At 41.2% G+C, this 58,882-nt stretch overlaps 1 protein-coding gene and 1 long non-coding RNA gene across 3 annotated transcripts in view; one reads left to right on the forward strand and one right to left on the reverse strand.

The window, feature by feature from the left end:
* Positions 1–5,346, forward strand: part of LOC105271695 (homeobox protein abdominal-A homolog) — a 23,435-nt gene extending 18,089 nt beyond the window's left edge. The window contains exon 3 of one of the 2 annotated variants that reach the window (XM_011313413.1): positions 304–5,346. In XM_011313413.1, coding sequence (XP_011311715.1) covers positions 304–710 — 407 coding nt within the window. In that variant the 3' untranslated portion in view covers positions 711–5,346. The remainder of the gene's footprint in view (positions 1–303) is intronic. The other variant, XM_011313414.1, reaches the window with a different exon arrangement.
* Positions 5,347–20,014: 14,668 nt separating this feature from the next.
* Positions 20,015–55,713, reverse strand: LOC105271698 (uncharacterized). Its single transcript, XR_892672.1, has 5 exons — positions 55,636–55,713; positions 52,843–52,980; positions 51,821–51,938; positions 25,298–25,583; positions 20,015–20,464 (listed from the first exon to the last, which is right to left on the reverse strand). It is a non-coding gene; the product is annotated as an uncharacterized lncRNA (long non-coding RNA).
* Between the last annotated feature and the right edge of the window lie 3,169 nt (positions 55,714–58,882).

Here is a 58,882-nt window from a genome sequence, read left to right on the forward strand (position 1 = left end):
AACCGGGCAATGCTCCTTTTTTTTTTCCCCAACCGACTGAGAACTTTCTATTTTCCCTTTTCCACTGGACCTCAACCCCTGCAATAAACCGGCCCCAACGGAATTACTCTTTTGTCCAGGTGAAAGTTAAAGGGCCCATGTCATGACAAAAAACCGTCCAAGATTTGTGACAGCCATCAAGGGATACCCGGGTGAGAGAAAAAAAAAATGTCCATGGGTGGAAAATTGAAGACTCGAAAAACGGGGAAGCAAAAGTCCCACAACTCTTTAAAAATTAGGACATATCTGACTTAAAAATAATAGCTGATAATTTCCTTCCAGGTCCTAACGGCTGTCCGAGGCGCCGAGGTAGACAGACGTACACGCGATTTCAAACCCTCGAGCTCGAGAAGGAGTTCCATTACAACCATTACCTAACGAGACGACGACGAATAGAAATAGCACACGCCCTGTGTCTCACAGAAAGACAGATTAAAATCTGGTTTCAAAATCGACGGATGAAATTGAAAAAGGAGTTGCGAGCGGTGAAGGAGATCAACGAACAAGCGAGAAGAGAGCGCGAGGAGCAAGAGATGATGAAGAAACAGCAAGCCGAGAAGCAGGCGAAGATGCAGGAGCAGCAGGGGCTTCAGCATCAGCAGCATCACGTATCCGGTCTCGACAAAGCCCAGAGTGATCTCCTCAAGGCAGTCAGCAAAGTCCAGACATAGGGTGGCACCAATCATCATCACGATGAACCCCTAAATCGGAGCTGAGTAAATCCTCGATCTACGTACTTACCTGGTTGTCCAGCTGGTTACAAATCTACGTGCCGAACTAGAGCTGGCAGCCACGCCTGACTGATTCTTAGAATGTATTTTTTAATCGAGAAATAAGGAAGAATGGAGCAAGTCCCCATTGACGAACAAAATAAAAAAAAAAAAAAAACAAACCCAGGATTAACCTCACCACGGACTGAATGGCCCTGAACCTAGTGCACAAACCCACCGCCGTGTCGCTGGTCTCCTCCAGTGCCCGATGTGTCACGTGCCCCGGAAAACAGTTTCCTCTTGGTTTTTCACTTCATTTTTTTTCCCCCCCGTATGAACACCTCGTGAAAGTGTCGACCGGTCAATTTCCTCAGGATCAGCTGGATGCAGCATTGGCCGATGGTGTCTGTGCGTTTTTTGCCTTTCGTTTCGTGTTTTAATTTTTTTTTCCCATTTTTTTTTTCAAGTGGCCATGTGTACAGAAACAGACGAAAAACAAATGTGGGGGAGGGGGTGGTGGACATGAATCTCGAAGGTCGTATCGATTACGCGGATTCTCGTGGTGTGTGTAAACGTCGAGTTTCAAGGTGGGCCGCTTCTTTGACAACCAGAGAACTGACATCGATATCGCCTGTATCGCCTGTATCGCCTGTAACTAAAATTCACCGGAGAATCGAGAATTTGCTGAATATACGAGAGAATCGTAAATAAGCGTGCCAATAAGGGAATTATATCAGTGATTAACACGACGCAATCCCTCCATGTTCTTTCAATCCTATCGATTGATTTGATTTGTCATTTATTCGAGAATTTGATTTTTCTCCTAAGTTGTTAATTTTGTTTGGATGATTGTTACCGAGAGGCGAATTGTGTTCAAGTTGTTTTTTTTTTCTTTTTTATTTAGTTGATTAGACAAATCGAAAGTTTTCGTTCAAACTCGTTGATTTACGGTTGTTTGAGAGTGTTTTTAAAGCAACACGCACAGCTTTTCTCTTGTGTTTCTTGTTACAAGTCAATTATCACGATTATTACACGTTATATTTTTTTGCAAGCCTCTCCACCATTGGACTCTCACTTCCCACGCTGTTCACTTGGATATCCATTGCATAAACATCATCCCGACGTGGCACAAAATCCCGGACGAGTATCTTTACTCTTAGTACATTAAATACGTAATTTGGTGTCAGGGTAGACCTTTTCAGTAGTCATAGAGCCTGTTATTGGTAATTAACGATTTACGATTCAGTGATGAGAGGTGAGAAAACTTTAAATATGAAAACATTTCGAATTCTAATGAAATCATTATCTATTTTTCGGCATAAGCTGCAATTGTCGCATCTCATTATTCACTGAGATCAATAATTCAAGTGCATTCTGAGATACGATCGTTGTTGATATAAAAAAAATATAACAGACTAAATGATAGATAACACTTATATTGCAAGAAAAATCAGTAATGAAATACGATATTGTGTGCGTATTAAAAATAACGCATTGCCGCGAGAAAAAACGAAGAAAAAAAAAATTTTGAAAAAAGTATCCATGGGTATCCTGCGAAAGAAATCACTCTACCGAGTGCTCGTAAACCATAACTGTTATTGATTAATGAATTAATATCTAATGTAATTAAGCTGCGCGTGTTTTTTCCGCACGATATAAACTCAAGTATAATTAACATAGAGGAGGAATCTCAACGTAATCAACGGGTTTGACGAGCTAAATTAATAAAACTGATGAAAATAGATAAACGGAGGGACATGGAAGCAACTCATTACGACGAACAGAATACCCGGTTGATCGCGTACATATAAATATAGTGAGTAAATAACTACAGCATAATTATTATTATAGTATGAAGAAATATCGATTTCGCTCTGCGCACTCTATCAGTTAATGGATAAGTGTATCGTGTATAGGCGGAGGTTAATTATTTGAAATTCATTTTACTCAGTTGCTATTTGCAAAAATATTTCGATGAACAATCGAAACGTCAAAAAAGTGTGATCGCGCCTGCAATACCCACTCTACAATGTATACGGCTGAAATCAAACAATTTGTCACTCTTGGATTGAAATTATTCAATGATATTGCAACGTGGAAGAGTTTGTTACGAGGGGGTTGAGGGCTGATATTAGGTACTATCACTATTTCTAGGAAGCTTTGTATATCGATACTGTATTATGATCAATTATTGCAAGTTACGTTTGATGTTATGCCGTTGATTAGGGAAAATACACGTGAAATAATGGCGATGGGGTGCAGTGTTGCCAATTACGTCCGATCTTCTTGGATAATCGTTTGGAATACGGGAGAGTTAGGGTTTAATTAGAATCACTAGCCTCTTAATTAGTTCGTTTCAATTTAGTGAACAAATGATTTTTTCTCCCGCGTCAATTTACCCCGAGTCACGAAAATTTTCACAATCTCTTGTCTCGAGAAAGAAATTATAAAGCGGGCGCCGTCCACGTTTGAGCTTTCAATTGGCCCGTTAAATATCAAATGAAATAGAAAAAAAAAAAGCAAGGAAATAAAATAATCCAGGTAATGAATTTTGAGCAAATCGCCGAACCATCATATCACATTTCCCCAAAAACCTCTGAGACCCTCCGAAATATAAACTTCATCCCAACTTGAAATGAAAACTCGCTCCTAAAAATTTAATCTTCGCTCTTATCCCCATATAATGAATGTATTATATCAACCTGGATATCCATGTAAATTTAAGTAATTAATTACGAGGAAAGACCCAGCGAGATGCGTTTAATATAGTACAACGTGCCCGACTTGCCAAACCTCGTGACTCACAGCTAAAAGAGTTCATTATAAATACTCGGTCCAGCTGAAAGAAACGCGACAACTTCTCTCATTCGAATTAAAGGTAATTGAGCTAGCAGTAAACAGAGATAAAAGATAAAGGAACCGATAAACCGAGTGATCAACACTGACCATAAACAGATCATAATTGATAATTCGAATCGGAGCAATGAGCTGTCGATGCGTACTATAAATATAGATTTAATGGATAAACAAAAAAAAAAAAAAATAAACAATAAATACGTCATCAATCCAGTGAACTATCGATATCCCTGATAATGTATAGAAGAAAAAACCTGTAATTTATAACAATTAGAAATTCTAATAGTCGAAATCCGTCTCACGGAGCGCCCGATCGATTGAAAAATTGTTTGTTATATTATTTTTTCATTACTTATAGATAATTGTTTATTTATGAAAACTGTTTATTTACGTATTATTATTATTTTTTTTTTTCGTATTTGTTTTATTTACTTTTGTTACGATAGAAAGAGTGAGAATGCGAGGATATAGTGTTGTGTGGGCTATTTTCAATTGGATAAATTAATGAGTATTGTTTATGGAGAACCTCTGATGTTTTTAAAAATAGGAAACAACCCAGTGACTTTATTTTGCGCTCGTTATTATCAATACGATGATTTTTAAAATCATGCAGCTTGTGGCGAGAATTGAAACAGATGAAACAAACATACCATATACGTAACTAAAACTCGTCATTGTTAATTGAGATATTAATTTAATTGTTCTCGTGAGCGATACGAAACACTATCATCGTTTCTTGCCAAAATTATCAGTTGTAAAATAGTGATTTCGTTAGTGAGAATGAGTGATACGAGTGTTATTCATTTTGTTTACATTTCCCTTGACTAGGCAGCTGTTATTCGTTGATATGGAATTGAATAAAAAATGATTAATAGAGATGATTAATTAACGGGAGTAGGACATTAGCGTGATAAATTTGCTTGGCTTATAATTTTTTTTTAGTCCCGTACTGAAAAGTGAGCAGCTCAAGAAATTTTAGTAGATTAAAAAATTTGTCGAGAGAATTGAAAAAGTTTAGTGCATTAGTGAGTGAAGATGGAAGAACCCTCGGTACCCAGTCTGTCGTGCAAATAAAACAGATTTAATGAAAACAAATAGAAATAAATAATGAGAAGAATTTAAAAAATAAATAAAACTACACAATGAAATATTTCTGTCCAACGTGGATTCGTCTTGCGTGTTGTCTTTGCTGTACCTACCCTAGACGGACGAGCCCCGTGTATTACTCCATAATTCTCGATGTAAATATTGACATAACGTAATATTAAACTGATACAGTGGTATTGGGAATGGAAACGAAGGGTCGTTTAGTGATTAAACAAAACTACCTTGAAATATTTCCACCTCACAAGTCCACGACGAAAATACCTAATTAAATGTAACGCAATTTACTTTAAGAGGAAAAAAATAAAAAAAATACCGTAGCTGTTCTACAATACCATAACGCGTTAAGTCGTTAAAATAAAGGAGTAGCAAATGATTGTGGAGATGGGAGGGAGACGAATCTCGTATCTGCTGACTTATTGAAATAAAAAAATAAAAAAAAAACATTAGTATTATCACTATGAGTTTAAAAAGGTTAATGAGTGATGAGGAAGGCTATGTGCGAGGTAACGATGACGAGTAAACCCATTGACAATGAATGTAAATGTATCCATTTTTTCGAAACTTGATGTAGAATTATACTCATAAGCTATATCTATGATATACAAGAACGAAATAAAAACGTACCATAAATTAATTGACTCAAGTTTTTCATTGGTGTCCTCAAAATTAAAAAGCATTGACGAAAAAATTTTCACACTGTAAACACGATAAATAAATAATGTGCGAAATTAATTTATTGTTGGAGAGATAAAAAATGTATATTGAATTGCCTGAAAATGGCTTTCTATTCGGTAAAAGAAAACAATAAATGGATATTTTCACCACTTTTACGCCCGGGCAAGCGGAACATTGAAATGGAAACGTCAAACCGATCGCCGTACGGTTTTTTTTCGGATATTTCTGGTATAACCGTATCTGGTTATGTGGATTTCATGCTGGTGTCGTTTAAGGGGGTTGTGTTACGTCGTAACACTACAGTGGCCTCTTCGGGTTATTACCTCTCACCCCAGTGTCTCCTCAACCCCATTTTTCCTCTCATAAAACAGATCCAAGAAAAAATCATTCCAAAATTAATAAAACTCTCCATTTTACCCATTGAAAATTACCCTGGAAACTTCTGAATAATTTCCAATTGACAAATTACAAATTGACGAGAAATTTCTTTGAATTTTTAATTTCACTTTGATGAGTAAAAATAAGGGATGATGATTTCTCCCTTCAGAATATTTTTTCGATTACGTAATATCAATTATCCTCTCATTAAACCGGCATTTCCATTTCGAAGTTTTATGAATATGATTTTTATGCTCAGGAATTAGCAGCGATAAAAAAGAGGATGGAAAAATGAACGGTCGAGTCAGAGAGGAATACGTGCAAAAAGCAACATATCCAGCCCACATGGGTCCGGTATGAAAAATACTACGAAATTACAGTGTTAAGCGCACTGCACACTGCCCTGGGGAGGTTGTACCGAGGTATTTACGATCCTCGGAGTGGGTGATGAAAGACTCAAAGCACGTCGATAATAGTTTTGCAAATACTCTATCGCGAGTTGAATACTTTTATCCTTCTACATGTTTTTTTTATTCCCAAATTTTTTCATCCCGATAAAAAATTCATTGAACCGAGAGGAGAGCATTTAACAAATCAGCCTCCATTTTTTATCCCTCCACCAGGAGGTAGGGAATAGTTACCGTGGAGATGGGAATCAGACCTCTCTTTTTCGCAATGAAGGAGTGCATCCTCAGCAAGAGGGAACGTTCAGGATGAGAATAAGATGAAACAAGTTGAAATTGGCATGGCGTGCCGAGAGGTAATAGCCGCACTATCGGGCATTCCTGTGGTGCATGGGGTGGCGCTTCCTCGGGCCCACATGCACCTTTTTACCTTTTTCTTCGGATATTTTTTTTTTCTTTTCTTTCGACTTAAACTCTTCCCCTATCTCTCGTCGTACACTCGGCGATGCATTTAATAACCTAAACAGGATATAAATGTCTCGTATTGCTGTCACGACTTGCGGTGATTGTTATCGCAAATGCCGATACATTTTGAGGTCAGGATGGTTCGGTAGTTAGTGATTCCGTTAACGATATTCCCATAATTGGGCCAGTACTGGCAGCCAAGCTTCAGCTCTTGGTTTGATAATTATAATTGTTTCATAATTCAATTCGCTTTTAGCTAATCCTTTCTGAAGAGAAAGATAAATCCTGTAGCTCTTGCCTTTATTCACTTTTCTCTAAATTTTTCTAGGGGTCTCATGGAAGAGTTTATTTATTAATAATCAATATTGATACTAAAAATTTTTTAATACCAGATCCGAGTGCACAAACTCATGAACGGAATTCATTGAATATAGTCTCAGTAGCGGTCTCAATCAAGTACCATAAATTGCTGAAATGATCCAGACTCTCTTCCAAGGGGAACGAGAAAAAAAAATCACCGCAAAAATCATCGGATTTATCGGGCATGGAGTCATCCAGGGTCTCTGCACTACGACTGGAACTGATCAAAGACCTCCCGACGAGAGCGCGATTCTACCGCGGATTTTATTCAACTGATCGGAGAAAAAAAAAATCTCCATTTGATTAATGGATGCCCTGACCATCAATAAAATGCGGAAAAAATCATTTCGAAGAAGTCTCTCGGTCTTCTTTCTTCGTGGCGTCTAGGTTTTTAGGATCTTTTACTGAAATTATTATTACTATTCATTTTATAGACGCATTAGGGGATTTTAATTAATAATAAAATAGGGGGAGGGGGAGAAAATGAATTGAATTGATTGCATAATTATTAATTGTTAATATCAAGATTTTTTTTTGAAACAATTGTATTTTGGGAATTGTTTTGAAAAATTTATCGAAAATTTGTTTCGAAAATTTTTTTTTATCATTTTCTAGAAATTTTTGTGAATATATATTTTTTTTAATTACACTGTTGTTTTTTTACTTAAAAAATGTTTCAATATTCTCAAAAAATACGATCTAAATTATAAAAAAAAAAAAAACCTTTGTGATAAAAAAAATGATCTGGAAAGTTTTCCAGAAATTTTGTGAAAATTTGAAAAAAAATATTTCGATTCCAATTTTTTTTTTTGACCCGGGAGAATTCTGGAGTGGCCATTGGCAATCCACGGGTCTTCGTATAAGCGATGGGAATAAAATATTAATGCGTAGGGGTTAGAAGAGTTAGCGTCATATGTTTGAATGTAGTGGTAGGAGATATATGTATCTGGTTTCTCTGGTGCTGTGTTCTCTCCCCATTTTTACGTGCCGACCTCTTTCGACCTGCCTCCGTTACTTATTGGTTTCACCAGCGAAAAAGGACCCACCGCTGGGCAGAGGGTTGGTGAGAATTCGTTGTAGGCCGTACCCAGGACACGTACGAGATGAGGAGGAGGGAGTATTCCTGGGGGAAGTGAAAGAAAGAGGAATGAGAATTCGCCGGATGAAGAGAGAAATTATTGTTGTATGTGTCAACGGTTTCAGCGTTAAATCGTGAAAAATTGACGGTGGAATTAATCCGCGGAAAATTCATGGGAAATTCTCTCCCCCGGGGAAATAATCCTGGGAGTATCCTGTTTTTCTCGGGAATCGGGGGGGCGGCATTTTTTATTATCGGATTATTCCCCTGATTAATCCACAGGTAAAGAGTAACAAGTCGATTCAGCCAATACGTCAGTTTTTCGAGAATATCTCGGGATATAAAAGAGATGGTGAATTTTTCGATTATACAACTTTGGTAGGTCTTCATCAGCCCCATAAAAATGATTTTATGAAAAATTTCGATATTTTTATCAGATTCCGAGATATTCGTCAAAATTTAATGATAAAAAGCGTCGAATTGTTAAATTTCAGTTTCGCAGTGCAATATTTCGATAAATTATTCGTAAACAATGGAGTTTCAAAGGAGCACGTGATTTATGGAGTTTCCCTGTATTTATGATGTAAAGGGGGTTGTTTCTAAATCAATGAAGGGTGAATATTTCTGAATTCAGCCATTACTTCGCGTCATTTCCCTCAGGATTTGAGGGCGGGATTTTTTTATTCCCAAGCACTCGTCTTGATCATTCCGGGATGAACAGAATGCCATTTATTACGTGACGATGACAGATTCGATGAAAAATAAGGCGTAACCCAGTTTGAATTACACGTAAATTCTCCTAGAATAATTCGTGACTTGCGAGGGGAGAACGTCTGATGAAAATTCGCGAGACTGATATTGCGATACGATTCCTGGAGCTATAAATTCTTTTACAACTCCCTCCGTCTCAACTCGTAGGCAACAGTATGGGATGCTGTGGCGATAAGTTGCAAAGAATGCACAAATGGAAAATTGAGAAGAAGGCGACTCCATTGACTCGTATTTCCCCAATTCAAATAAAATATCGAACGATCTAAAGACGGTGAGACAAGCGATTCCTCGCTGGATATCGCATTGGCATCCCATCGAGAGTAAAAAAAAAAATTCGGGAATTTATATCACCGAGATTTATCCAAGAATTCCTGACCGAGAAGATCCACCGTAGGAGTGATAACCGCAAGGATAATGTAACGAGACGAGCGTAGATAAGGACTCGAAGGGATTTTGCGTTCTTCCCCTTTGAAATAGTCGAGACAAAGCACACGCATCATGACCTGACATAATCATGAGGAACCTCTCGTCAAGACCTGCCCGATCATCTGAGAACGGGGAAAATTACCCCCGAAGGGGTGACAATCTTGACTCACACAATTTCGACGTTACATCCCCATAAAACCGTCTCAGAAAATCGCCTGACGAATTACCTGGTAAATTTACCGATTTTTTACAGGCTTTTATCCGTTCTCGAGTTGAGACTCAATCGAAATTCAATCTCTCTTCTTCAGAAAACAAATAAATGCCACGAGATATATTTACAGAGCGTTCCCGTAAAATCCGCTAATACCAGTGCTTTGTTAGTTAACTCCTCTCACTCAGGTAAACAATAATGAATTTCAAGAATGACGTGATTACCCTAGCTGTTACGACGGAATGTACTCGATTCCGAGTCGTAGAATCGAGGAAAAAAACCCCCTATTTTTCCAGTTTCGTGATGGGAATGGTAGATAACGAGCAGAAGTAAATTATCAGGTTCGTGGTATATGTCATTGGGATTTTTCTCTTCGGGAGTTTTTTTTTTTTATTCCAGTTGACGTACGTAGATACAGATATACCGATTCAGGCAATTGGTGTCGTATCTCCCACGCTATGTCACCCCAGGAACTTGCTCTACCCCTCGGAACGAATACCTGGACACTGCGGCTTGGAAAAAAAAAATCTCGGGTTTGTATAACGCCCACGCGATGCGATAACTCGAGTCTATAATGCAAATCCTGACATCAGGACACTCACAGGACACTGCTGTCTCTTTTATGGATCATTCTTTAATTCCACTTGCTCTACATTTTTTTTTTGCTGTTAATTCTCCATTTTTAAACGGCGAAAATACTTGGGTTCTTGAGAATGAGAATAAATGCAGTGACTCCGAGAAAAAAAAAATCGAAAGGACTTTTTTTTGTGAAAGTGAGTGAATGCGGAAGGGTCATAAAAAATTTTCCTGTTTTTCCGACGAGTCGAAGGTTCGGTGAAAGTTCAGCCTTTCTCGCACCCTTCCTCAGGTACTTGGTCATCGGGGAAAGTTCTGGTCAGGGGTAGCTGATGAAATTTCAGTCAGTCTCCAGTGAGGAAGTGTCTTCAGCGGTTTCAGAATTTCATTTATCCATCAATACAATTCTGTGTCAAATTAGTGTTTAAATGTTGAGTGATTACGATTGACTTTACGCAACATAATGACGTCCTGCCAAGGACAAGCAGAAGGAGAATGAGAAAAGGGGCAATTGGTGTAATTTTGTGTATGGAAGATCATTGGTGCCAGCTCCATGCACAGAGGCTCACCTAGTTTCAGACAATTTTCTCGTTTCCTGCCTCCATCGGCCTTCGCACTCATTCCTCCCCCAGATGTTGACTACCGATTCCACCTGATAATCTGCATAAGTAGTCTGCCCGTACCTCGGACTTACTTCACAACCGAGACCGAGACCAAAGACCGAGAGAAATTTTTCAAAATTCAAGTCTACAATTTCCACTCGTCTCTTTTCCCTTTCCCCTGAATAAATGACCGATCCGAATTACGCGTATAAATTGTTAATTGAAACAAATAAACTTTTCGGTTGTTACATTCCCCGACGGCTGGGGCCCCTCAGTCCCCGCGTAATAATCCGTTGCCATCCGTCAGCCATCGTTGCACCGCAAATAAATAAATAAACCGAAAGATCAAAGATAACGTCATGCAAATGGGGTTTAGAATTACGCGATGGACTGGCGGGTGCCTTTTCACGTCCGAGCGAACACGATCCGATATTAAACACTCGATTATGCTCCGAGAAGTGACACGATACACTCGTATTTTCCCACGCGATTAACCCCGTCGGCAGGACTTTGTTAAAAATTCTGGATCATAAAGCTGAAGTTTCCAGTAAATAAAAAGTCATCGGTTAGGTTGCAACTGGTACACGCAATGTACGCGTAAAACCATGAGAGATTGCCGTACGATTCGCAAGGTATAACTCAGCCGAGTATTTTATACAGGCCGTTACTTTGTATTCATAATAAGCGGCTCGTAAAAGCACGAAAACATCCATTCGCCGATACCATTTATTACGCCGGCGATCGTCATTGTTGTACACAAGTACTCGCTTTGAACATGTGGGGTATGTGGTGTAAAAATAATTTGTGGCTTGCGGGCAAAATACTCGAGTTAATTGACATAAACATTTGACGCTGTTTTTAAGACATCCTTTGTGAAATCCTCGGCTATTCTCTTTGGTAACTCTACTCCAAATACACCATTACACATTTAACCATAAAATATCAAAAGATATTTTTTGCCGAAATGTTTTTCGAGTGAAATCGGTGTTACCACGAATTCATCAACTTTACGAAGAATTGAGATCATCAATTTTTTATCGGGAGGAAACATAAAAAATTATTGACAAAATACAAAATGTCGCGATACCCATCAATTGTTTGTAATTGTCAGAAGAGTATCGCTCTGATATTATTTACTCGGTATTTTACTGAATCCCGGAATTCCACGAGCCTCGCGAACCTGACGTAACATTTTCTTAATGACAATCGCATAATCATTGACTAATCGAATGAATTACCATCGCGAATCACCAGTGCAATTTGTCTCCATAAATAATTATAGGATTGGAGAACATGCGGATGATTGCAGTTGAATATGTAAAGATGGAAATTTGAGGTGCATTGCCAACGAGATTAGCCCTGGCGACGGCACCGCATCAGTCCCAGAGACATTTGTTTGCATTTTTCCTCCACCTCTGCCCTCCGGCCTTAATTTCATTATAAATTCTGCCCTCTTTTTATTCCCCCAGGAGTCACCGGATTAAATCCTAATCTCCCGCGGTAAATTCAGATTTCAAAGCATCTGAATTCGCTCTGTCTGGATATTCAATTATTCAACAGCATGAAGAATTCTCGAGCGGACATGATTCACCCGCGGAATATCTTTATTCATCTCCCTCAACACTCCCTTCCCTCTAAATTCCGAGGTACCAGTCGGATGGTGTATTGATCCTTTTAGTAGGACCGTATCCTCCACAGACGCAATCCAACTCGCGTCTACTGAAAGTCTATATATTTCCCTGGGGACGAATACGTTTTATTATTCCTATAAACACAATTTCCCCAGGTATTGTGCAGAGGCCTGTTTATCCACCAGAATTCCACCTCTTCGTCGTCATCCGCAAGTCAACAAAACTCAAAGTTATCGAGTTAAATCTCAGAAATTCACCCCACACCACCCAACAACGACAAATTTATTAGAATCTCCATGATGCTCGGGTTCAATGCATCGCAATAAATAATTCAATTCCCTCACTAAATGGTGGATGCGTAAAAATAAAAAAAAAAGGAGTGATTTGGTGTCTCGTCAGTTAGCGCCACTCCGTCTAGTTACCCTGGCAGTTTTATATATAATCCAGTGGATTTTAACAAGCGATAAACAAACAGTGTATCCATCGGTTATGGAGAGGGGAAAGGCTTAAATTAGCTCGATACCATTTGAAATGGGCCCTCGCATTTATGAAGATGAGGGTGATGGTGCTGGGTAAGTTGTCGGCCAGTCGGGGGAAAATCATCGGGAGACAACGAGCAACCGTGCAACGAAAAACGAGCAACGAGCAACGAGCAACTGAGAAAGAGGGGATGATATCGATGGCGCGGATAGCGGGTTGGCAGGGGGTTGGGGGGACGGGGGGGCGATGAGGGTTGGATTTGAGTGGGGGAATTCTGAAGTCATGGTGAACCCAAGCACCGCCTCTCAGCATGCAATGGGCGGGAATCCAGTCACGATTTATGACTGGAGATTCAGCGCTGACATCTACCGGCGCCAACTACAACTACAAATCACTCTTTCATCTCACTTGCACTCTCGGTGGCCATTACCCTCCTATGATTGGCTGGTGTAACCACCGCCGTGTTCATTTGACACTTTTTAATGAGGACTTTAATTGGTCATTGGTAATGAGTCGCGGATATTCGGCGGGAGTTGTATTTTCCTCGGGCTGTTTTTTTTTTTTTCGTCGGTAAATTTTTTTCGGGAATTTAACGGGTGAATATTTGACTAGAGTGGTAAATCTATACTTAGATAATCGGTGGAAGATGCTGGGACGGTGGGGAGCATCAAAAATGCCGACTCTGAAATTAAACGGGTCTTGAAACACTGGATTTTACGCAGATTATTCGGAGTTTAATTTATTGTCTTTATTGTCTTTACGAGAATTGGTGGTGCATTTATTGTTTTGGTGTGTATTGCAGATTATTTTTTAATGGAGTTGTTTTATTTGTTTATAGAGTGGAGAATAAATAATGGAAAAGTCTCGAGAGTCTCGCAAGTGGTTTGGTATTCGTGTCTACCTATTAAAGACCTTAACTACTTGAAGAAACAGTAACTGAGTCGCTCTCCCGGTCGCTTCCCGAAACTAGATCATTTTCCCATCCCCCAGTCCCTGGAAAATCATTCATCGATAACGATTTCACCCGAGGATTCCCGAGTTACCGACTCGTCAACCGAAACGACCAATAAAACCTTTAATCACCACTAAACCATAATTTACCCGTGTCACTGAGATTAATGTAAATACCAGTGACAGTTGAGAAATAGGTGGGAAGCGTTTGGGTCGGATATTCGAAAAATTTTATAGACTCCGAATTCACAAGCGAGAGGCTTCAAATGAAGTCCGAAAAAAAAAACAACCGAAATAAAATAAAATAACAGGTTTTCTTTTTCGGTGTGACTTGTGCTACACTCGTGGAATAGCAACACGACTGGCGGTTACGTCGGTTTACGGCTGTTTTAACGAGCGCCGCTGCACGCGACTCAGCACTAAACCAGCCCTACAAAACTCGGCCACTAGTTTAACGTTTTACGGCCAAATTTATTATCTGTTACCTCCTTATATGACGGGACGATAACAATAATTGTCAGTTTAAATTTCGCCGTAAATCTGGGCCGGAGGAATTTTCATGGTTTTGCGGATAGCTCGCGGTAAAAACTGACTAGCCAACTGGTGTCAACACTGAGTGACCTTGAGATCTGAAGGCCCAGCAGATGGTACCGAAGTGCATTATCCTCGGTGGAAAGTACTCCGTCGATATTATCGTGTGTTAATAACAGATGTCCAGTGTTTTTCGAATTTTTCAGGGGAATCCCGGGGTTTTACGGCTGCTCTGGCACTTTGTCGTGGGATTTTGAGAGACCACAATAACCGCAAGGACATTGAAATTCTGTATCTCATCATAAATTCATCATCTCTGCGAGATTGAGGATCAGCGCCATCCACCGTTATCACCCCTAATCGAGCAATTTCCTTCGGCTTACCATTCGAGTCTGACGGAAATGGTGATGCTCTTGGGTACCGGGTGATGGCGCCAGCGAGATTTTCGGCTCGTCAACGTAATTGGCGGGAATCGCGATGTATGTCGCTACCAGTGAAATCGCAACAGGGCAAAGTCGAATCCACATTAATGCTCCCCTAAAAAAAAAAAAATTAATTAAAAAAAAAATTGCAAAACCGAATAGAATTAAAAAGAAATAAAAATCATCGCATGTACAAGATTCATGAGGCACAATGCAATGAGTAGAATTAATAATAAAAATTAATCAAGACAAATGGTAATGAGCAATTGCAGAGTTGAGTGTCGGAGATGGTGTCTGCTGTCTCTTAAATCATAGAAAGAATGATAGAGAAGAGTGAGTCCTCTCCAATGTCATCAGTAACATTTACGATGCCATGAAGGATGGAGGAGCGAGTACTTTGAGGTTGCCTCATCGTCGCTTTAAATCCCGTTACCCGATCGTAAAAGACGTTTGACGACCCACGAAGAAAGAGAGCAAAAAAAAAAAGGTGAGCAAAGGGGAGGGATAGGTGGTGGAAAACGGGTATATACTGGGGCAAGAGTGTTCCGCCATAAAGACAGGGAGTTGGGGGGATCAGGGGGTTTCCCCATTGGAGACCCCTTAGCAAAACGTTCATGACATTTACGTACCCACTTGCCAATGATCGTTCCCATAATCTCTAATGGACCGACAACGCGAAAAAGATAGAATATAACAATTAGGAGATGATATTGTAACAATAGTCATATTCCTACGAGGATAACGAGATGAGGAAATCTCTTTATCATTCATTGGTGGTGACTTGAGTGTTCACCATCTTCATTAAAGTACTCGTACATCCAGTATCAATGGTCTGAATCTCTATAACAGTGAGATATTGCTCGATCCACTCGAGTTTACGTACCACAAGACCATTCACATCATCTCCATTCCCCTTTTCCGGAATTATTATCCCTGTTGAAGACGTGTTCCCCACGCATTTGAATATCCCGAGGGTGCCGAGGACATCGGGATGCGCCCTTCATGAATTGGAAATACGCAGTTGCGATGGCAAAACAACTCATAAAATGCATAAACCCGGGGCATTCGGAATGCCATTGTCGATCACATTTTCCCAAGAGATATAAATATCTCGGGTGATCGGGAACACCACGAGAATCCCCTCGTATTCGTTCTGAATAAACTCGTGCATTAGCGAATCATCATCCCGGGGAACACCTGGTTCCTCATCTGCGGGATCCACCAATTACATCGAGAGGATTATAAATAACTTCGGAGAAGATGTCACGACTGCTTTTATGTGACCCTCTTCACTCTGTCGTTTACGGTATAAACAGCCATTGAATGCTCCACTTCTGGTGGTCCAAATTGAAAAGAAGAAAGAGAAGAAGAAAAAAAAAAGGTCTTTCTCCAAATCAAAACGGTTTGAAACATTTCATAACCACGTGTTTCCGTAATAGTCTCCCAGACGCACCCTCACATGCCCTTCATGCATCTCCCTAGGTTATACCCCACGTTATTAAGGTCAGCCACCTGCCGCTCGATGGAGCTCACTTCAGGGATGAACACCATTATATCCCAGAGGTACCTTCCACGTACGTGAGCATCAGGGGTATAAGGGGAGGTACGCGATGTACCTCCAACAAAGAAAAATAAGGAATGCGAAACGACGACTGGGGAACGGCAGTCGTCGGAAAAGATCGCTATGAAAAGAATGAAAAAAAAAAGAAAATGTAAGAAAAGGGAATCGAGTTGGTAGAGTGGAAAGAGTGAAAAGAGTGGATGAAGGGAAAAGAAAACTCCAAGGAGTGAAAAAGGTGGAAGAGGAAGGGCGGGGGGCAGGGGGGGAAGTAGGGGGCCCAGCGGGGTATAAAGCCCCCGGTAAGAATAAAGGGAAAAGCGAGAAAAATGTGTCTAACGTGCGCTGGGGCAATTCTTCAGGCCAAGTTGCCGCCTTAACGCTCGTTGGAGAAAGGCGATTGGTTCTCGAGAAGAGCTCGCGGGAAAGATGGCCGCCATTTCCCTCCAACCACCCAAGGGGGATGCCCCCCTGTCCCCTCTCCTCCCCTTTACCACGGTGTTTCACCTATTCTGGTGTTTTTCCATCTCAGTCACTCCCGTTGGCCCCCCCCCCTGAGCATTAGCCCGCGGGGGTGTCGGCGAAAGGAGTAGCCCATCCCAAGGAAAAGGGGTACGAGACGCTCGGGGGAATCCCCGGGACTCTTATTCTTATTAACTGTTTAATCTTTTCACGGGATATACGAGCGCATTACCGGAGCTTGTTTATTTCGAGGGTTTCTATCTCGTTTCATCCCTATCTTGTTTTCTCCCTTCCTCCCCCCCGGGCCGTCAAGGAGTCACTGAGCCCACGGTACCCCCAGGAGTCTCGTGTCTCTCCGTTGTAATATACCGAAGACACAGATGAGACGAGATTACTTCCCCTCAAATCAAATCCCTTTCCGTCACTCGTTAATGCAACCCTTTGCACCCCCAACAATTGATTGGAATATTAAATTTTCATTTATACATCTCTTTCCGGTGTGGGTGTTATTTTTCTCACTGCCGGAGTCTTGCATTTTTATTAATTTCACACCATTCGGGTAATTAAGGGCGAGAATGGCGCTGTGTAATCGAAAGGGGTTGCAAGGAGGTGAGTTAATTTTCAGGGAGTGAAGGAAAGTGAGAGGAGTTACAGCACTCAATTATTTGATAATGTTACCGGGACTCCTCGGAGGGAATCTCGTTAAAACTTTGGAGTGATCTTAGTCTACTGTAATCTTCGCCGATGTTTATATCGTCGTCGTAAATCTGTAGTCGCTACTTAGAGAATACGTATCTATTTGCACAGACGAGGAATCCTTAATCGTCGTGAATATTTTGGTTGAAAAATATTTGGGGCGAATTGATGACATCAATGGCATCAATGGCATGGCTGTCATTGCTGTAGCGATACAACAGTTGTTAATTAATTCGTGGTACCTTTTCAATCCCCTGGAAGTCTTCAATCACGTCGACCGGAGTAAGATATTCTAGGTGGTGAGTCAGGGAGTCGTTAAGATCGTTGTCTAACCAGTGAAGCAACTTCTCTTTGTGCTGAACCAGGTGAAAACTGGAATTTTAGGTGTTGCTTGGAGCTGCCATTCTACTGCCATTCTGCTGCCATTATTCTGTCATTCCCAGCAACTGCAGAATGACATGAAATTAGAAATGCTCATCACCCATCATCAACGCTTTATTCCAACCATTTTGTTTTGTCCTGCGGCTCCCTGAAATTTATCACCCAATCAGTCGAGGGTCCTGGGGCAAATGTTTCCGTGAAAATAAGTGAAAGGTAGCGGGTTTGGCGAGAGATTCCCTCAGGTACAGAATGGGAGGAGTAGTGCTGTTTCGAATTGAGATGCTTGGATAAAAAAATCCTTTCAACTTGATGATGAACGACTCCAGTCGAGAGGTGGAGCCAATCCTCTCAGGGACAACGATCACAAGTTGACGTACGAGCACGAGGACCACCCCTGGAGATAGAGTCGAAAGGTTCCAGCCGGTTTTCCAAAACAAAAAAAAATATATATATTATATTTATCACTTTGCCTACCTGCCGCAATTCCTTTCTCTAGTGTCGCCGTTTCTTATCTCTCCCTTTTTCTCCTCTTTTGTACGCTCTTCTGTACTCCCGTGGGTCCTGGAGACACGAGGATAACTTGATATTTTTTTTTTTACCTCCTAATTTTAACCAACCACTGCCCCACCACAGGAGAATTTATCTGTCGGGGACGTACAGTCATGGCATGATTAAATGGTTGGCAAGACTCATGGACGTATGAATACACGATTCGAACTGAGAAGACTCCAACGTGGGAATTTCCGGGTATTTATGACAAGGGTCGTGCACATAGACATCTTAATTATTGCTTCTACCTGTGGCTGTTTCGTTTTTTCGGCACGTGAAGGTATTTTTTTTCCAGCGGTATAAAGACATCTTTATTTTCTACTGCATTAATTCCACCGCTAGATGTTTCGGGGTATGAGTCATTGTTCACTCGTAGCCAGTGATAATTTTTACAGCGAGATCGTTAAATTTATAAACAATTGGGGTGGCGCCTGAAAACCACAAAATGGCACTTTCCCATCGCAGGGAATGGTAAAATTTTTTTTTTATTCAGAAGTTTTTCCCTCGTTCGATTCACCCTCGGAGTGTATAACGGCGAGGGGTGGCAACAGCCGTAACTCAAATTCGTCTCAATTTTCCTCGGGAAATTTCGTGAAAGGACTTACCATCGGCCATCGGTGGTTTATCAACGGGCCATTCCATTATGTCCATTGGTTTTCGGACCTCCTCCAGTGGATTAATGTTTGAGGACAAGGGGAATGGCGATGAGATCCGTTCAGTCGGAAATTCAGTCTCTCGATAAATTAACACGTGCGATTTCCCCCGAATAAACGAGAAAAATCCGTGATTTTTGCGGCTGCAGGAGTGAATGAAAAGTTTGAGCTTTTTTTTTTAAAAGAAGACATGGGGAATAAATGAAGATCACGTCTGGAATTTACAGTGGCTAGGTGAAAGAAGAAAGTAGGTAAAATGAAAAATGTTTGGCTATTACGCCAAGAGCCGTTATGCGCTCGAGCCACGGTATAACCGGGGGCATAATGAATTAAGGAAAATCAGAAATTGCTTCGAATGACGTCGTAAAAATAAAGTTGGTTGAAAAAGAGGGTCGGTGGGTAGTGCCAGAGAAGAAAGAAGAAAAGAGAAAGATTATAATATAAGGTACTGAGTATAGGTGCTCTCTCTTTGCTCCCTGAGTGGGAATGTGTAGCTCGGAAATTGCCGAGAGAATGCGTATTAAAATCGCTGGATTTAGTGGGGAGATAAGCCGAGGGTCTTGCAATAGAGAAGGAGAGAGTCGGGGGATAAGATTTTCAAGCGTCTGGAGATCGAGGAAAAACTTGGGTGATGTTCATCCTCTCGCTCGGCTTTTTCCATGCCCGTTATCCAAACCCAACTTCAACCCCCCCACATCCCCAATTTTAGCCACCTTCGAACCATCATTTAAGTCGCCATCCGCAATCTCCTTTTTCTACTACCAACGCCATTTTCTTCGCGCCTCCGGCTAAACACTTATCTCGGCATTCTTCCAGGGGATTTTCCAGTCCCGCGAGTTGATGAGACTTTTCAAATTTTTCATTTTCTTACGGAGGTACCCTTACAGGGATTTTTTATTCGAGATATTTCGAGAGTTTTCAGATCGATTTCATTTCTCATTTTTATGTTACTATTTTTAAAAACTCATAAACTCATAAACTCATAATTTATAAATCCAAATAAAATACCTATCATTTCATAATTTCTTCTTACGTATTTTTTTATTCAAGTTGTTGACTGAAGAACATGAATAATTGTAAATAAAAAAATGTTAATCCATTGATGATGGTCTCGGTGTCTCCACCCCACAATTGAATATTCCACGGGCCACAGTGGGCTCGTCTCCAGTCGTTGGCTGCACTTTTACGTCGTCGTAAAACCGTCGTAACAATTAATAAGTATCTCGTAAAAGCGATTACTGTTGACACCTCTTTGAATGACAGGGGCGTACGAGTGGATTTGAGTGTTGAGTATTCAGTGGTGTTCCCTCACACCAAAGAGATGTGAAAATACGAGTCAAGTCGTAAGATCCCAAGCGATTGATCATAAATCAAGTTTACTAGCAGTTACTTTTAATCGGGTAGTTATAGTACGGTACGATCATGTCTCGAGATGTTTCATTTCTTCTCGATCCTCTCTTCCTCAGCTACCGCTGATGGTTAAATCCATAAACTGTAACACAACAACAACCAATCGACATTATTATACATTATTAAATTATACAAAAAAATAAAATTTATAAAATAGGATAGCTCGGGAAAGTACTTCAGTCTCCACTCGGCTTAATTGTCTCACCCTTGAAATAGATTCAACCGAAGGAGGCAGTTACCCAGTGCCGAAACAAATACAATTTCTGTTGGCCATTGCACGAGTGAGAAAGACGCAAGAGTCTATCTAATATTGTGCTGTACGTGGAAGTATATGCGAGGATGTAGCTGTAACGACACCAAGTGCGAGGGGTATGTTTCGCCGCAGAGTCGCGGTCGGGTCTGCGTCGTTGACTTAATTAAGTTACACACCGTCCGCGTCGTTCGGTACGTATTAATGTCACTGGGGGTGAGTATTAATTGGGGACCAATGCCACCCAGAGGAGCCTGCTGAATTCACACCAACGGCCACCATCTCCACAGATAAATTCAATATTTCCACCTAAAATAAATAAATAAACCATGACAATTGGACAAATCGATCTCGAATTATTGGAGTTCAATTAATGGAGCTGCGGCTGTGGCTGGTGGAAATTCTTGAAGACGAATGGGGTGCGTATGGGGTTGTATGTTGTCTCGGATATATGGAGGCAGGGGTTGACTCGTCCAGAAGGGACTCCTGGGGGATATCCGTGGGTGGCGCTAAGCCAGCTTCTTCCTCAGGGGCTAAGGGTTGTCGTCGTCGAGGGGAGTAGGACAGCATGGCGCAGAGCAATAGCTTTTACGACTTGGCCATAGTATCGAACGATCTATCCAACCATTAAGATAGTCTCCAAACGATTCGGTAACCTTTGGGTTCCTCAGAGCGATACGATATCGAAGTATATGCCGAGGGGGTCCGGTGACCGCGCGTTTTCGTGAACATTTCTTTTTTTTTCTTCTTTTTTCTTTTCTCACCCTCGTTTTGACCCCAGTCTATTTCTTCATGCATACCGAGCGAATACGCTCCCTGCCCCATCAAAAGCCCAGGTCTTATCTGCACACCTTATCATACGGAAGCCCTTCGATGAATTTTTTTTTTTCTCGGAGGGGCGTGCGGATCCTCCTGGGGATGAGCCCCTCGAGGGTGTCAGATTATGAGGGTTTTTTAATAGGCCAGGACCTGGGGTCGACTGGCCTCGGTAAATATCGGGGGTGGAGCGAGGATGTCGACGATTTTCTTCGACAAACATCATCTTCATGTAATCGCTTTATTCCGGGATGGGGTCAGCCTAATCAGGTCTTCATCGTGAGATATCATTGTCGAGGTTATTTCAGGAAATATTACCGTCGTCATGGACATTTATATTCCTATCACATCAATTTTATATTCCATTTTTTTTTTTAAATAATTCGTGTTAAACGATTTTTTTATTCAACTCAAAGGATTTGAATTTAGTAATTAAGTTTGTCAATAAAAATCCTGGGGGAATCGACTGTAATTATTCTCGAATTACTTCGACGAATATCTATTCTGTCCCGACGGTTCTCGAAGTCGATGCAAAAATTGCCGGTCTGAAGCATGAATATTTCCCGAGCACTCGAGGTTACTCCAAAAAAAAAATGGCATTCCCGGTTGCAATTCCGTGAAACTTTTCCAAAAAACGTAACAACCGAATGGCATAATGGCCGTATTTCCCCCATGATTATTACGTCCAATCCAAGTGAGTGCTAATAACGTAATGGCGGACCGCGAGGGCTGGACGCCGGAAGTTGGTCGAGGTCGATAACATTCTCGTTATAAAAAAAAATTGCGTGAGCCATTTATCCGATTGACTCTTTAATCTCAATGATTGCAATGTCATTTATGGGTAGAAGTATTACAGTTCTTATGGAAACGCAGTTGAAATATAAAATGCAATGAGAGGATCTGGGTAGAAGGGATATTGCAGTGGTAAGTCTGACGAGAAGGGGATGATTTTGCGAGTGTGCGGAGGCGCCAGAAGTCGCTAGGGGGTTGGTATGCATATATATCCGGTGGAAAGTTGGTAGAAAGACGATGGGGTTGGAGGTGGTGCGGCCCCTGGCGGAAAAGCCGCGTATTTTCCCGGTGTGGGTGGAAGGGAATGGAAGGGGATGGAATGGAATGGAATGGAGTCGAGAGTGCCGTAGGGTGAGTACAGCAATGAGAAGGGGTGGAACGGGGACCGGAGATTGATAACGCAATTCCAAGACTGCCATTACCCCCGACTACGTTCTGGCGTCTCGCTCCGGTACTCCTATCTCTCCCTCTTCTTTTGCTCTTTTTCCATTCTTGCATTTTTCTTTCACTCCTTTTTTATTATTTTCACTCCCTTGTTCCTCGGGGCGAGGAGGTAGGAGCCGAGTTTCAGAAATGTTGAGTCTATAAATGCCAGACTGGTTGCCCGGTATAGAGGGAAAAATAGTATTTGTGGGGATGACGTAGTGGGAAGTATGCGGGTAATAGAAGAAATGAAGTTAGTACTGGGGGGTGGTAATTAAGAGGCTGTTCGCTTTTATGGCATTCACCAATTTCCAATTTCCGTGGATGTTTTTTTTTCGCAATTTTGGGTGAGACACTTGATTTGTCACTTGGACTTTGGAAAGAAGATTCTCGGAATATCGAAATTGGTGTTGGAGATGTACTCTGGGGCTTGTCGAAAAAACCCAGGGGATAGAATGATAAAAAGGGGTCTGACGATGGGTTGCATCAGTGATAGTCACTGGTGTTGGTCTTGTTGGTATTAGTGGGGATGGTTTTTTCGGGGCGACGGTGGTGGAGAGGAGGTTCGCGAAAAATACGATTATAACGATAATTGTATGTGCGGAGTGCAGGGTATATATCTTGTTTATTCGTTGCCAGGGCCACTAGCTATGTACATCTAGACGACGGAGAGGGTGGGCTATATACATCCAATGCGCCATAGTAAAAATGGCGGGTACGGGGGATGAAAAAAAAAAAAAGTAGAGAGAGAGAGAGGATGAGAGAGGGGGTGGGAGTTTTTGCGGAAACCGTTGACTCCCCGGGAACGCAAATTTTCTCGTGGGTACACTCAAACCCCTCCTTTTCTCCACCTCTCTCCCTCACCACTCTCTTTTTCTCTTGTCTCCAGTGAAAATAGCTGCGTATAGCTCTCCAGCTTTGTGTATTCTTCTGAGCCCCCGTTCTTTCCGTTTATTGCAAGTGCAATTGATGGCATGGCATTTCCCCGCTGTTCGCTTCGTTTGCTGAAATGTCGAGTGTATTTTACCCATTCACCCTTCGTAGAATGTTGATGCCATATAAAAACTTGAATGCTGATACTTTCAGAGTCGCTAAAGACTATTTACGGTATTTTTTGAAAACACTTTGTCGACTATTGAATGAACGTGAATTGCTTTTCGAAATTACCGTGTTTAAACAAAAAATAATTGTTATAATTAAGTGATAATTGTTCATTAAGACTTCATCTTGGCTGCGCTGGCCGAATAGTGACCCGATTTAACTTTACGATAATGAGATGTTAATACCACAACTCAATTCAATGGAGGCCATTATTTCTCGTGATAAAAAAGACGGATAGCGGCAGTTATGAGGCATCGACAAGATTCTCTATTGAGTGCCTATAGACTCGATAATTCCATCGGTCGGAGGATATCATGCAGTATCGACAGATTCCATCGAATATTGGAAAGGCATGGGAGGGGTAGAAAAGACTCTAAAAGATAATCCGGGAATAGCTCGTAGAGAGCATTCCGCAAAGTCATCTCTAGATTCGTCGGAGATTCTGGCTCTTCCACCTATACGACGTCGTTCCAAGGACTGTCTACGCGAGTCGTATTCGGGGTGGAAACCGAGGACAATGACGCTCTTTATTGTCCCTCATGAATAGCGAATGCCTTCGTGTGGCGCGAACTTTTCTTATATACCAAAGATTTGTTGTTGCTGTGAATGCCCAAGTGTACGAATGTTTTAAAACAAGTATGAGATTTTCAGGGGTACATAGAGCGGGTGGAAAAAAATAGGGGGTGAGATAGTGGTGAGAGTCCGTCGGGAAATGGCGGTGGCGCATCGGCCAGATAGGAAAGTGTTAATCCCGGGTAGGCAACTTTGCCGCCTCTCTGGAGAACTTTACCCGCTTATGCCAGAGAGAGGATTTTCAACCAATAAATTTGGAGCTTTGTATAAGCTTTCCACGCTCGAGTTTAAATCCCAGGACTGGGTTTACGCCTCGCTATTTTTGCATGTGTATGTGGTCTGTGTGGATGCACATTTTGGCAGTAGTTATAGTCGCTGAAAATCCCATGGCCCTTGAAAATTGTGGCCGGCTTTGATCGTCGACTTAGTAGATTGTTTATTGATTTTGGACTTTCAGCGTTGTGGAGTTTTCAGTCGGTGAATTATTAGTACTGAATCGTGAATACACGTTAAATATCAACGCAAAATACTATTCCATCCTGTCCTATCTGTAATCCTCTGGCCCCTCCCTCTCCCTCCGCCCCCTCCACCATCCGGAATACGCCATTTGCCGCCAATAACCGTTAACATGCCATGCGAATCGTTCGGAATCGGGATAGCCCAATATTCGGCTCATTTAACGTTAATCAATGTTTCTGGTTTTCCAATTTATTTCATTACCCGCTTCTTTTTTTTTTTTTCGGCACTTGATTTATAACTTTAACGAGCTCCATGAGGTCTGATAATTCCCCCGTTTGTAATCGATGGAGTATCGAATTAATTAGGGGAACTAATGCGAAATAGAATCTCGAAAATGCAAAATTACGGATGAGAGTTAATAGAATGAATGCAAATGTCTTGGCGATGGAAAAAAAAAATCGTTTATCCAGGCAAACAAGAGGATCTTGATAGTCATATTACCCCGGTCATCAGCGAGAATGCAATTTCAGAGTCCAGCAATTTTGACATTCTCAGCAGCAGCCGTCAGCATTGCCAATGAAGAATCCCCTCCAATCAGATTGGAAGAGCCGATATTTGGGTCAAATCCAAGAGTCATCACCGAAGATAGCGAATCCTTACTCCGTGTCGTTGTCAATGGGTCATTAATCCTTGACCGATCGTGCTGATAACTCCCCAAGAAGCACCTCGATGTTAACGATCCCGATTGGTTCTCTTAATGAGGCAATTTTATCGCTCCCACTCCAGCCTGAAAACAAAGTTCATTACAATTAATCAAACAGTCGTGCTAATGGGTAATGGCAAGAGAGCGGTGTCTTTCATGTGAAGAAATAATCGAGACACGGAGAGAAACTCGTTTTCGCCAGTGAGTCTGATGGGAGTCTAGTAATGACTCGGTCTCCAGCGACTTGAGATAGGCTTGGATGAAATTGATGTCAGGCATTGTCAACGACTTTGAGGATGAAGCCATTGGTGAGTATCTCATCGATGAATGGAAAGCAGTGCGAAGAGCAAAATGGTGGACAACGTGTGGTTGGTGTACGAGATTATCCGGCAATGGGGAGGAGATCTTGGTACAGCAGTAAACGGGGTAACAAATGGCTGGCATGATGACCAAAGGTAGAGTAGGGGGATTACGTGAATAAACCCCTAGGTCTCTGAAGCGGGCAAAAGGCTGAAGCGATACACGATGTTGGGTTGGAGTGAGGGGATGTGGGTGATACGGTCCGATAAACACTGCATTACTCTTCTCTAACCAGGGTTGCCATGGCATCTAGAGTACTCTAGTCCTGGTCCTGACGATGGACCAGCTTCTGGCTTAAACCTCCTCAACAATCACGAGTCATTACCGAGGTTTTCACCTAGATTAATCCGACGTGCGTGTTATATTTATTTTCCTTCGAGTAGAATTCAGACCGCTGGGGATTACACCCTGAAGAACTCCACCCCGCAGATTATTTTCCAACAGATCAACCGGTGATGGTTGCAAAGGGGTGCTTAGCCATTCGTGGGTACATGATATGGTACATTGTATATTTTCGCAATACAACGCAATTCTCGCCTGCCCTCCAGGCAGGTACATATATACGTATCCCTCATAAGGGAGATATCGCTTTGAAATCAAATGACCCATTTGGTTTTAGTACGGCCATTCGGTGGACGTCTATGTGCCCAGGGGTGGTTCCAGGATACACTGGAGTTGTCTATGGCAGGAGGAGCATAGCCTATCCGACAACGAGACTCGGTAACAATAATCTGAATGATAAATCAACTGCTGAATAAAACAGAGCACAATCGTTTTGAATAAGTCGGAACTACTCCTGAGAGATGTTTGGAGATTATTATTCTCATTGGAGTCGATCTTCGAAGTGATGATCACCAGTCGCTTCATCGACTCCATAAATAAGAGGATTATACCGAGGTATAATGTATATCGTTGAGACTCTGAGGTTGCTATTCCTCATACGACAGCATCTGGAGCGATTTTCAGGGACACCAGGCGAGAATCCTAGGGTAGATTAGCCGAGGTGAAACACGTGTTCGGGGTGCGTCGTGCTTGAGGGGTTGAAAACAGCTTAAGAACAGTATATCGAGTGTTTCGGGGGTTGAAAAGAAGAAGGTAAGACGTGTCGTTAAGCACAACTGGTGCTTGATGGACGGAGCAAGAGCTCACGCAGAAGATGTGGAGTGGTGGTGGGGAGAGGAGGGATGGTATGCTCATCTGAACTCGCGGAAGCACCTTACCAACATTAAATCATCCAGCTCACCCCAGCGGAGGATATTAAGATGCATTACGATCGCGGCTTGCCATTCGTTCCTGCATATGGCTGTACTCACTGGCAACCGACCAAATTGGAAAGCGCGCAGTTGCGAAGTTTCCCACACCCTCTTTCGAATTGAACTAACCCACGAGACTCTGGCTCGTTTCGTAGTTTCAACTCAGCTCACGCCATAGGGATGAACATTTCAGATTATACGATTCGTTCAAGAGGATCCAATGATCGTATTCACTGGGAAAAGCCACATCAGTTATGGAGGTCTCGATGGGTTGATTTAGAGACTCATGGAGTCAATGGATGATCTGATGGTGCTGGTGCTGTTTGACGTGTATCGAGTGGATGATTCTTCATGTCTCTGTGAGTGAATTTTGGTGAAATCAATTGGGATATGCAAAATGAGGATTCTGGGGAATCATCAAACTTTACAGCAAGTCCAGTTCCGAGGGAAATCTAATTTGAAAAATTTCCACACGAATTGACAGAATTTCATTTCCCCTCCAGCGCAAATATAATCAATTCGACTACTTCTGAAATCAACTTTCCTGCAAGAAATACCCAGAGAATAATTCGACGGGTTGGGCAAAAGCCATAGTACTGAGAAGGGTTGGGAGAAAAGAATGTCCTTTGTTCACATCTCTCCCAACTGGCACCGTCCCAAATTGAAAAACACATTCGCGATGTTTTCTTTGGGAGAGAGCACAAGGAGAAAAGAAAATAAGAGAGAAAATACGTCCAGGAGGAAAATGGACGAGAGATATAATAGATCGGAGGGAGAATGGAGGGTTGAATGTTGGAGGCTGAGGGGTAAGAATAGCAAGCTCAGTGAACAGCAGGAGAGACGGGTGGACGGGTGGGTGTGGATTTATAATGAAAATCGGAGAGTTGGACTGGAATTTGTGAGGGTTGGTAGCGACCCTCCTATCAGAACGAAGAACCAACCAGGCTTGACTGCAAGACTAGGGAGAAATAGATCTCGCTTTGGATTCTTCTGATTTACAAAAGAATCCATCGCTGTCTGATCAATACTTCCACGGTTACGAAGTAGTTGAGTTGAATCGACTTCAGAATAATCCACACGCAAGCTTCTGACCCAGAAGACCAGAAGCTACTCCAAAGACTCCAGACAATTTCAGTTAATAGGAGTGATCATTAGAACCACTCATTAAACTTTGAACACGAACTCAAATGGACTTTTCCCCATTACAATTCATCACACTCACCGTTCTCCCATAGATTGCCCTTTCCCTGGGCGTTGACAAATACTCAACCGTGAAAAATATAAAACGTTTTCTCTCATAGTCACGATGTCGTTGATGAGACTGGAGTATAGCCGTGACCGTTGGTGTGCTTCACGCTATAAAGGTACTCCAGCAGTCCCTCAGTGGCTCGTTAAGGCATTTGCATTTCATTTCAACCCCCCTCGACTCTCTCCCTTTTTCCCCCGTATAAATATTAATGCAACATCCTCCTCTCGGGGCTTTTTGTTCCTCTCTCCTGTCCCGAAGTGCCAGGATATGCCCCACCTCTTCATCCTCTCCTCCAACACTCCAAGCACTTTGAATGCTGATACGCTTTGGAGTTCCATGGAGCGCGAGAAGAGCGGTAGCTGGAAAATATTCAGTCTCTTTGTCTACGTTGTACAATGCTCTTTCATAATGAAAATTAAATTTATGAATATTCCTTTTTGCCCTCAGAAGTTATCTCGTTCTCTTTTTATCCGCCATTTTTTTTTTTATTCATCATATTTCAAGAAAAAATGGTATGTTACTCGAATAGAAATTCTTGGAGTTCTTCCATCCGTATCCAAAGGGGTAAGGCACGTATCATTGTAATATCACGACGCTCTTTCTCGTATATTTTTATAGTGAAGCGTGCCTGGAATTTTCTCAAGACTTCTCGCACCAATTCACCCCCTGTCCACCCCTTTGTTTTTAATTATAAACAGATACCACTGTAAATCAGAGAATAGGGGGGAGGATGAAGAGGATGAAGAGGATGAAGAGGAAGAGGGCTTTGGGATTTTTAGGAAGATCTCGTCGTACGTGCAGACGCGAAAGGAAAAAACCGAGAGACAGGGTATGCAGAAAGTGGTGAGGTAAGATGGGGCATTGCTGGCCCGACATTGCTGGTATGATTGCCTCAATGTCCCATAGAAACAATCCCCGTTTCTACGTGCCTGACATACATCCTGTCTCGTCCTCTTCCTTTCCCCTCATTTCCTCTTCCTCTTCTTCTCCCCGGACTCGGGAAAAACTCACTTTTCAATTCCACGGGGAAGAGGTAAAGTTCTCCAATTTCTCCAGACCGCTGCTGCCACTGGATAATCTATATTCATTTCTCGATTGGTGACTGGAATTAAATAATATTCTTCATTCAGAACCCGTTGAATCGAGTCCGTGAAACAAATCAGTGGTGAGGGGTCGGGGTGAAAGTCAATTCGACTCAATCGGAAATGAGAAAACTTTTCGGTTGTCTGGAGAAAAGCAAATGGCGAAGAATTACAGGAGGCGTGGCTGTAATTTTGCGTCCACTGGTGTAGACCATTTTTATTTTCCTTTTTGCACATTAGATACGGTTAACGTCGTACCCGATAGGAGTCTTAAATTAGCATTAGGAAGATCCGTAGTTACGGCACCTCGTGAATGCTCACCTACTACAACCACGGTTATTGCCTGTCGCGCGTATGTCACGTCGACGGGTTTTCCTTGGGGTCGCACGGGCACTTTTCCCCTCGTAATGAAGATCCAGTCGCGTATTTATACGACAGGCTAAGCCTTTGGACGCCTGTAACCTTGATATATCGGCAATATCCCCCATGGTGCCGTGGAGAGACCCTAGACCAAATCTCGATGTTGAATACAAAAATGTTATTTATCGATTCTCAGACGTGAACGAAAAATTATTTCCCTATAAATTTCCCATTACAATCCCCATGTAAATTTGATATACACTTTTTTGTTCATTTTTTTTAATGCACGGGTAAAAAAAATTTTAATCGAAATATTTTTTTGAAATTTTCAAAAAATTTCTGGAAAATTTTTCAGAAATTTTTTAAAATAATTTTCTAGAAATTTTTGCGAATATAATTTCTCAAAAAAGATGCCATCTAAATAATTTTTGAAAAATTTTTCAAAACCTTTCCCAAAAATAAAATTGTTTTGTTTCATTTTCATAAAAAAAAAATCGGAAAAGTTTTCCAAAAATTTTTTGAACATTTCGAAAAAATATTCCGATTACAATTTTTTTTTTTAACCGAGTGTGCCAACTGCACTTTTCGTATTTAAAAAATAAAACGCAGGATTTCTGTATGACTTTTTTTTGCACTCGAGCTATTTTTCTCGGCTTTATCCGCCCTTTCATTCCCCGGAATTTTTCCTGCCGATCGTTGGCGCTCAATTCACGGATATCATATCGAAAAGTCGAGTGGAATGGAGGGTTTGAAAAAAAAAAGACTTAGAAATGGCTTTGGAGAGCGCATCCCCCTCGTATTTCACCCTCGGCTTAATCTCGCAACTCTCATTAATGCCGTTGGAGAGCGACCAAACAACGGCCAGAGTCCGTTGTACTCGTGGTGATTCTGCTGACGTATCCCGATCGTTTGGATTTCCACCCCTTTCGCCCGAGGCCTTTGTCCATCCCTCTCCACCCCATACAATCCAAGAGGAAGTGATTCCCCAGTCTTTAATTTCACTCCAAAAATGCCGTCATAATCTTGAAAAAAAAATTGAGTCTGGGAATCGGGGGATGTGCGGTGGATTCTAATCTCGCAGAATGTCTCACCCTCGAAACCGCTTTTCCATCTCTTCCCCCAGGAGGTGGAAGCATCTTCCGCTAATGAAACGCCGGTGAGATACAGCCACCGCGTGCCACGGACTGCCTCCTGCCCCAGCCCCTCATCCTCGGAGACGAGAACCTCTTCTCATGGCATATCACGTGTACGTGAAACAAAAAATTCACCCCCTGAGGAAGTTACTGCGGGTCATATTGAATTTTATAAATTATGGCTCGAAATTCATTTCATTTAGAAGTTGAAGAAATCAGGGGATCGGGCCACCCTGGGGTGCGTCAGATTTCAGGCCGTGTCTCAGCGAAATAAATCAAGAATTCAATTTGAATTACATCAATTTTTTTTTTCTACGTGATTCAAGGTCGTGAGTCAAGATCTATTACTCCAGTGAATTTTAAATTTTGAAATTTTCCGAATTTAGTCTTCACCTCGGATTATCTCTGGCGGTCTTCTTGCATTTTCTTTTTTCACCCACGCCTCACCGAACACAGAATCCCGAGAGATACTCCACGTGTGTGGGAGATTAGTTACGCCGAGTCGTTTCGATCGTGTCGTTAAAGTTGCCCGTGATAACTCAACGGGTTCCTGGGGACACACATGCGACAACGGTGAAAATGCGATTGACGTAGATCAGCCGACTCCCCACCACCTCTCGGGGATTCTGGCGAAGATATTCACCCTGAAGAAGTGCTCCACGCCGGTGGCCGCTCGTTCATACCGATAAGGGCGCATCAATTCTGCTAATGCACGTGACAAATAATCATTTCATTAATTTTTTTCATTTGAAATCAATATTTACCACTGAAAATTTCGACAAATCCATTTTTTCAATCCCTCATTTTTAATTCACCACTTTTTATGGCAATTTTTTTTTTTTGGGGGGGGTGTGAACAATTGTAATTTACCTCAACCATTATGGAGAACGATTGGTATTGGTTTTGAGGCTGAATCCAAATTCCCGACGGCTCTCGGGGTTGGCAAAGCCAAACAAACCTTATTTATGTCTCAATTAAAACCCGGGGAATGGGATGCACCCTCGATGGAGCAGCTCCAGACAATAAAGCAGTCGAGAGAGGGTTGGCCGGTGGGAATGGAAAACGAAGACACACAATGGAGAGTTACAGGAGGTGTGGGCGATCCAGGGAAGATGGACGGAGGGAATGGACAACAATAGTAGTTCCGATGGAAAACCGGAGGGTGGAGGTAGTCGGAGAGCAAATACGATAAGGGGATCAAGACAGAATGTCGACCATTGAGCTGCTCGACCTCTGAGCTGGACGCGGGGGGATTCGGGGGGGAGACCCATGGGGGTTGCTTACCCCCTTCCTCATTTTGTGTATCCAAAAGTACGGGTGTTGGGGTTGTATTCTACCCTGTGAGTGTCCGGGAGATAACGAGCCAACTCGCGAAATGGCTATATGTCATCCGGCTTAATTATCTCAACGCATTGTACAACCCTTTCTCTATCGAGCATCCCCTCAGAGTTGATTTGAAGGTGTGAAGGGGTTTTCAGCGAGAAATTTATACCATCGACGTATCCCCTGATTACTTTTTCAGTTTAAAAAATATTCTTCATACATGTGATTGAAAATTAATTGAATTTCAGGAATGTTTATAAATTCTGGAATTATTTATTTATCGGAGGCTAAAAATTGATGAAAAAACAGAATCAAAAAGTGAAAATGAAAATGAAAATTTTGAGAATATTTTTAAATCGATTTTTTTTTTTCGAGTGCTCCCAAAAATTCATTTTAATTCGGAATTTTTAATTTTTAAAATATATATATTTAATTTTTAAAATTCTGTTATGAAAATGATTTTCTACTTCCCCCTCGTATATTTATTCCCCCAAGAAATGTTGATACGCGAAAAGCATGAGCCCTCTTTCCTCCTCATCAACTATTGTGCGAGGAAAAACCAAATCCCATCCCCTTTCCCCTATTTTTCTCTATTTTCCTCATCGGCCGGACGTATACGGTAGCGCCAGCCCCCGTTCCTTTTTATCTCCGCAGAGTTCCCACCCCATCAGCCTCCCCCTGAACCACCCCTTGCACCCCACCCAACCCCTTTCCACCCCATCCACCCCATTTTCCAACTCATCCCCCTAGGTCGAGCCGGGCAGTCATGGCGGCAGTTACGGAATCAATAAAAGTGGTGCTCATGCGCCTCAACAGCTTCTACTACCCTCCATGCCCTCTTCCTCATTTCTCTCCCACTTTTGTCGCAATCCTCTCTCTCCTCCGTTCCTCCTCCATTGCTCTCACACTTGCCGTTTTCACCCCTCACACCCCCTGGAATAGCACAAACCCCTCGTTCTCCTCATGGCTCTGTATCTCGATGAAACTACCCCTAAAACTATACCCAAGCCGTTCTATGTACCGAGTGTTCCGCAAACACGTCACTACTTCTATGATGTTATAGCATCATTAGACCATCGTTTTTCCACCACTTCAGGGTTATTTCGAGGGTTGACTATGAATTATTAAGTCGATGGGTTGATGATTGCTCCACACTAATGGATTCATATCAACTCGCCAATTATATTCATCATTGTGTCCACCAATTATTTCTCATCTCCAATTTCATATTCGAATTGTCTTTAAAAATTTAATTCCTGGTTGTTAATTGATAATTAATTCAAAAAGTAATTACTTTACATCGAATTCATTGAGAAAGTGTTCACCTATAATTTCATCTTCGATTTTTTACCTCGCGTTAATGGATTTCGATACATCGAAATTCTCGAGATTAACACGTTTGAATCCCATTCCCATTCCGTATGATAATATCGCGATAATTCTCCGGGATTGATCAGGTTTATTTTTAATGGAAAGTTTGATCCCCGGGAGTATAAAAAATCTCGAAACATTTATAATATAATGATCTTCCGGTGATTAAGCCGCGAACGTCTCTATTCGCTTCGCCGTGAAATGAATAAATATTTTCAGTGGAGAATGTGCAGTTGTGATCCAGTGGAGCCGATCGGATGATTTATCAGTTGCTCCATTAATCAGGGAATGTCAGGATTGATAGCACCACTGCGACTGATCGACGTGTACCATTGCTAATTTCCCGTGGATATCTGATTAATTAAGCGGCGTAACCACCAGTGCAGGGGGATGATTAATCATGTTGGTGGGGCGGTGGTGGGTCGGTGGTGGGGTAAACAAGCGGGTTTCAGGGTTGGGCATGGGTTTTCCACGGAAGAAGGGCGGGCAGAGGTTACAACAAGGTAATGTCGGGATAATGTTCATCGTAAACTGCGGTGGCATCTCGCACACGGCGAGAGCGCGGACATGCGGATACCCAGGGCCATTCATTATGCATCGGCATCGAGTTCTTTTTCCAGTTACTGAGTTGTGAGGGGCCATTATCATTTTAAAATTCACCACACACCCCTCTTTCCAGGAACATTTTTAATTTTACCCTCCGCCGGTGATTTCACCCCGTCGAATTACGTTTATCCGTTTTTTCGCGGATTCCACATTAAAAAATTGATTTTTAAAAATAAATTATTGGGGAATCGCGCGGCTCATTAACGAGTCAATTGAAAATTTAGTTGTATTTGTTGTTTAATTATGAGAATCATTATCATTGGTAGATAAAAATATTGAAAGAATGATTTTTTAAAAAATAAATTGTGATATAATTTTTTTTTTCGGTGGAGATGGAATAAGGAAAGGTATCGGATACCCCGGAAGAAGTAGTTGAAGTGAGATTCACGTAAAAAGAGAGGGCTTACACCTATTTGAGGAGCGGTGGGGTATAAGGACGTCAGCCCTTAGCACAAAATGGGTCGTACTCTCGAGTGAAATAGGCCATTGCCGTGGCAACCAATGGGCAATGCAGCCCGTTTGGTCTGTCGTTGAGGAAAAGGGAGAGAAAATGAGAGGGAAAAATCGGGAAAAGCATGAGGAGGGGTTGTATTGACTGTTCTTGCTGTTGCGGCCTCTGCTACTGGCTTTTTACGCAATTGTTTTGCAGGTGCCTCTTCATGTACGTATATGTTAACTATGGTATGTACTGGCCACCAAAACCCAGTTCAATTGCTCTTTTTTTTTTTTGCAATTGCTGCATGATTTACACTCGTGAGGGTGCGTAATTGAGGAATCATTTGCACGCACCCCGCGTGAATTTTCTTCTAAATTTCAAATTCTTTTTTTTAATTAAAAAAAAATTATACGAAAATTCAAGATTTTTGGGGGGGATAAAGGGGGATTTATAATTTTTCAATTGAAGTAGAAAATAGAAAAATACCGGCAATTTACGGGATTTTAGGAAATTTTGTTTTTCAGTGTTGATTCTTCAAGTAATTCCACGAAATTGCGCCTGCTGCATGCATTTTTACTCGTTTACTCAGCCTGTAATTTCGGAAGTAATTTCGAGGTAAAAATGCTTGGGAAGCTCGAGGGAGAGGACTGAGTTTTAATAAGGCCTGGATCAACACGCCGTCGGCAAACGCCTCTATTCCGTGGCCCTCGATAAAACGTTTCTCCGTGATAAATACTGAAATCTCAGGGCTCCGGTTCGATACGTGACGCCATAAATAATTTACAAAAAACCCTCGGATTTTCCCCATGATTTTCCACTGCAATTTTTCCTTGGTGAGCCCTAAGCGCATCATTTCCCTGCGCGATAGAATGTCGCGGGATATTTGAATATTAAATTTGTTTAATAAATTTAAAATGATAAGTCCAGAATATCTGTCTGTCCTTCGGGGTAGATGAGAGATAAAAAAGTTGACTCTATCCTTGGTGAAATTAGGGTCCTGTCCAAACAATCGTTTGACTTTTTTTCCGTCAAGGTTCTGCCATTGAAAAGAAGATAAGCCATCATTTTCCAGAGCCGAAAAAAGGCCCTCGACTTTATGATACTTTTTTACCTGAGTACAATAAAGAATCGGGTACTTGCGCCTTGACCTTGCGGATTCCGGTGTTTTTTTTTTTTTACGATTTCGGTTCACTCGGAATGTCACTCCAGCACCCGTTCGAATCGCATAAAAAAAAATGGGAGAAAGCCGAGAAGGAAAAGTCGGAGGGATAATAAAAGCGCGAGGATGACAATGCGAGAATGCACTGGGGTTTTTGTATATTTTTTTTTTTCCTCATCTTTGTGACGGGTTTTGACCCTTTGCCATTTCCTCGTCTCGACCTTGCGGCTTTTTTTTTTTCACCCTCGGCAAGGGTAATTTATGACTTGCGGATGGCATTTCCCCGTGAATTTTCCTCGAATGAAATTCAGTTTGAAAAAAATTCCAGTGAGAAAAGGGTCGTGCGATAATTTTATGAGTGTTGACCTGTTTATGACACTCGAGGGCACAGGTATGGACTCCAGATGGCGAAGAGAAAACTAGAGGGAATTATTCCCCAGTGGAAAATGGGAATGGAGAATTCTGGAAATAATAATTTCATTGAAGAAGAAAATGGAATTCCATTAGGATAATGCAGTATTAAAATTGTGTACCGAGGGAGTAAATTATTGTTTTGAAACTTTGGAAATTCAATTAGTTAGTTAATTTTTTTTTAATGCGACAGGGGACTAATGAAAATTGATAAAATTGAGCAGGAGTTCTCACAATTCTCCGTGTCAACTGCTCAATGCTTTTTTTAATTAATTCCCCTTGATTAATTTAATTATCCGAGCAGGTGTCATCGCCACTTTCGAATGCATGGAATACTTAAAGACTAACGATTTTTTACACTTCAAAGAAGAATCTCAAAAGCCGTGAAGATTGAAGTGGAGATTGAAGTGGAGTAATTGCAAAGTAATTGTAATTTCCCTGCAGATTTTTATTAAATAAATTAATTGCCCTGACGAGAATTCGTGGAAACCCCCAGTTACGTCACAATTCACCTCACAAAATCAATGAAAGTCGATGTTAATTTTCAATTCCATCGATTTAATTTTCCGAAATTAACGGACCACTTCAGGTAATCGCATAATCCCGAGTGAAAAACCCGGTGAATTGAATGATTTCTGAAATAACCGCAACATTTTCCACGAGACGAAAGTGCGGCTTCAGGGCGGAGAATCTGGTTATCCCCGATGCTCGTTGTTAAGACATAATCGGATATTAAAACTCTAATAATGCTACTGGTTGGTGAGCAATTAATTCATAATTGGCTCATTCCATCCCCCCCCAACACCCTCCCCTCCCCCCTCGCCAATCTTAATTCAATCTATCGCCATTCCATGGCGCCCCGTAACGAGTCCCCCCAAGTCTTGGAGATCGACTCTCCATTTTTTTTTTATTTGTCATATATTTTTATTTTCTTTTCTCCCGAGTCACAGCTATCGCTCGTGTGCCCTGCAAATTCAATCGTGTCCCGAGTTCTGAGTCGTCGACCCTTCCCTCTTTTTTTTTAAACAAAATAAATTTCCGCTCAGATATTGCACTGATAAAGTACGTGCCGAGAATTAAATTTTCGTTACACTGCGTTAATTAGTTTCACCACGTCAATTAAATCAGAGTTTCGTGATTTTAATTAAAATATGATTTTTTATCGTGGTACATTCCACGGGTAAATGTTTTCGTTAGGTGTCATAAATCTCTGATTGAATGGTGCGGGGGTTGATTGTTAAAGTATCAGCTGAAGTATTTTAATAATTAATTGAGGCTCAATCGGTGAAAGAGTTGAAAGACTATTCCGCTAGATGCCGGCACATTTACCTCGTTCCCGTTCTCGATTTTTCGGACAATTTTCTCAGTTTTCCACCCACGAGTTCGGACGATTTTCCATCACTCACGTGACGTTGAAAATTCAATAAAAAATAACGGATAACCACCCCCAAATCCAATTAACCCGATCAGTCTCTCACCCACAACCCGTCATCCAATCCGTTGCAGAAACCGATTCCTCAGCGATTTCACTCGATTTTTCGGTCATTAAGACCAGAAGTCTAGTAAAATCTATTCGTCGATTTGTACCGGGCAGAATGTATCGAGCATTCCGAAATATTTCCTCTTCATTCCCCACACTTCTTACACTCGACTGCCATCTTTGTCCCAGCGACAAACGAGAGCGAACAAGAGTCCAAAGAAAGAAAATAAAAAAAATACTGTGAGGATGAGAAAGAAAGAGGGTTACGAACCGAACAAGCCTCTCCTCCCACGGATTCCCAGGAGTTTTCGGTTCGGGCGAGTCGAGGCAAACCATTTTGCCCATCACTATCCCCGGTTTCCGCGCCATTTCTTCGTAACGCGCCCCATTTACTCCCCCTGACCCCCTCCAACCCCCTCCTTGTATGTTTGTTCTCTATTTGGGTCGTTTAGTTTGCACAAATACCACTTTCCCGGGTCATCCGTAAGTCCACACACCGTCGCATCAGATACGCCCGCAGCAAAACATCCCTCCAACCTTTACTCTCACAGCTATTTCACTCCTTTTTCATTCTCCACCCCCCGATGAAGATTTTGTGAATTTGCGATTTCACTGGTTTACGCTTCAACGGGCCACACCTAGACGGTGTGACACCATTAAGCGAAAGGCGGATCTCAGGAGATGGGATCCTGGTGATTGCCAGAATAGCCATTTGGTTTTAATCAACCGGGCATCATCCACTTGGCACAATGTCCTCTAGTCCTTGGACGATGTCGGAACTGAGATGTGAACATTTATTTCTAACTTTGAGGTTCTAGAGGAATTGGAAAATTCGAAGAGATTTTTATTTTCTTACAAAAGACTAGCAATTTTTCCAGGTGACGCAGAAAAATTTTCTGGAGATGAATGAATAAAAAAATGAGGGTTGTCTCCACTGGATCGAATTCGTCTCGCCCCCTCCTCCACCCCCTGAAATTTTGAGCAAACAATAAAGCCCCTAGATTTTTACCCCGGGATTCATTCAACCACAAATCATTTTCCAGCTCGTCTATCTCTCCGTTCGGTTCCCTGATTCTTGACAATTCATTCCCGTGAAGTGTCACGTGTGTGTCATGAAGTGACAGCGGGGTATCGCCTAGAAATGCGCAAGTGTTGAAGAAAAAAAAAAGAGAAATAGTGAAAGGAAACGAGAGAGACGCACCGAGGGTTGAAACGACGGGCTGACGTGGCACGTCGTCAATGTCGCATGAAAAGAGGACAAACGTCCGGTTTCCGTTCCACTAAAGATGGCTTCTCTCCTTGTCTTCAATTTTTCCCCTTTTCCACCCGCCACCCTCTCATCCCTCTCGTTGCATTCAATTATACTGGAGCAGCCGGAAACCGGAAAAGGATTGTCGGGGGGTGGGCACTCCGGTTTGCCCAGGAAAATGAGCTTTGTCTGACTGCCATTGTCTCCTCTCGTCCTCCATTGCCATCTCACTATTGGTTTATTGAAAGTGATATTGGGATCAAGAGGAATTGAAAGTCGGATTGAAATTTAAAAAAAAAATTGCGCTCTTTCGAGAAATTCTTTCGAGGAAAATTCTTCTGGAATTTCTCATATTTTTTATATTAAAAATTAAATACGCTCATTATTATTTAAGGGACTGTGTATATTGGGAATATTCTCACGAAAAAGCAGATGAACAATTAATTAGTTGTTGTATAAAATAATAAATTGAGTGGTTATTATTGAATTTTTGAATTTTTGATGGAATTATGGAACAGAATGAAAGAATTTCTCGGCCGACGGAACGAGAACTATTCACTCTCACCGAAATCCACAGCCTGTGAATTATTTTGTCGACATTAATATTCCCGTAATTTGCAATAATTATGCAAAAGTTTGTCTCTCGTGCTGACGAGCAATCAAGCCTGATAAAAATCCTGATTGAGTGAAAAAACAGTATTCAACGTGAGAAATATTATTGAAGAGGATTGATCTGAGGAATTACCGCGATAAATAAAAGATCGAAATTATAAAGCCATGAAATAGACTATAAACCGGAGAATCATGTGCCATCGAAGTGTTTCTCGATGTAAAAATCACGAATTTATTCATTATTCAGAGTGTGACACGAGAGATTTTGAATTTCACCTCGAGAAGCTGTAGATAAGTGAGAATGTTGTTTCTGGTCGAAATAAAAAATCGTTTCATTACGCAATACCCGAAACATTTTCCTCCCTCGGATAGTCGATGTATCAGCCATTATGGCCGACATTAATGCCGGGGACAAGAGGGGGTTTGGCCAAGGACAACCTGTATCGGTCCAGAAAGTGGGGCCCAAAAATGTTCTAGTGATTCCCCAGAAATACCGAGGGGGACTGAAAACTGGTTGTACTCCTAGATTCCCCCAAACCACCGAAGATCGTTTGATCTCTTCTACAACCTCGTGACTTGATAAGAAACCGATTATCGCAGACACTTATTTTTACCCCGAAAATTTCTTATTCACTCCACCCGATTTTTATCGACGAGAGTAAATTCAAAAATCGTCCGATCACCTGCACGACGTGATGATGCACCGACTGATTAATTCACGCTGGAGCCAGGGGCAGAGTAACATGAAATCGATCGAATCGATCGGCGATCGACCAATTGCCCAATCATCGCGTAATCGCGCCGACGTGGCACGATTGAAACCGATTTTCAAAATTGAATTTAATCGGAGCCCGCAATTTTCGGAAAATTCCTGACGAGTGATCGATAAATTAATTATGCAAATGACAGTTAAAAAAATTGATGGGTTGGGCTTCCTGTCATCGAGTGACTTGACCCATTCAATTACCGATCGCTAGAGTTTTCCGGTGAAGATCGGCTACTCGAAGATGGAAATTCCGCCTCAGGAGTTGAACAAGACCAAACCTATCGTTACGTCATCATAACGACGAGATTATGGTACTTCCTCACCGGTAGCGAACCGATACTCGATCTGCGTAACGAACCGCTAAACGTATCGGTGGACGCCGGTACAATTACATGTAAAAGGTAATGCAGAGTAGTGAGACAGGTACGATAATAATGTAGAAGATGTTTTGCGGGTCCACCCGGTATATAAACGAAAAGCCCCAAGCAGACCGGTATATAGTATATAGATGCGTATAGATACGTGCGGTATCTCCGCTGCACGGCCAATGGGGTTTGAATGGCCGTGATAAAATGGTATGGCTTCCGAATGTTGACTAAACTGCGCCCATTGCAGGTGGAAAACCAACTGGAAAATAACGGCCAACTGTGATCGATGGATATAGCCTTGCAACACCGATAGAACCACGCTTGAATATACTTGGAAGAAAATCGTTGAAAATTACTAGCTATTGTAAATTTTGCATTTTCCCTCAACCGTTACACCAACAATTTCTGCAACATTTCACCCTGAGGATGACTTTATATTTTTTCAAGAACCAATACGCCCTTCCTGAAGAAAATATAATTAAATCGGAAAAATCGAAAGGAAAAATCGGTTGAAAAAAAAAGGCAGAGCAGTGAAAAATGATGAATGAGAGGTACACAACAAATAATTTCAGTAAATAAAAAAGGGGGTTGTACAGGATGAATTATTATTTGCGCAACTGAAGGTAATGGCTGATTTCAATTTAGTCTGGATGGGATTGCTTTCGAATGCACACGTTACTCATCCGCAAAACGTGATTGGATTTTGCGGGGGCGGTTGACAGTTCTGAAATCTACTAAGCACTCAGGACAGCCTGAAGCCTGAATTTTTCCCCGCCTCCACTCGCCAAGCCTGATCAATATATCCTCGTATATCTTCCCTCATCATCTCCTCTCATCACTCGCACGATAATTAAATGATGTTTATTGGCACCAGGAGTTCTAATCAATTTGTATCTGCAAGTGTCTACTATAAATGGGTTAACGAGGGGCAGTAAATCCGGGTGGTTATATCACCACCGGTGGTGTGAGGTAGCTCAATGCATTATGCGTCCTACGCCCTGATTAAACAACAAAATACTGGAGAAACTTGAAGAGAGTAACGAGAGAGACGCGATGAAGGAGAGGGCAATGAGAATCATAAATACCGCGATGACGTCGGATAATGCGAATTCATGATTTTCGGGGGATCAGCCGGAAATTCTCACCAGAACACGCGTCATTACGATTCCTTCAAATCATTTGTTAACAATTAATCCTCAATATTTAAAAATTTTAGTAAAAAATACTATCTCGCTGGTGAATTAATTAAATTTTAAGGAGAAAATCAAATCGTTGTTTGCGCTGATGATTAAAGTGACGAATTTGGGAATCGCGGAGTCCCACGGGGGGAATAATAAGACGTCACCCCGAGGATTATATCGCGTTCCTGGGCTTATTAAGACTTAAATTGGAAGGAAGGCGTCTAGGAAGGATTTTGTGTACAGAATACACACCAGTGGGGATGATGGTGGTGCATCTCGTCGAGGCATTATGGCCGCCGTTTCTGGAGAGTTTGGAGGGTCGCATCTATCCTGGCCCCCCCCAGCACTCCGGAATGGTTGTGGAACGAGGACATTCATCTTCCCCCACCTCTTTTCTCTCCCTTTTTCCTCTTGACACATACCGAGATCCTCCCCTGGAACCCCTCGCCCCCATCCGGGGGGCCTTCGCCCATATCCCCGCGTACATCTTCCACCGGAGGGGAACGGCCCCTTTCCCCCTTGTCTTTTTCGTATCTCTTCTCCATGTTTCTTCCTTCGGGGCTTTGCACTTCTTCTTCATTGGATTCCGCGGATTTGGCAAGGCGCAATTATTTTTTACCCCATCTTATTCGCGGGAGATAACGCAACGTCCCTGCGTCACGGATTTCGTTGGTTTAACGCAATTTTTTTTTAATAAAAAAATTATCATTAAAAAAACCACTTCAGAATTATAAACATGTTAAAAATAATTGAATTATCAATTACGTGAAGATTCAGGATAATTTAACTTTCAATATTAGTCGTTCATTGAAAAAAAAAATTATTGTCTTTTTAAAAAATATATAATGAAAAATAAGAGAATTGGATTGTTATTATTTGAGGATATTAAATGGTAAGATGGCGCTTTCGAAAAATATTGCCGACCGGAAAAAAACGATGGATTGATTTTAATTTTTACGAGCGTAAAATGTCGAGTTCCGTCAATTAGTCCGAAAATATAATCGCCTGAAATCAACAAACAGATCTTAATACCCCGATAGTAAAAAACTCGTAAAAGTCGCGTTCATTGATTTCATTGAGTCTAAAATGCCTGACGGCATTGAGCCATAAATCGGAAAAGCCATAAAACCAAATCCCAAGGATTTTAAAAAGTCATCTCACCACATTGTCCAACCTCATCGCCAAGTTTATTCTTCCTGTGACGCGTGCTACCCGTCAAATCCTTTCCGAAGAGTTTCCGTTGACACTGGGAACAATAAATTTGTCGTTGCCTCTAATTTTACGAGCGTGTGAATCCATTACCCGAAGTGGCAGTCAGCGAGTTTGCACCAGTAACACAGAGTGTAAACCCTAGGGGCCCTTGCCGACCAGAAGCTCAAGCACATGAGGCCCTCACACAGTCTTGTGACGTACATTTTATGGCATCATAAACCAACCCCCGAAGCTGGACCGCATTGAGAACTAACCCCTCGAGCCTTGAGAGTGGAATTCTTACGGTACTGCCATCCCTTTTTTTTACCCTGCACTCGAGTTCTTTGCTCTCGATGCCGCTCAACTCGCCCGGATCCTCTGCACAACCATTTTTTTTTCACATCAGGGGGACATAATCAATTGCCCAACTTAATTGGAAGGCCTAATAATCTGCAGAAAGCCTCAAGAATCCACACATTTCCAACACATGACACGAAGAATCTTGGTTTTTTGTTTCATTATGATTTATTTGGAAAAGTAGTCATTTTATGAAGAAATGTGTAAAAATCTTTTTCTTTGGAAATTTAATTACCTATAAAAAAGTTCTCTCATTTTTTCACCTCAAATCAATATTTTTCGCGATAAATCAATAATTGAAAAAATTGTACTTGCCAGTTTAGCCAGTTTGCTCGTGGGAGAAAGCGAAATAATTTCCAAAATATCCCTTAATCCAAGAGAGATACGAAAAATTTCGTAAATACCATTTTTGCGCCTCTCCTTCAATTCTACAAAAAAGGTCATGTGAAAAATATCGTTATCTCCGCAAGATTCCGAGATATCCCCGAAAACACGACCGGTTACCCTCAGTGTTTTCTCCATCTTCTCCACAGAGTGAAAATAAAAATTCGCCACCTTGAGGATTAAAAAAAAAAATCAGCAGGAGTGTTGAGCGAGGTCAAGACGATCTCCCAAATCACAAACACTGACATCAATATTTATTCAGACGAACATCACTTGGATTCTGGTTCTGGTCAAGAGAATCTGTAACTCATCTTTCCACCGCTGGACTGTCCAAACACCCCCCAACCCTGAATCTCATCAGGACAAGGCAAAATCCTCCTCCATTTTGAAAAGAGTCAACAACAAACAGTAGGAATATACCCGAATAACGACGGTAATGAATAATTCAAAACCCCGCGAAGCTGCAAGCGGATCCACCGAGAAAATCCACCTCTCCATCTCCACCAGTCCATTCTCCTCCAACTCTTGTTCTGGAGGGAGAGGGCATTCCTGCACGCATTTGCTCTCGTGATTATAAATCTCTTTGGATACGTGGGTTACACTGAAACGCTGTACGCCAATGAGCGGCTCCAAAGGAAGGAGAGGATGAGATACGGGCTCTTGGTTTATTACATTGGTTTTGTCCTCTGTCTTTCGCGCCTTCTCTCTACCCTCGTTCAATCCCATTGCCATATTGCAGGTTAATGATGTACCCAGAATTATATCCTGTACTCAAAACAGAAAGAATTTGCGTGTCCGCCAAGTTTCCGGGTTTCTCACCGCCAAAAACAATTATTTTCAACGAAAAGTCAAGACACATCAAAAAAATTTCTGGATAACTTTTCAGAATTTTTTTTTTGAAACAAAAAAAACATCGGGAAATAAAAGAATTGTATTTTTGGGATATGTTTTGAAGAATTTTTCACAAAATTTGTTTCGGAAATTTTTTATGGAATTTTCTAGAAATTTTTGCGAATATAATTACGAAAAAATATTTTGATTACAATTTTTTTTTACCCGGGATCATTAATACAATTTTCGGAAAATTATTTATTGAAAATTCTATTCGATTTTGAAAGTCTAAGCTTCCATTGAAAAATTAATTACTATTTAACATGAATTTCCAAAATAAATCACAAATTGAGTGAAAAAAATAACTTAATCTCAATCAAATAAATAATTATTGTATAAATATCTTTTCTCTAACTAATCATCAATTAATTTCCAGCGTGGCCCGCAGCATGCAGTCCGCCTCCTAGACCCAATCAATTTCGTTAGCGCCTTCGACTGAAAATAAAAAAAAAAAAGCGTGGAAATGCCAACTACCCTACTTGCACGTTTCACCGATATACTTTTTCTTTTTTTCTAGAGCTACCTCGTAACCGTGAGTCCTATCAACTTGCAATCGAAGAAACGATCCTCGTGAGAGAACGGCACCAGCACTCTGGGGAGCCCCCGCTGGTCTCGATAAATAATCGATTCGCGATGGCCTTCCACCGGCAGATAAATTCGCAGTGGGTAAAAATTTACCTCATGTGGGTGGAACTTCGTTATGGTGTACGTGAAAAAATATTGGCATTACGGTGAGCATTGGGGGTAAATTACCTGAAAATGTGCCGGTAGCCCTCGTATATCGAGAGACCACTCGGGTGAGGGAAAAGAGTTGGGACATGGCGTGGTGAAGGTAATCCCGGATCATATTCTTAACGAGATTGCTTTATGACGAGAATGTCCTTTATCTGCGTTGGCGTTATCCGACGCCAGAATGAGGGGTTGACGGAATAAAAAGCTAGTGGAGGGATAAGCGAGAGATTGATTGGGTGATGCCCAGGGGCAAAAAATCAGACGGATCACTATTGGGCCAGTCCTGGCCGCTAACTTTCAAGATAATTCGGCCCAGCTTCGGCTTTTGAAAATCGTTTGATACCGTCGGACCCATATCGGTTAATGAGCTCATTATGGGCTCATTAGCTGCCCTACATTTAATTTTAATTGTTGAAAATAATAAATGATTCATCATGGGTAGATATGTTTATTTATTAATAATCAATTTTAAAAAAAATTAGCAAAAAAAAAATTGAAATCGGAATATTTTTTCGAAATGTTCAAAAATTTATTTCGGAATTTTTTTAAAATAATTTTCTAGAAATTTTTGCGAATATAATTTTTTTTTAAATTATACTGTCGTTTTCTTCCTTTTTTGATTTTTCAATATTCTCAAAAAAAACGCCATTAAAATAATAAAAAAAATTCTCTGAAAAGTTTTCCGGAGATATTTTGAAAATTCCGAAAAAATATACCGATTACAATTTTTTTTTACCCGGGTATGAATACGGAAAAAGGAGGAATTAATTAGAGATATTTTTTTTTACTAACTTATCCTCTTTATCCTGTTTATCCTCTGGAGGGTGTACACGATCGAGACTCTTGTTCCTCGAGAGTTCTCAGATGTTCCCCGTACCTCCACACGCAATTCGTCGTTTGTCACGGCTTCACCGTCGGCTTCAGCCTCGGGTGTCGCTGAAAATGGCGAGCCGATGGTCCCCCGAGAATCGATGGACTCGATACGATTCACGATGATAAGCCCCAGCTCTTTATGATAGCACGATGTGACGGTAATTGTTGGAGAATTCCCGAGTACTTCGCGTGATGAATTGAATAGTTATTCCCCACCATTAAAACAACTTTATCCAAGTTTATTTAATTCTATTACTCAGTGCCCTTGTTAAATCAAATTTATCACTCAGCATTTGCGAGAACATGATCTCACATACGTATCTCGTGACAAATGGCGGTGTATAAATATATTTGTTTAATAAAAATGAAGAAATCGGACAAAAGTTTCAGCGCGTTTTTCGAGATCATTCACCCTGTGCACGTGCACCTGGATAAGATCCTCGGGTGAATTTGCATTCTGCGTTGGCCCATACATACACGCCGGTGTTTTCAGAGATCATGTGTTTGCTGGTGAGCCAGAGAGCTTTTTATTATTTTTTTCTTTTCTCTCATTTTTTTTTTTCTCGTTCATACCAGCGAAGCCGGCCTACGTGCGAGCATATCGAGTCGACAGGACATCGCTCACGGCGCTCCCTGGGCCTCCAACTTTCGCGGGGGCACTGCACGCTTCGTTCTCGTACTCCTTGTACCTTCGTTATCCACTCGCCATTTATCCTACGTGCCAGCGTTTATATTTACCTCCCTCTACCCCTCACCCTTCACACCAACACTCTCCATTCTGTGTAACTCGAGACCGCGCCATTACGTGGCATGTCGTGCTCGATTGGTTGAGATATTTTCTGCGCATTCTACTTTTCCATTCGCGTCCCTTCCCCTTTTTCCGGGAAATTCTTCACATTCTTGGATGAATTTCCGATTTGAGTCAAGCCGAGGAATGAGATTTTAAAAAACTTGAAAAAAAAATTTAATTTCAAAAAACTTGAACAGTTTTTGAATAATAGAGTTTAAAAATCCGGTAATTAATTATTCAAATTTATCAGAGGAAAGGCGTAACACCGAGTTGAATTTACGATGGAGAATATTTTCAGTCTCGGTAACTGGAAGCGAGAGGGCGATGTATGCCCATGTCCCCAGTGATAAATGCATTCACAAGACGCAGAGTCGAAAGTTGGAGTTATACTATGAGTTTAGGTATAGGATAAGGGTGAGATGGTAGAATGAGGTACGATTCACAGCGAGGAAGGCTCACGTTGCACGTATACAGGCGATTTTCAACCCCCTATCAGCTGAGGTGATCTCGCCCCCGCCACCTTGGGAGTTGCCGAGAACATGCCGACTCTGCGCCGAGTCAGGATACTTGCGGAGGAATCATTGCGCCGGGGGAATGAGCATGTTGCACTTACGACGATTAGAAAATCCCCATCAGGGGTTAAACCCGCAGAGCGAGGGACAACAACGATTTTTTTTTTCTCGCTATCCTCCGGCGCTCGTGGGAATTTATCCTTCCGGGGATTTTCCCGTTCACCCTGGACTCAAAAAAAAAAATTAAATACCCTAAATCCTGGGGTATATTAACGCTTCGAGGGAGAAACTGTCGCAATGAACCCTCGGCAAACATATAAAACTGTCACAGAATAAAAAAGAATCCTGGTAGCTCCTCCCGAGAAGACCGCGAAATCGCTCTATCTGGAGTCGTATAAATTAAACTCATACGAATGAGATCATCGATTGTATTAAGTGAATTCCCGTACGGGGCACATCGTAAATGATCCTTGCGTGCCATCCGGCCTTTTCAATTGAATCTACCGCGTTAAACTGCAATATTCCGAGTTATTTATAGCCCACAGCAATTATCACGCAGACGAGGGGAAAATGCTCATCGCTGGCTCAATCGTTTGCTGATCAAAACAACAGTGGCTACTCCTTCGAGCTGCTATTTATTTAATTTGAAATGTTCAACATTCCCATTAACATCGGGTTCATTATATTTTTTATAATTTAATCGAGATTGGGGGGAGATATGCCCATGAGGAATTGGACGAGTGGATGGGGGAGAGAAGAATCGGGGGAGATAAGAATTTGGTGGGGGGAAGGGGGAGGGGGAGGTACTCAATGAACGGAGAAGACTTGCTGGACCAGTCAGCCATTTTGAAACACGGAATACTGAGGGCCGTACTATACGACGCAGACATGAAAATTCATTTTACGGTCTTTGTACTGATGACTTTAACGTATTCCATGGAAATTCAATTATTTTTCAATAATTCAAAGTCTCTCCTGCTCCAAATTTATTCGTAAATGTTTATCCAAAACCGCAAACATAAAAATAATTATATTTCTGTAATTAAATTGACAGATTAAATTATCTGTGGAATTTTTTTTAGGGAAAATTTTTTATTTATCAATTGAATTTCGTTCATTCTCATTGATTTGATTTTTATTATAATTATTAGTCATTATTGAGTAATTAAATTAAATTTGTCGTCAAATATATTAATTTATGTTAAAAATGTAATTTATAGAATGAATAAATGATTGAATGAATAAATTACGATCAATCAGTGATTATTTTTTTTAAATATAATAATTAATTTTGTTTATCCATCAATTTTGTTCCAATTTGGTTATTTGTTATGTAAAAATAGTGTGTAATTTTTGGGTTGATGAGAATTTAGACGGGAAAAATGTCGGGAAAGCTGAATTTTAGGTTGACCACCGGGTGGAGATTAGGACCACCGCAGCTACATGACACCGCGTATATTCACCACTTATCGCCGATTATTGCTGGATAAGTGAGTGGAGCCAATTAAAACGGTAATAACGCGACGCCCTGAGCAAACCGCAGAAGTAGCCATTTGGAATTTTGAGGGGCCATTTCATTTATATTCTCAAGGGTCACGGCTTGTTCGCCCTGGAATCGGTGTTTTCCCATGGCAATCGGTTCTTTTTTTTTTTTTAGAAATTTTGAGACGTGATGGGAATGAACGGATATTGTTTATTGGAGAAAATGACGGATGAAAGGGTTAAGTGATTAGAGAACGCGAATCGATTTACCGATTTCGATTGGAAGCCTCGAATATGGTCACTTGATATTCTGACCGGTCACTTTCTTGTTTCTGTTTTATTTCCGTGGAACTCGAATTTTTCATGGTGCAACGAGCGATTGCATTAGGATTTTCAAAATTATTCCGAGAGCTTTGAGGTACGTGAGAATGGAAAAATAAATAGAAAATGGGCGACAGTCGATCGGAAATATTTATATATTTATATTAATGAAATAAATTCCCATTTAACGCGCAGAAATGATAAATTCTCTAATCCAATTCTTGGATTGAGTAAAAAAAAAATTGAATAGAGATCTTAATTCGATTGAAATGAACAATTTTTCAATGTGTACACCCGAATTTAAATTCTCCCATTCCCATATTCTGGTATCACTGATAAAAAAAATTATATGACGTGATAAAAGGCATAAAATGGCGAAGAAGCGTGTCCGTCGGGCGGCAAAATTCCCAAACTGGTCCCAGGGATATTTAGCACCCATAAAAAGGCCCCTCTCTCATTACCTCTTCATCGAACGGCGAATGTATTTTTAAAATGTAAAATAAAGGGCCCGACGAATGATCTTCACAGAATTCATGAACTCCGCGACGAGTGATTTAATTGACACGCGCACGCGAAAAATTCTCGTCCACCCAATCATGCGAAAGCGTTTGCACCCCATGAAATGAAAAGGAATTCGTGATAGTAAAAAAAATTTTTCCACCCCTCTTAAACGTCAAATATCGCAGGTCTATAGTCATTGTTACAAGAATATAAGGGAGAATAGTTGGGTGATGGAGGGTGGGTGAGCTTTTCGCGGGTATGTAACAACGGGGTTGTAACTAACCGGATTCCGTCGGTGGTGTGCACCAGGACCGAGCTATACCCCAGAATATGGCAAATCTATGGCCTCATATCCCACGACCAAACTGTACACTAGCCAAATGGACGCGGCAATAACGACCCGTTAACGCTAATTCGTGGAATTCTGATTGACGATCACCACAGGGAGAACACCCCCAACCAACCCACCCCGAACCAAACACAAAACACGAGCACCAGCCCCCGGGTGTATAGCTGCCACGTTAAATCTCATTTTATCCCCAGACCGAGGAAGTCCCGTAATGGTGTGACGATCGGTTAGTCTCTACTATTTCTCCCCTTGACCCAAGTCCAATGACTCGTCCATCCCTCCATCCAAATCCCTCAGGACACTCTTGATTTACGGGATCGGGGGATCCAGCCCTTATCGATCGATTCGCGTTCAGAAGTTCACCCTTGGAAAATCCGGAGTACATTCTCTCCTAGGAGAATTATTAACCGACTGAAATTACCGCAATTACCGAAATTACTGGTAATTATTTCTGTTGTTTTTTTTTTTAATGTTGAGAGAAATTTAGGGGCTTGACTCGGGGAGAGAGTGATATATTCTTATAGTCTTGAGCGAAGCGAATGGTAATAGAGCGGTTTATTACGTCGAAGGTTAAGGATCACGAGGTAACACTGTGCGCGGGGATCACGCGTAATTAAGTACTCGTGAATTGCGATGGGTGTGGGGTAGAATCAATTATGATTCTCCATGGACGTGCAAAAGTCATATCGGTAATGCGATCATTAAATCACTCGGCGTTGCGCATTTTCTCACGTACGTCAAGGATAAGAGGGGCGTGAAAAACATCCTTATCGCGTATTATGTGTATTACGGTTGGATATTATCGAGGAATATGATGTTTACAGGAGGATGAGTTGTTTCAATTGCTTCATCCTTTCACTCACACAAAACGGTTACGCAACAACTGCTGATTTTTTCTCACCAAATTCAAAGCAGTTGACAGAATTACAAAATAAAATTCAACTCACGGATGAATCCCCGGAGCAGTCAGTCCTGCTTTCGTCAAGAACTCGGGAAAACTGAGGAAAATCCAGACATTTCCTTCCCCATACCTGCTGAAATCGAATTTCCCTGAAGAAATGAAAAAAAAAGTGCGAGATGTTATTCTCCTTGGGGTTAACTAGCTTCCGAAGGACACGTACCCTTCTCCATATCACTGCAGGGTGTCAGTTAAAAAACCGAGGATTGGCTACGCATTGAGTGGCCCAAGGCCCCGTAAAAAAGTCCCCGTGAAAAAAAGAAACGAATCGTACATTTCCTGCAACACCGTAGGTTTTACGGTTTACGTGGGGTACAAGGTCTCAAGGGTTGTTAAGGGACAAAAAAAAAAAACGCGGTGACCACCGAGGTCAGCCATAAAAAACTGTTCAACGGGGTGACCCGGCGGGGGTGTTGGGTCGGTTTATGGCCCAAAGGGTCGTATAACCTGTGCCTCTGGGCCCTTGGGCCTTGGCCGTCGGATGCGGCTAGACAACCTCGACCGTCTGACTCCGCAATCACCGCAAATACCCACTCTCTGGATCCCTTTTTTTTTCTACCCTGCAAAATCTTTTTTTTTACCTTATGCTGGGACTGAAGGACGATGTCCCAATTGCTCAGGGGACTAGTGGGTTAAATAACTCGGCGTTTAGTCTCTGTTCAGCCGTTCCTTCGCCCGGATGACACTCTCTGGTGATTTCTGAGGTAAGAAACAAGAAAATTGTCATTTTTAGACGGCAATATAGACATGGGAATCGATGAATTCCCACGGAACTTTCGGCGGTCGCAATCGCTGTCACGTAATCAGTTGGAAAATATTCATAACTGGAGTAATCGTGGGGTCGCCGGAGTCCCAGTGATAAAGTCGACGCGAGGATGGAGGGACCGAGAGGAGATTGATAAAAGGAATATCGAATGAAGAGGCTTTGGATTTTAAAAAATTGAGGGCAAGGGGTTCCAACCGCTCCGCCGACATTTCTCCATGGAAATCTCATAATTCGAATTTTTTAATTGACCTCTCAATTTTTATTCTAACAACCAAGAAATTCCTGTCACTGTAACGAATTATAATTGAAAATCCAAAGCTCCTGAATTATTTTACGGATAGTTTCCGCAGAAAATAGCGTAGAAAAATTTTTTGTTCATTTTCTGTAGAAATTCCGCGCGTCCATTTTGTCGTTGACACTTTTAAAGGCATCATCACTCCAATAAAAGTGGCTGTCAGACGAATTTTTCGACTGACTCTCAAGCCGATTCTCTTTTTCTCCCCCATCTCTCTCTCGCTCTCTCCTCACGTGCCACAGCAGTCAAATAAAAACTCGCCTTTGTTTGATAGCCGACTAAATCGACCTGCCAACCCCCTAATGCGTCATTACTGTCGGTCTTTACGGCCGACTCGTATCATTTCACTTAGGTATATTGATATGGCAACGAGTTCCCGACCTAGTCCAACGTGAAATGGCATGGCTTCCCAACACTCCAGCCCAATGTGTATTCCGATGCCCCATACAATCCCCCCTTTTTCGCATGTATACCCCAATCCTAAAAATTGCTGGAGAAAGAATACCGCAAAGTAATACTCAAACCCCCAATGTACCTCTCACCTCTATCAAAACCGCCATTTTAGCTCTCGTTTACTCCTTCAATCAATTTCCTCCACTCTTTCAAAATTGTTACTCCATTTTCCGCACGGACTCCATTTTGATTTCATTTATTCGGAGCAGTAACTCTGGCGACGTGCGCTGAAAAGAATTTTCATTCATTAGAATATTAGAGTATTATAATTAATAATAATTGAGAGGGGATTCAAGTATTAATGTTAATAAATGCAGTGACAAAAAATGGTCAAGGTTAAAAAAATGGTTGAGGCATCGGTATTTCGGCAGCTCAAGTATTCCTTCAACATTTACACCCCAAGGCCTTTGAAATTAGCCTAACAAATTCAATAATTCCCGGTTGACGTAGCGAGTGAGTTTGCGGTGTAAAAAATCCATTACCGATAAGAAACGAACAAAGTGCTTGTTCTTTATTCGCCTCTCGGCCACCTCGAGTACTTAATTCACGATTGTGAAATTGCGCGAGACGAATCGTAAAGAAGATAAATGGATTTTAAATTGTAACCGAGTTAAAACGTAGGAAGTAAACAGGTAGGAGTAAAAAGAAAGGGAAATGCTGAATGTTTTGCTGTTTATTTTTCTCACTTGTTTATTTTGGTTGGCGTTTCTCCATTAACCGTACGACAGTCGGACTTAGACTTACTGCATATTGATCTCATCGATCTTGTCGGTTGTTTTTTTATCTCCAAGGTACAATACATTTATACCAAAGACTTTTGAAAATACTCAACTGTCGCCCGTCGACGCAAGAAAATATTTAACAACTTCATAATTTTTCGAACTCAACATTTTTTATTTCTCGCGAAATTCTCTCGATTTAAGCAATCCCTATTTTTTCGAAACTCAACCCCTTCCCCATTATTCTTTTCTAAATAAATAATTCGGTTTAAAAAAAAAAAGATTTTTAATCAGCAGATTGTTTTTTTGGGTTTGTTATCGGAGGGGCGGGATGAAATTGTTTTTTTAGGAGAATTTACAGGATGATTGACACTCGATTGCAATTTGCATAGTAAAAATTTCAAGTGCATGCTGCAATGTTCTCTGGGTGATACCGCAATTTGCACATACGATGCGCATTAGAAATCAGTGGGAAATAAATCCGTGCGATAAACCCGTGAACACTTGAAAAATAAAAATCACGTATACTGTGTACATGACAGACGAATCGAGTGAGTTTCGTCTGTTGTACAACGAGAGGGTTCGGGAGGTCATTTCTCCCCGTGTCGATTACAGACACCTCCACGGCTTTCACGATCCCCTTATCACCGCGATAGCTCGTGGATGTTGAATTAATTCAACAACACTTGTTACTACCCGAATAAAAACCGTGTATCTCGGTTTTATCAAATAATCACGAGCGAAAAATTATTCTGCATCAGGAGTGTGAAAAAAAAAATTCAGCAAAAATTTCTAGTGGAAAAATTGATATCCAGGGAAAAATCCTAGTCCTGAATTATTTAAAGAATTTTCACTGAGATATGAGGAATTATAATTTTTCATTGACTCTCGCTTTGCGAATTTTTATTTCTAAGTCGGTGAATTTTTTGCGCAATTTTTTCAGTTTTTTTTAAATTTGTTGAGGGCTATTTTCAGTTAATTTTCTTTTTCCTTCGGTATCGGATAACTGGAGTGCAGTTGATAACGCGTCAGAAGCAATTTCCGTTCTACTTTGTTGAAGGCGTCTGTCACGTTATTATGTGCCGTCGCATGGGAATGCAACCGTGTTATCATTACATTTTTTGTCGTCTTTTTTACGTCGTTGCGACGTAGGGAAATATTGACCAGCAAGAAAGTTCATTCTCACGTACTTTCAGTTCGTAAATTAATTAAAAAATCCGTATTTTATTAAAAAAGCTTTTCTCCCATCAAATCCATAAAAATCATAATTTATTATTAATTTTGTCTACTACTAAAAAAAAAACTTGAGTTCCCGTGAATTTTTTTTGCACTTGCGATGAAATTTTTTCTAATCCTCAAAAATGATCGAAATATTTTCATTTAATTACCAGAAATGTTAATAATTAAATTATTATTTTTCCAGTACCACTATTTATCAACTCCATTTATTGACATTGGAAAGTTCTTGGTAAAGGATTTTTGATGATACGGCGGCACGTGTCAAAGAGGTCCTGCGCGCTGGTCCGGCGAAAAGCAACGGAAAAAAAAAAATCTCGATCAGAAAATATTGGAAAGTAAAACAAAGAGGCCGATAGAGAGTGCAAGAGAGAGGGATAAAAGAGTGAAGAAAAGGATGAGACGAAAGTGTGTGTCAAGATGGCCGCGCAGTGGCCAGGAGTTGTGACGCGGCGCCGCCTGCGCCGTTTTCAAAGGGCTATACCCTCTCCTCGCCACCAAATAATCCCCGCAAACAACTCAACGCTCTCTCATTTACCACCATGTTATTTTTAACCTCCCGTGCTTCATCGGCCTTTTTCGGCCTCGCGACGATTTTTTTATTTTGCACTCAAGCCCCCGGATGTGAGAGAAAATTCTCAACTGATTCAAAATTCCCCGCTCCCCCCTCACCACCCTCCCCGCCAAAAGAAGATGCAACAAAAAAGGAAATCGTTTTTTCTGTCACTCATAAAAATTTAATTATTCATGCAAATAATTAAAGGATACGGCAATTGATGCATGCACACTCGAACCAGAAAATCAATAAAATGGATGATAGAGAGGGAGAATTCATTTTTGAGAGGAGATTTCTGGAGTTTTTCGTGCGGAGATTGTTGCAATTGTAATTAGAGGAGTAATGGGATAGTTAATTGTTGAAAATCGAACCTTTTGTGATGTTAAAAAGGATGGAATTCCGTGGAATGGCGCGAGGCGCGGAAACACTCGAAAACTAGTCACAGCTGGACCATGCGTTGTGGAAGGGGATAAACAAGATGGCCGCCGCCAGTGATACCGTTGGAAAGCAGAAATCCGGGGATTGACTGGACAAACTCTTACACTGTGAAAATCAAGTGATATCGGTTAAAATGTTGTTTTGTGGTGATTAAGTGTGACGTGACGTGAAAATTCGGGTGATTAATGTGGGATTTTTTGGTGTGGAGATATGACCACGCCCAAGATGCGTGCGGCCATCTTTGAGAGATGTGTGGACACCACGTGAGTCAACGGAGATGAACACCCTCCAGTGGGATAAATCCAATCATGGCATCCAGGTAATTCACCATTTTCTTAATTTATCAAGTCTTTATAATGTGTCAAATCAATACATTGGGGATTTCATCTTCTCGTTGCTACAGAGAATAAAATAATTGCTTTCTCTGACGAACTCAAAGGAAAACAAATACATTTTTATTTAATGGTACATCAAACAAGAATTTATCAAATTCACATTGAAATCCAGGGGTAGATGTTTTTTTTTGTTGGCTTGGAAATTCAATGGAAATAAATATCAAACTGAGAATGTGAGTTTTCAAGAGGTAAGAGGCGTTGAGAAAATCCTGATGACTCAATTCTCCAAGCAAAACATTGAGAAATTCTAGGAATCATTACCCGATGTACAGGAATGTTGTATTTATTTTTTAAGGTTACTGGGGTCAATGTCACGAGTCGAGTACAGTCCGGGGATATTAAACAGTGTGAAGGGAGATAGCAAAACATTTCAAAGGCACTCGTGGCCACTCGAGAAATTGAAATCTCTGACGTCCACATGTTTCATCACGAGGTAAAAAAGCCGTGAGATATTCCGTTTTATTCTACCCTGTACTCCAACAATCGCAATTGACGTCTCAGATTTTAGAATGAGAGGTAAAAGTCATTCACGGGTGAGAGAATTTAGTCGACCTGCGGGACAGACTCCAGTCAATTTTATCGCTCGCATTTCCAACTGCAATAAAATAAAAAATCGAGTCAGAACGAGTCAATAAATCGGTCGTTAAAGTTCGATCGGTCGTTACGATAAAACCAATCGTCACAATTCACGAACAAAGTGAAAAGACATTTTAGAAGTAATGGAGCACCAGTGGCGCGATTACATTGACAATATTTATTTTAAATTGAGTCCTGGAATAATAACTCTCTTTACAAATCTATCAGTCAGTCATTGCGATTTTATTTTGATTAATCACTGCTGCAATTCCCCTAAAAAACTGAAAGACTGGATATTTGAAAAAATTAAAAATGGGTCAGAAAATAGTAGTCGACAAAACTGGCGAAAAGATGAGAGATAAATCGTGTGGATGGCCCTCGCAGATCAGTTTGTCCTCATTGTTCCTCAAAACAAGAGAGAACTTACGACCCACGTAAGTGTACCTGAGATATACCCAGAAAAAAATCTGAATTGCTTCATCCAACCAAGAATTATCTCTTGAAGTCGATCTGGATATTAATCAGCTTGGTATATGGCCAAAGCATTGCCTCCTTGGACCGAGATTTTACCTTGAGTTCATCCGTCTTCGAGGTCTCACCAGAGTTCAAGTCTGAACGAATAAAAAGCAGAAAAAAATCCCCAGTGTCTAAATTAAATTTAAAAAAACCGAGGAACCAGATAATATTTGAAACATCATTGAAGATTAATTCCATCTCCCAAAAATATTTCTAAAAGTCTGGAAATCTCGAAGCATCAATTATTAATACTATTTGATAATAATTATTAGTATTTACCAATTTTCTGAGGCCATTCGTTCTTCAATCATTCAGTTCTCTGGTTTTTTTTTCAGGCGAAGCTGCCCACGTGAGACGAATCTTCTCATTCATCAGAGAATCACCTACGCCTCAACCTCTGGATCATGATCATGATCCTCATCATCCAGGAGCGGTGTACACGGTGAGTAAATGATACTGACTTGAATTACGCCTACCCCTGACAGTTATGGGCGACGGTGATCCCGACGTAGGACGATCTGAGAATAACGTGCTCTGGGATTAACCAAAAAAAAGCCCTTTGTCTGATATTTTTCTGGATTTCATTGTAACGCAAACAATGAACGGAAAATAGGAGGCGCCATTGTGACAGTCGAATGCGTTAGACACTGGGATAGAGTGTTGGATCGATAATTTTGTACGACCGCGCGTTGAATATATTCTTGAGTCATCGGTGATAACGTAAACATTCTAGCTATTCCGGAATTCATTTTCCTTTCAGGAGAAAAAAGTAAATAAAAATAAACAAGTCCAGGTCTCCAGAGATCCGGGCAAAAAAAGATGGAATGGGAATATTTTTTTCAAATTTTCACAAAATTTCTGGAAGATTTTCCAGATTTTTTTTTATGAAGCAGAAAAAAAATCGGAAGACAAAACAATTTTATTTTTGGGAAAGGTTTTGAAAAATTTTAAAAATCAAAAAACAACCGTATAATAAAAAAAAAATTATACTCGCAAAAATTTCTAGAAAATGATAAAAAAAAATTGCGAAACAAATTTTTGAAAATTTCGAAAAATTGGAATTTCGATTAAAAGTGGAAAGAATATTCCGCTGTCAAAGCCTCTCTGATTTATCATAAACATTCTTGGAATTTGTCCATTCGAATAATTTTATTCGTCGCAATTTTCAAGAGTATCTAATAAGACAATTATTCGCTCAATCCTAATTACTTTTTTCTCTAAAATAATTAAGAATTGCGTGTTTTTTGTGGGGAATGAGAAATTCTTCGATCTATTCACCCCAAAAACTCGGGATTCCCATTCTCTAAACGTCGCGAACTTCCCCCTGATCTCGTCGTTGTCATGAGAATGGCCGATAACATTCTCACTTGGACCGGCATCACCTTCTCCAAACAGGTACTTACCCCACCCCGTGTGCGGTTTCGAGCGGTAAAAACCGCAAACAGGAGACGAAAAAAAGAATAAAAAAAAATATAAGTAAAAAAGCATGGCATCGATTTACACGTGCAAGGAGCTATGTGAAGTTGGCATCGAAGTTTGAAAAATCTAACTTTTTTTTGTTGGTTTGGATTGTACTCATTGAGTACTTGAATGTACCCTGTGCACTTTTTTTTGTACCCTCTTACTTTAGCCCTGAAGCAGGGGGGCAAAATCGTGCAGAATCGGAGTTCAAGAAAAAAAAAAAATAAACGTG

Source organism: Fopius arisanus, unplaced genomic scaffold (assembly GCF_000806365.1).
Source record: "Fopius arisanus strain USDA-PBARC FA_bdor unplaced genomic scaffold, ASM80636v1 scaffold00119, whole genome shotgun sequence".
Lineage (NCBI taxonomy): Eukaryota > Metazoa > Arthropoda > Insecta > Hymenoptera > Braconidae > Fopius > Fopius arisanus.